This window comes from Acomys russatus, chromosome X (assembly GCF_903995435.1).
Source record: "Acomys russatus chromosome X, mAcoRus1.1, whole genome shotgun sequence".
NCBI lineage: Eukaryota > Metazoa > Chordata > Mammalia > Rodentia > Muridae > Acomys > Acomys russatus.
Window position 1 is genome coordinate 55455766 of NC_067169.1, and position 72089 is coordinate 55527854.

Here is a 72089-nt window from a genome sequence, read left to right on the forward strand (position 1 = left end):
GCTTTCTATGGCTTGCTCAGCCTGACTTCTTACACAAGACAAGATTGGCTGCCCAGGACTGAGGCTGCCCACAGTAACCTGGGTCTTCCAACAGCAATCATTTAAAAATGCCCCCATAGATGTGCCAACAGGCCAATTTGTTAGAAACATGTTCTCAGATGAGGTTCCCTCATTCCATATGACTCTAGCTTGTGTTGAGTTGACAAGAAACTGCTCTGCACTTAAGCATATATGAACTATATTTTAAAAGCCAACAGAGGAAATTTATGAAATAAGTTCAATTACTATAAAAGGGGAGCAATGAGATTTGACACAGTATAGGCGAAGCATCCCATATTAATACTCCACCCATTTCAGACTCCTGAATAAAAGTTATAGCCTTACTGGCATGGTACCAATATTCACACAGCAATACTCAAACATGCAACAATCTACATCCAGTATTTAAGGCAATGTTATCACATTATGAATATGGACACACGTTCTCTTCTCTATCCTCAAACACTTGACTCGTGTCAAATAAAATGAGCATCAAGGAAGAAGCAGTGCAAGGGTGGAAGCTAGCAGCTGTGGTGCCTTGCCATGTCTTCAGGTGGGGTGAGAGTGGAGCTCGATGCTTAGAGCACCAACACCTAAAGACGCCCTTAGAGTGATCTCTTTTTGCATACCAGCTTTTGTTCTCTAGCTATTCTGAGCCATGTGTACAAGAGACCTTGAAGAGCAGAACCAGGGCTTGGCAGATATATCAAGGAAAGTAGAAAATACTTCTGCCTCCCAGACTCTAACAAAGAGTAAGAACATTCAGTTTCTTAGAGATGGGACACTCCCACCATAACCATAAAGTCTTAGTTACTCACCCTTGTTGTGATAAAACACCCTGGCAAAAGCAACTTAAAGGGAGGGGGTTTATTTTAGCTTACAGTTCCAGAGGGATCCAGTCTATCATGGCAGGAAAGAGGTGGCAACAGGCAGGGAGGGCACAGTATCAGCAGCAAGGGGTTAGCTAGCTAGCCACATTGCATCTACATTTAGGAAAACAAAGAGCAATGGATGCTTGTGTTCACATTTGTTTCTTTTTATTCAGTATAGGACATGGAATGGCTCTGTCTACAGTGGCCAGCTCCTCTCACCTCAATTAACCTAATTAAGAAAATCCCTCATAGGTGTCCCTGAAAGGCTGATCTCCTAGCAAGATCTAGACCATGACATATTGACAGTAAATGCTAGCCATCACACACGTTGTAAAACTTCAGACCACATGCCACTGGCTATCTTTTATTCTTTATTGTTAATTTTTCCATTTAGACACAATAGTTCATCTCTAAGCTCTTTAAGTGGGATTGTATCTAACTTATGGACACATGAGCTGCACCTCAACAAGATAACCCAAAAAAAGAGTGCAGTCTAATTTTCAAAGCATCATATACAAAATCATTGAGAAATCCTGTGATCCCAATTATTAAAACTGCAACTTCATTGTCCCATGAAAACAGAACACAAGGGCTTTTCCTCGTTCTTAATTTCCTGCTGCATTCCTTAAAGCGATAATTTTTACTTTTACATCAGTACTGTACTGATTATTACATATATATTCCATAATTTTGAAAATAAAATTGCATTTTTCAATTATATGGAACTGTCCTAAATACCTTATTCAATACTTTTAATTTTCATCACATATGTCATGGAATGTGCTTAGTCAGTGGTTTTCTATGGAACCCAACTGCAGTTTTAAATGTGCTTTTAATTTCCAAGGTGTGAACATTTTCTGGACTATTATTTGGTTTTACAAGAATGCAAAATACTACCTGCATCCTTTTTTTTTTATGTTCATTTGAATCTTGGATGTTTGTAAAAACCAAGATTTCTGTTGCAGAGCAAAATGTTCAAGGAGCCAATGCCTTGAGGAACTGGCAGCAGAGGGACGGGGGCAGGAGAGAGGATGTAATTGAAAAGACCAGAGCCAGCTCACAGGCATCCAAAGCGTAATTGTAGGAGAGCAGATAAAGGTGTGCTCGCCCCCAGGGACACATTGTCTCTGTGCACGTGCAGATGCCTCTCCAACAGCAATCCTTTGGTAGCTGTGTCTGTGAACCTCACAGAACCGCTTTCCCTGGCTTTCTCCATAGTGCATCATCATTGCCCTCTGTTGCAGGATGCAGCGAGAGTTCTCCCTAACAAACAGATCCTGGCTTTCTACAGAGGCAGGCCTGGGTCAGGAGCCCTACTCCCACACTCAGCCTCTCGGTAATGATGTGCTCGCAGGCCCTGTCACCCCCACAGCAGATGCTGCTTTCAACTGCAATTTCCTGGGAGATGTGCAGATCGCAAATGGAAGTGCAGTTCCTCTAGGTGACAGAGGAGGGGCTTGTGCTCTTTCACCAGGCTCTCCCCTAGTCTGGGGGTGATCCTCTGGACTCTCTGCAGAGCACAGGCTATCCACTGGCCACCTCATTCTTGCAGCTGATGGAGCACACGCCTGTGGATCTGTGGGAAAGGTTCCCCCAGGACTTCTTAGGGGCCAGTCAGGTGACAAAAGGAAAACCTGTGCTAGGGACTGTCCTTTATAGGAAAATACACTGCACAAGATTACAAGGAGGGAAGGGAGGGAAGGGGACGGGAAGACACAAGTGAGAGGATAACAATTGAGATGTAATCTGAATAAATTACTTAAATAAAAAAGAAAAAGTGTTACACTGAGGGATCTAGGAGGGAGGCAGTGCTCCCAAGGCCCGTATGGTGGACAGCCGAAGGCTCTCTGGAAAGAGGCAGGCTGCCACAGACACCGTGCTGGGACAGGGACCTGCCTGAGTCTTTTCACTTTGGATTTTAAAGGACCAGGGGCCCATCCTTCACACGCCCACCTGAAAATATATGTGGTGATAGTCCAGTGTGGCATTGACCCTGTCGATGTCTTCCCTGGGTGAATTAGGGAGAAGAGGATGTCCTGTCACTGGTCGTGGAAGTTCCTCCCATATGACAGGATGCAACTGTGTGATTCTTTGAGGTAGTGAAGGTCAAGGCTATTCAGCTGTGCTCAAGGGGGCCAGGGGAGGGCATCTCTAGCCAGTGGCCTAAGCAACTGGCAAACAGGGCCACAGCTGGGGCATCATCCTCCTCTCTCAGCAGGTACCTTTGTTATTCACCCAAGAGCAACTCTGGGTGGACACCAGTGACCAAATGGATAACACTGTACAAACACTGGGTATAGACAGTACTGTAGGTTCCCCACCACCACCACCAGCGGCACACTTCTCTTCTTCTTTGTGGGCCTGTGTCATTCCTGTGTGAGTGCTCTGGTCTCTTCCCCAGTCACCCTACAGTTATTGTTTGACAGCAGGTCTCTCACTGAACTTGGACCTTTCCAGTTCTGTGACACAGCTGCCTAGTGAGCCCCAGAGGTCCCTCTGAGCCTGCTTCTGCCAGGGGAGGGGTCAGAGGTGCATTCACCAAGTCCAGCCTTTATTTGGGTGCTGGAGGCTGAGTTCGGCTCCTCAGTCCCACAGAGGAAGCACTGTACAAAAGGAGCGATGTCTCAACCTTGTCTGGCATCTCTTAAACCCACATGGAAGGACTGACTGACTCCTCTCAACACTCTCAACTGCTTCTCCATCATTTACTCCTTCTCATTGTCTGTCCAACCCTCTCCCTCTTCCCCTCCATGCTCTCTTCCTTTACGTGCATTTCCCTGTTCGCTGTTCGCTGTATCACTAGCCTCAAACAGACTCCAGGCATCCACTTGGGCTTCTGCTCTGCCATCTCCCACTTGGCCTGCTATGCTGGAGATACTCTGCCATTTCCCACATGGGCTGCCAAGTTGGACATACTCTGCCATCTCAAACTTGGGCTGCCATGGTGGAGATGCTCTACCATCTCCCACATGGGCTGCTGGGATGGACATGCTCTGCCATCTCCCACATGGGCTGCCATGGTGGAGATACTCTCCCATTTCCCACATGGGATGCGAAGTTGGACATGCTCTGCCATCTCAAACTTGGGCTGCCATGGTGGACATGCTCTGCCATCTCAAACTTGGGCTGCCTTGGTGGAGATGCTCTGTCATCTCCCTCTTGGGCTGCCGTGGTGGAGATGCTCTGCCACTTCCCACTGGAGCTGTCCTAGTGGAGATGCTCTGCCATCTCTTACGTGGGCTGCCATGGTGGAGATGCTCTGCTATCTCTAACTTGGACGGCCGTGGTGGACATGCTCTGCCATCTCCCACTGGGGCTCCCGTGGTCGACATGCTCTTCCATCCCACATGAGCGCTCCTTGGTGGACATGATCTGCCATCTCCCACTTGGGCTGCCATGGTGGACATGCTCTGCCATCTCCCACTTGGGCTGCCGTGATCGACATCCTCTGCCATCTTCCAATTGGGCTGCGTTGGTGGAGATGCTCTGCCATCTCCCTCTTGGGCTGCCATGGTGGAGATGCTCTGCCATCTCCCATTTGGGCTGCCGTGGTGAACATGCTCTGCTATCTCCTACTTGGGTTCCCGTCGTGGACATGCTCTGCTATCTCCTACTTGGGCTGCCGAGGTGGAGATGCTCAGCCATTTCCCAAATGGGCTGCAGTGGTGGATGTGCTCTGGCATCTCTCACTTGGGCTTCCATCGTGGAGATGCTCTGCCATCTCCCACGTGGGCTGCCATGGTGGAGATGTTCTGCAATCTCCCTCTTTGGCTGCCCTGGTGGCAATGCTCAGCCATCTCCCACGTGAGCTGCCGTGATCGACATGCTCTGCCATCTCCTACTTGGGCTGCCTTGGTGGAGATGCTCTGTCATCTCCCTCTTGGGCTGCCGTGGTGGAGATGCTCTACCATTTCCCACTGGGGCTGCCCTAGTGGAGATGCTCTGCCATCTCCCACATGGCGTGCGGTGATGAAGATGCTCTGCCATCTCCTACTTGGGCTGCCGAGGTGGAAATACTCAGCCATTTCCCAATTGGGCTGAAGTGGTGGATGTGCTCTGCAATCTCACACTTGGGCTACCGTGGTGGACATGCTCTGCCATCTCCTACGTGGGCTGCCGAGGTGGAGATGCTCAGCCATTCCCCAATTGGGCTGCAGTGGTGGATGTGCTCTGCTATCTCCCACTTGGGCTGCTGTCATGGAGATGCTCTGCCATCTCCCACTTGGTCTGTGGTTGTGGAGATGCTCTGCCATCTCCCACTTGGTCTGCGGTTGTGGAGATGTTCTGCTATCTCCCACTGGGACTGTCGTGGTGGAGATACTCTGTCATCTTCCACGTCGGCTGCCAAGGTGGACATGCTCTGCCATCTCACACTTGGGCTGCCGTGGTGGACATACTCTGCCATTTCCTACTTGGGCTGCCATGTTGGAACTGCTCTGCCGTCTCACTCTTGGGCTGTTGCGTTGGACATGCTCTGACATCTCACACATGGCCTGCCATGATGGAGATACTCTGCCATCTTCTACTGGGGCTGCCGAGGTGGAGATGCTCAGCCATCTCCCATGTGAGCTGCCGTGATCGACATGCTCTGCCGTCTCCCACTTGGGCTGCCATCGTGGAGATGCTCTGGCATCTCTCACTAGGGCTGCTGTAGTGGAGATGCTCTGCCATCTCCCACGTGGGCTGCCATGGTGGAGATTTTCTGCAATCTCTCTCTTTGGCTGCTGTGGTGGCGATGCTCTGCCATCTCCCACGTGGGCTGCCATGGTGGAGATGTTCTGCAATCTCTCTCTTTGGCTGCTCTGGTGGCGATGTTCAGCCATCTCCCACGTGAGCTGCCGTGATCGACATGCTCTGCCATCTCCCACTTGGGCTGCCTTGGTGGAGATGCTCTGTCATCTCCCTCTTGGGCTGCCGTGGTGGAGATGCTCTACCATTTCCCACTGGGGCTGCCCTAGTGGAGATGCTCTGCCATCTCCCACATGGCGTGCCGTGATGGAGATGCTTTGCCATCTCCTACTTGGGCTGCCGAGGTGAAAATACTCAGCCATTTCCCAATTGGACTGAAGTGGTGGACGTGCTCTGCAGTCTCCCACTTGGGCTGCTGTCATGGAGATGCTCTGCCATCTTCCATTTGGGCTGCCATCGTGGAGATGCTCTGCCATCTCTCACGTGGGCTGCAGTGGTGGAGATGCTCCGCTATCGACCACAGGGGCTGCCGTGATGGACATGCTCAGCCATCTCCCTCTTGGGCTGCCGAGATGGACATGCTCTGCCATCTCCTTCTTGGACTGCCATGCCGGAGATGCTCTGCCATCTCCCACGTGGGCTGCTGTGGTGGACATGCTCTACCATCTTCCACTTGGGCTGCTGTTTTAGATATTCTCTGCCATGCTCTGCCATCTTCCACATGTGCTGCCAAGTTCGACATGCTCTGCCATCTCACACTTGGGCTGCCATAGTAGACATGCTCAGGTGTTACACACTTGGGCTGCTGAGGTAGAGGTACTCTGCCATCTCCTACTTGGGTTGCTGTGGTGGAATTGCTCTGCCATCTCACACTTTGGCTGCCATGTGGGACATGCTCTGACATCTCCCTCGTGGCTGCCATGATGGAGATGCTCTGCTATCTCTTACTTGCGCTGCTGAGGTAGAGATGCTCAGCCATTTCCCTATTGGACTGCCATGGTGAACGTGCTCTGCCGTTTCCTACTTAGGCTGCCATGGTGGAAATGCTCTGCCAGCTCCCACTTATACTGCCGTGGTGGAGATGCTGTGCTATCTCCCACTTGGGCTGCTGTGTTGGATGCTTCCTGAGTCATGCCTCTTCTTCCCTACAACATTCCCCTGGGCCACTCAGAAAGGCTCCTCAGAACCACCTCTTAAGAGTCCAGAAACTCCAAAATTCACAGGTCAGTGTTGAAGCCATCCTGTAACCGTCCCTCTCTCCACAGTAGCCTGTGTGTTACGCTATTTCTCCTCACTGCTGGTTTAACGCATTCTGTGCTGCTTTGGAACACAGCCACCCTTCTCTCCTGGTATTCTTTCAGAGCCTTTGGGATCAGGGTGTGGGGCTCATACCTGTAATCCCAGAACATGGGAAGTGGACGCAGGAGGATCAGGACTTGACAGCCATCATTGGCTATACAAGGAATTCAGGGCCAGCTTGGACTAGGTGAGTCCCTGTCTCAACATTAAAATGAAAATAGACTTTGATGGAGAGGTGGGGAGGACAGTTTAACATGAGATGTTAAAGTGAAATGCAGGAATATTGGGGACAAAGGGGCCCCAGCTGGGGAAATGAGTCATGGATGTTCCTGTCCTCACTGTACAAGTCCAGGGGAGAGTCAAACAAAGCAAAGCATGTATGAACATGCTAGAAGGAAACCTGTGCTTCTAAAGCCGATTAAACAGAATACACACACAAAGAAAAGCATTCTGGTTTAGAGTCATGCAGCTTTCATCCGTGGTCAGGGGCAGGGAGCCTGGTCCCTGGGAGAATGCGCAGTGTGCCTTGCTCCCAGCCTGTCCCCTGACACCTAGGCAGGAGCATGCTCCCCAGAGAAGTTTGCTTGAGAAGGGTGGGCAGGTGGGGAGTGCTTTAACTGCCACTGTGCACCCTATGGATACACACAGCCCAGATGACCTCATCGTGAGACCCTGGGCCCACTCCCAGCCTTGCCGGGAGCCGGAAGTCCAGTGTTGGAGATGTGGTTCCCTCACTGGGACATCTCCTTTTGCCCTGCAGCACACTGCCAAGAAGCTATGAGAATCCTGCAAATGAGCACCATGTGTCTCCAGGCAAGGCGTCCCAGGGAACTCTCTGAAAATCATTTCCAGACACTACTCAGGAAGGAGCTAGTTCACAAGGAACTCCCAGGAGTAAGCAGGAAGGAGGCTCTTCCTCCCTTCTTTTGGCTTTGTCACCTCCCTTGGAATGCCCATTATCTCCTTCTAGAACACAAAGTCCCTGGGAAACCTCTCATCCTGCCTGTCAAGTCATGCAGACTGTCTATAAAATCCAGGGATCCTTCCGTGCTCACATAGCGCCATGTGCCAAGGCCTGGGTCTACAGTGAGAGCAAGGAAAGCTGTGTTGGCCAGGCCTCTTCTTCTCTCTGGGCTTCGGGACTACGTGAAATGAGGGACAAGGCCATGGTGGTCTCATTTGGAGGCTTGATAGGAGCCAGAGTTGGGAACCCAGAAGTCCATGGGCTTTTCCTTCTTTCCCAACATGTATTTAATTCCAGTCTCCTCTCTCCTGAGCCTCAGTTTCCTAGTATGACTGATAACTGAGGAGTCGTAGAGTCCTCAGGTAAGGTTTTTGATTCGCCCCCCCCCCAACCCCCATGCCCTTGTCTTCCTAAAACTCATGCCAGAGATCCCGGGCAGCTACAGAGAGCCTCTGTCATCCTCTGGCCTTCCTCTTGGAAGTGCCTTATGGATCCTTTCCCTTGTGTTGGACGCTTTTGTGCCCAGGTAAGACTCCAGGCTCCTGGGCCTGACCCTGTGGCCTGTGCTTATGGGCTTCTCATCACCAAAGGTTGTCAATTAGTGTAATCAACACGTCCTCATCTTCAGTCTTGGCCTGTTTCATTTTCTGTCTCCCTCCCACCTCGGTTCTCTCCTGTTTTAACTTAGTGAGCAGAGCTCCTGGCTGCATCACCATAGCAACCAGAGATGAGGGCTAATTAAGCCATGACTGAGCCATTAGACACCTAAGCTGATTATAGAGTCCAAAATATTGGCTGAAAGCACACAAACATGGCAGATGTGCAAGGGGCATAACTGGTGAATGCTGAAAACCTCTTCTAACCTGGGCTCCAAGCAGCTGGGCTGTGGGCCTGTGTGTCAGGTCCATGGCCTGTGTCCTAGGCTTCCAGGTCAGGAAAGTTCTGTTCTGTTCTGAGGGCTCCCATTCTGAATGCCTCCCTCTCAACAGGCCCCAAGGAGCCAGTGGAGTCCCCAGTGTTAAGGGACATTCAGCAAGACAGAGAGAGGCAGTCACCCCGTTCGGCCCCAGTCCTAATTTCTTGGCATGTCCCTTACCTTCTGCATTACTGCGTGGTGTTTTCTCCAAAGAAATGGGCCTTTTCCAAACTGCTGGTCCCAAACATGCCCCCCCCCATTGCTCTGGTCTGTGTTTGTGCCTCTTAAATCACATGTGTATCAATTAGTGCAATTAAGACATTCAAATTATAATGGACCCCCTTTCCCATGCGCCTAAGCACCCCAAGTTTCCTGCTGCCTTTCATTTCATTTGTTGAATAAAGCTCTTGCAGAATTGCCATAGCAACAGGCCACTGGGCAGATTAAGCCATTATGGGTCTGGACACTCACACTCACAACTGATTATGGGTCTGCAAACTTGGATGGCTGAGCAAGAATCCTGGATTTTGGACACGCAGGCTCCTAGCTGGAGAGAGGGGACAGCTGAACAGCGCAGGACCTGACCCCTGACTTCATCTTGTCCTCTGTGTGCTTTGCCAGGGGTGAAGAATGAGACAGCTGGAGTTACAGGTGGCGTTTGCTGCTGTTAAGTCTGAGTGCCTGAGTTTGGACGATGTATCTGGACTCCTTGATAGGAACCAACATCACACCTCTGAGCGTGACCTCTCCTTGTATAGACCTGCTTCTCATGCAGAAGAAGGAGGGCACAGGAACTGTGTGTGTGTGTGTGTGTGTGTGTGTGTGTGTGTGTGTGTGTGTGTGTATAAGTGTGCGCGTGTACGTGTGTGAGTGTGTGTGTGTTTGGGGGGGGCAAACTGTTACGGATCTATGTCTGAGTTTGCCCACATTCCCAGTGTTCCTGAACCTGCTGTGCCCATGAGGCATCCCAAGTTCCTAATAAGGTTCCTGGCCCTTGTGCTTACTAGACAGCTGGGCAGGGAAGATTCTGTTCTGCTCTTTTAGAGGACTCGGATGTGGTTCACAGAACCCACACCCAGCAGCTCACATCTGCCTGTAACTTTAGTGCCAGGGCATCCACTCATACACACACACACACACACACATACACACACTTGCCTGGCATGTGTGAGGCCTTGAGGTCAGTCCCCAGTACGACAAAAAAAATCATTTGTAGGAGAAGTCAGGTATTTCATGTGTGGGACAGCAAATATTAACTTTAAACAAGATTAATAATGGAAACCTGTTTTATTCCAGAGGGGTGCTTAGACTTGACCTCTAAATATCTTTTATTAAGAGCAGAAACGTTTTGTTTACAGTTCTTTTTAAAATGTTTTAATATTTTATTTGTTTTAATTAAACAAAATTTAATCTGTTTACATTTAATTGTTTTATTTTTAATTTCTTAGTTTTAATTTAATTTCACTATAAATCCTGTTTTAGCCCCATCCCTCATCTTCTCCCATTCCTATCCTCCTTCCCATCTCGCCTAGTCCTCAGAAAGGGGAGCCCTCCTCCCCAGTCATCTGACAATAGAGTTGATAGGCAGCACAGTCTCCTTCTGGGTCCCATAATATAGGGGAGTAGGGGCTGCTTCTGACATGGACTCTAATGCCCTCTCGTTCATCACTTCCCCCTGGCAGGGCAGCCTTGACAGGCCACAGAGGAAGAGGATGCAGGCAGTCCAGATGAGACGGTGACTGTTTAGGTGACACAGTAAGGCAGAGTCATTTCTCAAATTGTAGCTTGGATATGTTTGGTGATAAGACTCAGTGTTGTATGCCCTTCCTAAATTATGAGATAGCATCTATTGCTGTGTTTCTCTGAAGTTTATATTAACTCATGCAATTTTAGCTTCCAGGTAAAGAGGTTGACTAATGCCAAGCCAGGAGAAAGGGGAAACTGAAAATGCTGGTTTGTAGAGCTGCAATCAAAAAGTGGAGGAAAGCAGAACTGAGAGCTAATGAGAAGTGCTAGAGTTTTCTAATGAGACATAAAATTTTCACTACAATTACTCTGCTCTCTTAATCAAAGATGACCAAAGCATTAAACAAGAAATAAATGTAAACAGAAAGTAAATGTGATCATAACAGATTTGATCTAAATAAGTATATATATGCAGAAAGAATGGCAATTGGCCCCAGAGGCCTTTTCCATTTGCTTTCCTGGAACGTTTTATAAGTAATATCAGACTAGACTTTTAAAAGCCTCTCAAGGTTAGAGCTCCAAGCCAAGCATTCGCTAATGGACTTCATTAGCAAAAGCTTTGGTTTGAGTCTCTCTCTCTCTCTCTCTCTCTCTCTCTCTCTCTCTCTCTCTCTCTCTCTCTCTCTCTCTCTCTAAGGTTTCTATGATGTATATTTTTTGGTTCTGCCAGTTAATTTTATCTTCTTTACTTTTCTGTACAACTGCGCTCCCTGCAAACCAGGGCTATTTTCCTAAGTGGGGTTGGTAAGCATTGAGTCCATAAAGTCATTTTTAATTCTTTAAATCTGACATTCTAATAAAAATACTGGGTGTATAGCATTTTTAATTATATCATGTTATAAGAAGCATAGAGTCTTATTGAACTTTCCCAAATAATTATATTGCAATGCAAATAAGAATATTCAGTATGAGTTTCTAAAATTTGGAAGGGCCAGGTGCAGAGAAAAGATAAATATTTCATTGATATTTACAAAAGTATAAGCTACTAAGCTGGTATAAGTATAGATACTTAAGAGAAAATGAAAAGGCTTCCTTATACCCAGAAAAGAAGACATTAAAAAGTCCACAAATTTTCAAAGCTGTAAGAATCATTCATCAATTCAGTCAGTCCTATGTAATTAATTCTTTTGTTTGCTTGATCATGAACTTGTCTATTTACCCATCAGAGTTCTAAAACTTTTCTCGGTCCACTGGTATAATCTTATAGGCTTGCAAGCAATGTAGTCATGAAACAATCTGGCTGATAATTGACTACAAATATTTTTAGATAAAACCTGGGGTGAAATAGAAGTTGTTTGTAGATAACGAAACACTTAAAAACCATGTGTTGTGACATATACCTGTCATCCCAGTTCTTTGACGTCAGAATCAGAAGGATCACTGCAAATCCAAGGCCAGTATGGAATATATAGTGAGTTCCAGCCCAGCTTACTGGTTACATAGCAGGACCCTATCTAAAAAATAAAAAGCCTAAACATAAAAGTGATAGGTATGATGAAAGCGCTCGTAGAGGTACATGCCTGCCATCTTAGCACTAGGCAGAAGCAGGGGTACTGAATGTTCCAGACCAGACTGGACTACATGTCACACATCTAGAGCCTGCTTTGAAGAAAGAAAAATATTTGATGAGTTAATTTTACAATGAAATGTTATTTTTCTTTCTGGGCAATATATAACGCTTAAAGCAGTAGTTGAGATTACAATTGATTATACTAGATGCATTATACACAGAGTATTGACAAATGTCTATGAACATTTTATTATACAAATATGAAGTATCTCTTTTTAACTTTTCAGATTCTTGGGAAACTGTTCTCTTGTAATTAACTACTTTACTGTTTCTAAGAAGTTATTCTCCAAAGCTGGACGAAGTTGAGTCTTCTTAGATGAGCATGTGGACAAATGGAGAGGGTAAACACAAAAAAAAATTTTTTTTAAAGACGAGGTTTGATAAGGGAGCAGCCAGATAAGAAAATTAAAAAGGAACACTAATTTAAAGTTTATTCTAACTATAACGAGGTTATTCTGATTTTAAGTGTTTACCACTCTGGAGGTAGGATGGAGCTAGTAAATGAGATGGACTAAAGTCTCATGCAATAGCCGCCAACTTTATAAGAGCATCAGACAATTCATACTGTGAGGGTAGAGAAGAGTCACCTGAGTCAGGTGTTCAATCCCAAGGACAATCCACATGTATCAAAAAAAAAAAATCCCAAAATATGTTTTTCCATAGAGGTATATGAATAACAACACCTGAAGTAACTCACTCCTATTCACTACACCTGGGAGGGGCATGAACACGTAATTAAAGAAAAATTCTATGTTTTTGAAAAAACTGAGGTCAAAAATCTTATTTTCCTTTTTTGAGTTTTCACACAAGCACTCAGAAATCTCACATGATTCCCTTTTCCAACATTGAAGTCGCATGAGAAAGCATGCATCTGATTCCATTCCTGAAGTATTCTGTTGTCTATAATTCTGTCTGGTTTATGTCTCTGCAAAACCTCTGGCATGAAGGAAATCATCTGGGTTTGCATTACATAGCATTGGACAAAGAGAGAAAACAGCTTTTAGTTTTGAGTGTCAAGGAATTATTATCTTGTCTCACACCAGCTCTGCCAGACACAGGCACCTTCTACTAAAATTAGGAGGCTGGACCTGAAGGGTGGGGAGCAGAGGCATGCCTTAGACTAGAGGGCCAAGGAGGATAGACTAGGTTTTCTTTTTTTTCAAATTGGGACTGCTTTTGATGCATATATTTGTCTTTTTCACAAGGTGAAAGAATCAATCTGAGATCTTTGGGAGCAGCCTCAAAATCTCAGGGTCACTTTCAGATCACAAAGACTCATGTAAGGTTTGATTTTTGGAAAGCAAAAATGCCAAATGAAAATAAAACAAGACTTAAAATTTCTCATCTTGTTTAAAAATAAGAAATATAGGTTCCTATTATTTTGATAAAGCACAGAAGTTTACTTTCCTAGGCAGGTGGTTTTTTTTGTTTGTTTGTTTTTTTTGTTTTGTTTTTTGTTTGTTTGTTTGTTTGTTTAATACATGGAAAGGTTTTATTTGCAGAGGAGCAAGAATTTAATCAAACAAGCCAAATCCCATGTCATCATCTGACTCTTCGAACTCCTCCTTCTTCTCATCTTTCCTGTCCCCTGCAGTAGGGGCAGAACGGGCAGCAGGAGCTGCTGAGCCAGGCACAGCAGAAACAGCTATAGCCCCACCAGCAGGCACACTGGCGAGCTTGCCGACACCCTGAGCAATGACATCCTCAATGGTTTTTCCATTCAGCTCACTGATAACCTTGTTGAGCTGGTCATCATTCGCCTCAATGCCCACACTGTCTAGAGTCTTCTTGATGTCTTTGGTGCTAGGAGGGGAGTTGCCCCCGAGGGCGGCCAGCATTGGGCAGCGAAAGGAGCTAGGCAAGTTTTTTTTTTAAAGAAAAACCTTTCACAATTACTTTAACGAGCAGACAAGTAATTCAAGAAAACCAAATTAAAGTCTGCTTTACACCAGTGCATTATCGGATTCATACCACATGAAATTCTCCTTCTGTAAACCTTTTATAACTTTCTATATCTACTTAGTTTCACCTAATTTTTTCATTTCTGGTTTTTTTTTTTTTTTTTTTTTTGGTTAGATCTTAATTAAAAATTATACCTTTTCTTTAAGAAAAACATTTTCATTTCTTGTCTATATTTCCTTACCAGCATACAATCTTATTTTCTTTATAATAATTGTATATAGAGGTTTTGTTCCTTTACCTTTATTATTCCTAGTAGTTAATTTTTACATACTGGTTAGAATTTTTAGCTCTTAGTGATTTTAATTTCTAGGAAAAATGAGAATGTGAGCAATTGTGAGGTGTCATTTGTCAGCATTCTATAAGATATTGGTTTGCGAAAACACCATTTCACAATTCCTAGAGATATATTTTTCTTTATGTTAAGATTGTTAGTGTGGAAAATAACATTTTAGTACCATGCACAGATATATTTAGCTTCTCTGTATTATATATACAATAAAGTATCTAAACATAAATTTATACTTAGTAATAAGTGCCTTAATACATTGAAACTATAAATATTATTATCTAATATAACTCCAGGATTATAAATTAACAATAAAGACTTTTAAAAATGAAATAGAGACTATACATACAATAGATCAATAAAACAAAGTATTTATGTAAAAAGATGAAATTGATAAACTTTTAGTCTAAGAAAAATTGGGTTCAATATAAATAAAAGTAATTAAAAAAAATTTACACAGAAATCCAAAAGATCAGTACTTATTATTATGACTATATTCCAAAAATTTACAAAACTTAGATAAAGTTCAGGACACAGATCACCTACTGACACTAAACCATGAAGTCATAGACTCTAAACAAACCAATAAGAAGTGTGGTGCTGATGAATCAGAAACAGACTTCTCAACTTAAAAAAAGGGCCAGTCTGTAGGCTGTCGCTTTGTTCTCTTGACCATGTCTCCTGCCTTACAGAAGCTTCTCAGCCTCATGAGGTCCCATTTATTAATGGTTGACATTAAGGCCTGGGCCGTTGGTGTTCTGTTCAGGAAGTTGTCTCCTGTGCCAATATGTTCCAGGCTCTTCCCCACTTTTTCCTCTAAGTGACTTAGTGTCTCTGGTTTTATGTTGAGGTCTTTAATCCACTTGGATTTGAGTTTTGTGCAGACCTGGTGGCACTCAGAGGAAGGACAGCAGGTTGCCAAGAAGAGACTTGATACCCTATGAAAATATACAGGGGGAGGTAATCCCCCTCAGGAACAGTCATAGGGGAGGGGAATAATGGGAAAATGGGGGGGGGGGGATGGGAGGATACAAGGGATGGGATAATCATTGAGATGTAACAAGAATAAATTAATAAAAAAGAAAAAAGAAAAAAAGGGCCAGATTGTGTAAATTCTATGTTGAGTTGGATCAAAAATGTAAGGCATGGGACAGTGCTATAATGGGGGAGAGTGGGCAAGGAATGTCGAACCAGGAAGGGGGAGGGAAATAACTACAAAAAGGACAAGAGAGGTGGTAAAATAACAGTAAGAATGTCTTGAAAAATCAAAAGGAATTATACCATTAACTATCTACTCAAAACATTATAATACATACATTTTCTGTAAAAATAAATATACATATGTAGCTTAAGTGAAAATCCTCCATGTATGATGACAATATTCCCTCTAAGAGCTGAAGAGCATCTGACAAAACCCCCGACACCACACACAAGAAACCCTTGTTTGAATCGTTGGCCAACATTGTCCAAGAGACTCCCCAAACATCACAGACTATTGCTATTGCCCCTTGGCTGCCTGCCAGATGTGGAAGATAAACCTATCTCTGTAGATACCATGCACTTCAGATTCAGGGCCTAGAGACCACTGAGCAAGAACTGACATGAAAGCCTCCTCCCTAAGGAATAATTTCATGATATCCGAAGGCATCACGCAAGCTTCCAAAGGAAGGAAACAACCAGCAGTCCTACCCAGATATGATGCCTATGAAACACAACGATGACTAGCATAGCATCATAGCCCTAATAGTGTAGTAGTAGCATGGATATCTTTAGTGGTAACCAACAGTTCTCTAATTTTCTTAAGACCTGCTCAACAAGAAATTATGGCTTGATACTAGAAATATAGCCAACTACCCAGGGCTAGTAAAGTCACAGATCTTGGAGGAGAACCTACAACCACCACTATACTAAATAGTATAATCCTTACCTACAGTCTCAATATTTGTATTTACACCCACAGATAAGTGTAGTCCCACCCTTCATCTTTTCAACAGACAGAGACCATTAAAGAAAATCACAACCAATCAAAATGCAAAGTTGTGAACCCAGTTCCAATGGATTCATCTAGAATACAACTCCTGCACCTAAGGGTCAGGAAACATTGCAGAAGAGGTAGCAGACTGTGCCTACTAGGAATATCAGAAGCTGCACCCATAGAGTCTCACCAACTTTACTGCCTAACGTGAGCTTGACAAAGGTAACAACAATAGATATACTAAAGTGGATGGGGAAAATCCCCAAATCCTTCAGCCCTACCCAAAAATTACAGGAAACTAGTGAATGCTGAGAGTGGGAGAAATAGTCTTCTCCAGAAAAAAGCCCACCAATTAGTTATCCAGTACCAAATGGTCAGCTCCAAAATCATATGTGTAACTAACAGACTGAAAAGATTGTATTTATGTATTTAGAAATATATATATGTATATGTGTGTGATAACGATTAAAGAAAAAAGAGATTCTGAATTTGAAAAAGGATTATATGGGAAAGTTTGAATGAAGGAAAGGGAGGTGATATTGTAATCTCAAAAATGAAAGAAATAATTAAAAATTTAAGGAATAATATTAATTCTCAAATTATAGCGAAAATTGAAAGAGGGACTTCTTCAAAGCTGAATCTATGAGGCCAGAATTATCTTGATAGTGAAACCAGAAAATTACACAGGAAAGAAATAAAATTATAGGCAATTTATATACTAAAAATCCCTATAAAATACTAGCAGATTGAACCAAGTAGCATATTAAAAAATCATTCATCATGAATAAGTGGGATTTATTAGAGCTGTAAGTATAAGTAAATAAAAATGTAATGTATCACATTAACAACACAAAGGACAAAAGTCAAATGATAAGTTTTATAAATGCAGAAAAACATTCAATAAAATTCAGCATTCTTTTGTGAAGAACTCTGAACAAATTATGTATAGAAGGAACATAATGAAGGCTTTATAAATAAATTCTCAGCCAACAGCATATTGAATGATCATGAACAATAGAGGACATCCACTTTCATACCTCTCATTTAACATGAATCTGAAAGTCTTAGCCAGAGGAATTAGACAAAAGAAAGAAAGAAAGGACATGTGAGTAGGAAGTGAGTATGTCAAATTATCCTTGTTTGTAGATGACAAGAGTCTACATGTAAAAAAAACCCAAAGTCTCTGCTAAAAGACTATTAAAATAGATAAATGAATCTAGTAAAGTTTAAGCATACAAAATCAAGAAGCACAATTTGGTAGCATTTCACTCCGAGTGATGAGACTGATGAGAAGGTAACATGAAAGAACTACTATTCAGAATAATTACAAAAATACATAGGTATAATTGAACTAAAGCAATAAGAGAGTTCTACAGTGAATATCACAAAATTCTAATGCAAGAAATTGAAGAGTGCCTGAGAGAATGGAAAGACTACTCATGTTCATGGGTTAAGAAAACTAATATTGCTAAAGTCAGAGAGAATACATTTATCACTTCTTTTTATAGGTCCTCGAGAGCATATCTGTCACCCTTTAAAGCTCATTTCTATATTCATAGACTCACCACTTATTTACATAAGAAGAGAGGAGATCTTGGACTCATGCCATAGAAACCAGAAACCAGTCAGAATAGGAAATTGCTTCAGTCACTGGCACCAAGGCTTACTGAACTATATGTTGCAGAACTATTAGCTTTAGAGAGGGACATGTTCTTAGATGAAGGCAGGTGGTTCACTAGGGCCTCCATGATAGTTGATATTGTTTATCACCTTACCAGGATCTAGAATAACTTAGGAAGCAAGCCCCTTGAACTGACTGAGGGTTCAGAAAGCTTTATCGGAGGAGGGAAGACTCGTTTTGATTAGGTGGCTGTATTTCTTGGTCTATGGGCCTAAACTGAAAGCACGCAGCGAAACGGTTACTCTGCATTCTCATGGTGGGACCAGCCACTTCCTGCTCTGCTACAATGGCCAGTGGCTTCCTTGCCAAGACAGACTCTTTTCCATTGAAATGTAAGCCAAAATAACACCTCTCTCCCTTTAGTATTTGATCACATCAATGAGAGAAGTAACTAATGCAACCCTTCAGTTCTCAATATGTACCCTATCTCATCCTACATCACATGCCTCAAGGTGAGAAAAGCAGTGAGGGCACATTTTCTTTCCTGTAGAGCCAATATCTAGGTTTCCAACAGAATATGATTCTTTTCCTTGCAGTTGGACAGGGACAACAGGCACCAGTTATTTCTCCATTCCATCCTGCGACTACACATATACACAAACGCACATGGACTCCACCAATGTTATTTCCATAGCTGCATCTCCTTAACCTAGAATTGTCAGAAATAGGATATCTGTCTTCAGCTACAACACAGTGCACTTCCCCAGTTCCACTCCTTCATGTCCATCACAGTTTACTTCTAGCCCTGTCTCCACACAACTGCACCTCCTACTGGAATAGCAAAAATATTAGTTGATGATACCTAGAATGTGGAAGTAAGGAAACTTTACAAAATGTTTAAAAATCTTCACACTGGCCTCTATGTGTGAGCACATACACCATCTGACTTCTTGTCACTGTATATGAACTGTTTATATTGCTGTTAAAACGAGGTCCTGTGCTTTGATATACCTGGGACCTTTTCCTTTATCATGTTTTACCTTTATCTGTTAGATTCTTAATAATCCAAAACAGCCTGCAAACTGGCTCAAAAAAAAAAAAAAAGGAGGAGAGAGGGAGGAGGAGGCCTGGAGAGATGGATTAACAGTTAACAGCACTTGCTGCTCTTGCAGAAGGCCCTCAACCTCCCAAGGAGTAGGATTATAGGCACGCACCACTGCTCCCAACCACATGCTCGCTTTTCCACACTTTGAATATATCATTTCACTCTCGTCTTGCTTTCAAAATTCTCTCCTTGCTATCTGTAACTCTCAGCAAGTAATAGAGTGCTCCTGTGCAGACTTCAAATTCAGTTACTTTGGAACTCTTTAGGGTTCATGATGACAGGTGTTAGCTTCTTGCCTCAGTTTTAGGAGGCTTACAGATAGTATTTCCTTAAATAGTCTGCTTTAGCTATTTTTATATTGTTGTGATAAGAAACCATGATCAAGGAGACTTATACAGAAAACACTCATTTGATGTTTACTGTTTCAGAGGGTGAGAGTCCTTGGCCCCCATGGCAGGGATCATGGCAGCAGGCAAGAAGGCAAGCATGGCGGCAGATGTCTTATATCTTGACCCACAGGCATGAGGCAGACAGAGCTAGTTGGGCATGGAGTGGGCTTTTGAAGCAGCAAAGTCCACCTTCTATGACTCACCTCCTCCAACAAGGCCACATCTCTTAATTCTTTCCAAAGAGTTTCACTAACTATACACCATACTCAAACATATGAGCTTGTGGGAGCCATTTTTATCCATAACACCACATTGTACTCTGTGGTCCCTATAGCTTTATGGCCTATGCAAACACACTTAGTCTAAATTCAAAAGTTCCTGTAGTCTTTCAGTCTCAGAATCATTTAAAAGTCCAAAGTCCAAGGTCTCTTCTGAGACTCAAGGCAATCTCTTAATTTTTTTAAATATATTTTATTAATTTATTCATATTATATCTCAATGGTTATCCCATCCCTTGTATCCTCCCATTCCTCCCTCCCTCCCATTTTCCCCTTACTCCCCTCCCCTATGACTGTAACTGAGGGGGACCTCCTCCCCCTGTATATGCTCATAGGGTATCAAGTCTCTTCTTGGTAGCCTGCTATCCTTCCTCTGAGTGCCACCAGGTCTCCCCCTCCAGGGGACATGGTCAAATATGAGGCACCAGAGTTCGTGTGAAAGTCATACCCCACTCTCCACTCAACTGTGGAGAATGTCCTGTCCATTGGCTAGATCTGTGTAGGGGTTTAAAGTTTACTGCATGTATTGTCCTTGGCTGGTGCCTTAGTTTGAGCAGGACCCCAGGGCCCAGATCTGCCTATCATAATGTTCTTCTTGTAGGTTTCTAGGACCCTCTGGATCCTTTTATTTCCCCATTCTCCCATGCTTCTCTCACCTAGAGTCCCCAATCTCTAAATTATAACTTCCTGTAAAATCAAAACACAAATTATATATTTCCAACCTCCAAAGGCACAGAACTTACATTACCATTCCAAAAGGGAGGAACTGTGGCACAGGAGGAAATACTGGACCAAAACAAAACCAAAACTCAGCAGGGTAACTGTAAATCCTGTAGCTCCATGTCTGGTAATCAAAAGGCTTAAGACAGCTTTGCCCTTCCAACTTTGCTGGCTGTAACATACTTTTCTCTCTTGGGCTGGTTCTATTCCCTTCATGCAGCTCTCCCTGACAGATATCCCATGGTTCTGGCATGTCCAACATTCTGGATCTCCAATGTAATACAGGCTTCATTTTCACAGCTTCATGCAATGGCATCTATCTTAGAGCTTCTATGCAGGGATTCACTTCTCTTTCACATGCCAGACCTCAGCAGCTCGCCTTAACTGTGAAAAAAAGATTCCACAGCCCCCTTCTCTCATGTATCCTTTATGACTCTTAAGCCAGAATCACATGGCCAATGCTGCCAAGTTTCTTTGCATACTTGGGATCAGGCCTGGCCCCCTGCTTGAATTACATTTGCATGAACTTTGGTTTGTTGCTTCATTTTAGCAGAAAAGTTCTCAGGCCTTTTCCTTCTAGAAGTTGAAGAGTGGGGTCTAGCCTTGAAGTTACCATTCCCTTTATTCCATTTTGCATCTGGCCTCTCCCATCTTTTTCAACTCAAGCCTTAGATCCAGCATTAACTTTCCTGGTGCTCTTCTTCTCAAACTATACATTTTGTGGTTCTCTTTGTTCTGTTTTTGCTTTTTTGTTGTAGACTTGCATAATAGGAATGTTTACTAACCATGCACCAGAGTCAATATTAGGCTGTCTTGAAATCTCCTGAGTGAAAGAAAGTAATCCATTATTTTTCAATTTTGCCTCAGGCAAAACTTTAGGACGAGGGCAGGAAGTAGCCATATTCTTTGCGAAAATATCACAATAATTGCTCTAGCATAATTGCTGATATTGTTTACCTCTAAAACCTCTTGAGCTGCACCTTCATAGTCCACATTTCTCTCAACACTACTGTCCTCCATGCTCCTACTTGGGTGGCTTGTTAAGACCTGCTTACCTTGATCAAGTGCTTTTCTAGTCCAGTGTCCCCTACAGCATAGTCAGGTCTATCACAGCAATACCCCATTCCTGGTACCGATTTCTGTCTTAGTTGTTTCTCTATTGCTATGGTAACGCACCATTACCCAGGCAACTAATAAAAGAAAACACTTTATTGGGGGCTTGTTTAGTTTACAATTTCATCATGGCATAGTCAGGCAAGCAGACATGGAACTAGAACAGATCTGGAGAACTTATATCTGACCCACAAGCAGGAGGCATGGAGAGAGAAAAAAAGACAGCTAATTAGGAATGGTATGGACTTTTGAAACCTCAAAGCCCACTCTCAATGACACACCTCCTAACCCATCTTAAACAGTTTTTACCAACCAGGGCACCAAGTATTCAAACATATGGGCCTATGGAGGATATTTTCATTCAAACAACTACATAGGCTTTCTGTCCCTCACTATCTCTTATCTCCTTAATATTCACTACCACAATGCATAATATGGTTGGCTGATAAATTTTCAGTTAAAGTCCCTCAGATATACCCCACTACAATTCATCTTATTTTCTTTTTGATCTTTTGACTTGATATTTTCAGCTGAATTGACCGAGTTTCTTGATTGTTTATTCTTCAATATCAAGTCTATTATAGCACCTGTGTAGTGGAGTTTTCATTTTAGTTGTATGTTTTAACTTCACAATTTTTCTTTTTTATCACTTCTATGTATTGATATTCATATTTTGTTCATATCATTTTAATGCTTTCCTTTGATGCACTCACTACCTGTTCTCTTAGCTCATTGAGCTTTAAGAAAATTATTTTAAATTAGTTCTCAGACAATTAGTAGATTTATATTTTTTGACCTTTGCTTGCCTCAAGTTTTAGTGATTCTCACATTTCTTGTAGATTGAACCCTGCGTATTTGCAGAAACAGCCCATTCTCTCAATCTTTATGAACTGGTTTTGTTTTGACTGGGAAAGTAATATGTTGATCATACCCAGTAGATATTTTGGATCACTTTTCTTTTTTTAATTAATTAATTAATTTTATTTTTGTGTATGTGTGGTTTTTTCAATTTTATTAATTTATTCAAATTACAACTCAATTGCCATCCCATCACTTGTATCCTCCCGCTCCTCCTTCCCTCCCGCTTTCACCCTATTCCCCTCCCCTAGGTCTGTGACCGAGGGGGACCTCCTCCCCCACTATATAGTCATAGGCTACCAAGTCTCATCTTGGCAGCCTGCTTATTCTTTTTTGAGTGCCACCAGGCCTCCCCACCAAGGGGAGGTGGTCAAATATGGAGCACCAGAGTTCATGTCAAAGTCAGTCCCCACTCTCCACATAACTGTGGAGAATGTCCTGTCCATTGGGTAGATCAGAGTAGGGGTTCGATGTTTACTACTGGAATTGTCCTTGGTTAGTGCAATAGTTTGAGCAGACCACCCCCCCGGGCCCTGATCCACCCATCATGATGGTCTTTTTGTAGGTTTCTAGGACCTTCTTAGCTGCCCCAAACATATACTCTCTTTACTCATAGGATCACGAAATCTTTTGTACCCATTTATGTCATTTCCTTTAATTTTGTTTGAGGTAAAATGGCATCTGGGCCCTGTGAAATGCAGTGAATGTTTCTGTAGTTGAGGGCACTGTTCCTCCCTTCTGAGGACAAGCCTTAGTTTGGTACAGTTTACCAGTCTTGCAGCACTGTGATGGTTACAATTAGCTAACCTCCCTTTCATGTTCATATCTGCCCACACATCTAGTTTGTTCTATCACTGATTATTGTGAGATAAAGAAACAAAGTCTCTGGGAAATGTATTAGACAGATTATTCACATGCCTTCAAAATGCCATTTGTCTGCTAAAGGTCTTCCATGATGAGACAATTTGTGCACATCCTCATCCACAGCATAAGAAGTTATCTCTCAACCTAACCCATGTCAGAATATGGTCCTCAAATGGAGTTGTATGAGGAGAATTCTGAGAGCTTATGAGAACACTCAAAGAAAATAAGACAAGAAAGAACCTTGTGACCTGTTTCTCCAAATCATAGAACTGTTCTTGGAATGTGTTTTTTTGTGTCCCTTCCAGGTGTAGTGGATAGGAGTGAGTTTACTTCAGATTACTCATTATTGCTTGCTGCAGTTAGTCAATTAAACTATCCTTTATATGCTTCTGTGGAAAAATGTGTTTTTTTTTCCATGTGTGGCTTGCCCTTGTGATTGTATACAGCTTGAACTCATGAGAACTTTACTCATGTTGGCTATTGCGGGAGACTTTAGACTGCCTCATTTACCAGCTCCGTTCTCCCAGGATCCACTCACTACCTCGAGAGTGGTAGTAACTCCACACTTAGAACGTTAAATTCTTTCTTCACTCCTGAAAAGAAATGGTATCATCACAGTACGTCCTTGTTTATTTCTTCACTAGAATGACTGTTATTTCACTGTGAAGAATTAAGGAAGTACAAATGGAAATATAAAATCAAAAAAAGAGAAGATTATAATGTGGCTTTATATATTTTTGTGTATTAACACCCGTTAATGTTTCACCTTTTTTCCAGAAAATTTGTAACAAAAATACATTGGAAATTGAGTTACAGTACATTGTGTGATTTCAGAATCACAATGAAGTACATTCCCTCTCATGCAAGCAAAACATTGCATTCCACTAAGAGAATCTCAACATGATTAGGCAGTTGCCCTACACTAACTGTTGTTTTAATCTCAGATAATGGCAGACTTGGGATTAAAAGAAACTGAACACAATGGGCTCTCATCTCCCCTGTCCTTTTACCTCTTCCCATGGTTTCTCGTAAGTGAAACCCTGTCTCAAAAAACAAAACAAAATAATGGAAGACTTCAACACCCTTCTCTCACCACTGGACAGGCCATCCAGACAGAAATAAACAGAGAAATAATGAAATAACTAAGAGACATGATAAATCAAATGAACCAAACAGATACGTACAGAACATTTCACCCAAACACAAAAGAATAGACCTTCTTCTCAGTACCTCAGAGAACCTTCTCCAAAATTGACCATATACTTGAATACAAAGCAAATTTCAACAGATACAAGAAAATTGAAATAACTCCCTGTATTCTATCAGACCACCATGGACTAAAGTTGGACCTCATCAACAATAGAAACAACAGAAAGCCTACCAACTCACGGAAACTGAACAAGTCTCTACTCAGTGGCCACTGGCTCACTGCTGCTTGGTTTGCCAGGAGGATAAGGCAGGCTGAGAATTGTGGGGAGAGGGTTCTCATTTGGTGGTCCCTGATGGCACAGGTCTCTGGGAATGCAGGTAGGGCTGTAGTCTGAGTGATGGAGCGCACAGAGGACATGGCATATATCACTACTGCTGGGCTTGCCTAGAGGGATCCAGCAGGCAGGGGTTGAGGTGTGTAGGTCTCACTTGTCTGTCCCAGGTGGCAGTAGGCCTCAGGGCAGGAAGTGATTTTAATGGAGAACTAAGCTCAACCCTAGAGACGTGAAACTATGCATCTAGAAGCCATATTAGAGTTTGGGTATGTCTCTTAGTACACAAGTTTCGGTGGATTTGTTATGTGCCAGGAACTCTACATTTTTAGCTGTTGGAAGCTATGGCCATATTTATGAGAGAGGGTGTTACATAATGGTTAATGACTATGTCAAATCTCCCTTTCCTTAATCTCTCCTCCTTAGTGTTGCACTCCCTACCCAAATCCAGAGTATGATGCCAGAGTGTTCCTATAGCTGTGTCTCAACATACATAGAATAGTCATTTTTGTGTTGCAAAACAAAAGAACAATGTAGGTCGCATCTCCTTAGATTACCATGCTGTCTGTAGTCCACACATACTAGGAAAGTTCTCTGAGCTGTGGTCAAAACTGGTTGTAACTTCAGAGCATAGGGCAGCTTCCAAAGCAATGGTCATTTTGTGTCCTTTATTTACATCCTCCATCTTTTCAGTGAAGTGGGCACTGAGAGGACAGAAGCTCTATTCTGATCAGTCCATGCCAAACTGAGCATTCTCAAGAGAGTCATTGGAGTCAAACATCACAAACATTAACTGCCATCAATCTCATGTCACTTCTTAACTATATGTACCCTTAGAAGGGCAGTCACCATGATAGAAATGCAAAGTATTTCTTTGACAATTGATGTTCTCTTTAAAGAAGCTACCCATGAACCCCTAGAAAAAATATCTCCTGATTTAATTTCTGCAAGGAAAATATTATTTATATAGCTAACTCCATAATTCATAACCACTAGAATTGTAAGTGCCTAATGTATTCATTAAAGAAAGGAAAGACCAGAATCCATTTCTGATTTGAAATCAGCTACCAAAGAGTTGACAAACAGCAATCCTATTTTTCTTTTTCTTTCTTTCGTCCTTATTTTTTTTTTTTTTGTTTGTTTGTTTTTTTTGTACTGGGAATGGAATTCTGAAACTCTTGCATGTTAGTCTCTATACTAGAGACTAGTAACAATTGTAAAAGCCATGGCTAGTGTTGAAATATCACTAGACTCTATAGACTTTGATACAATATAGCTTTGATACCATCAAATAGTATAAATGAAACTGGGCTTTTCTATTATTCTCTTTCTTCCTTCCTTCCTTCCTTCCTTCCTTCCTTCCTTCCTTCCTTCCTTCACTTCTTCCTGGCTTGCCTGAAACTCTCAGAGGTATGTTCTTTGCTAACCAAGTGTTAGATTTAAAGGTATACACAACTATGCCCAGTCTCTATTGGTTTTTTGAAAATAGATTCAAATAGTCGAGAATGAGACATTCTACATCTTACCCAAGGACATATGGCTACTATATGACAGTCAGCTTTGTATACATCCAGACTTTGTAAGTGTCCCAATTCATTTATCCTTTGGAATCACATGCTTGATTCATTGCTATATAATCTAGAATGAAAGTGGTGGTTTTCTCTTTATTTTTCAATGTCCCTCATAACTAGCCTCTAGCTCTGCCTGCAGAAGAGTCCCTAAGACATCACTGATTATTCAATGAACAGGAAAAGAAACTCTGTTCAGCAAGAAATTTCACTGTCTAGAGATTGCCTGTAAAAAGACAGAAGTCAAGCCAGGTGGCGGTGGCCTACATGTTTAATCCCAGCACTCATGAGACAGAAGCAGGTAAATCTCTGTGAGTTCGAGGACAGCCTGGTTTACAAAGTGAGTCTAGGACAGCCAGGGCTACACAGAGAAACCCTGTCTCAACAAACAAACAAACAAAAAACAAAACAAACAAAACAAACAAACAAAAAACAGAAGTTGGTACTGGAGACTGAGGTATTGCTGTGATAGTCCTGGCCATGCTTTTCTTTGGAGGAATGTGGACCTTGAGCATTTGAATTAGGAAAGCAGTTGAATGCTTTAAGTGTGGGATTAATGAGCCATAATAACAGGAGCACGGAAGAGTCATGAATTAACAGCTTTGACAGAGATTTCTAGACAGCCTCGTACTGGTTGTGTTGAATGGTTATTAGTGGCCATTCTTATGCAGATCTATAAAGAAAAGGATCAAGCCGAGCAAGGAAAAATACAAAATGTACAAATTGAGAAGAAAAGGGGTACCAGAAAGTGTAATGCACCTAAGGATTGTGTTCAAGTAGATAAACAGATTAAAAAAAAACCTAATGCTAAATCGAATAAAGGGAGTGGTGACCTCAGGGCCAGACCACCACCCAGATAAGCTTCCAACTTGAGGAAAGGGACTAAAGAAAAGCTTAGAGTTGGCCATGGTGGCACACACCTTTAATTCCAGCACTGGAGGCGGCAGCAGCTGGCAGATTTCAGAGTACAAAGTCTACAGAGAGAGTTCCACAAAGTTTAGGCGGCGAAGAAACCCATCAAAAAACAGAAAGCTGGTGAAAACGTGTTTGAATGAGAGGCCATGTTCCAGCCCCCAGCAAGGAGCAGAACTTGACGGCTCTGGGCATATGGTTCTTTCTGGTTTTAGAGTCAAGGAAACAAGAAATGGGTTATGGAATCTCCCTTCAAGAGGAAAGCCCCTGAAGCCAGGCATACGTCAGTGCTGTCCCTACATGGAGGCCTAGACAGGACATCATGTGAAGCTTGGAAAGTGAAGCCAGGATTGCCTTGGAGACCCCAAGATGTTGGAGATGCCAGGGTTGGGGGATACGTGCTGAGGAAAGCTGCTAACAGGGAGTCATACCAGCCCAAGAGAAAGAAGTATGTTACAGTCAACAAAGATGGAAGGAGTTGGAGAACTGAAGAGTGCTTTGACATCAGACATGGAGATACAGAGTTTGGAGTTTGCCCAGCTGGTTTTCAGTCTTGTTTTGGTCTGTCATTTTCTCACTATGCTCACTTTCTTCCTCTTTCAAATGGTAATGTATATCCTGTGCCACTAAATGTTGAAGTACGTGATCTGTTTTTTGATTTTGAATTTCCAGTGGGGATTACTGTTAAGAGATGGCCCTGAGTCTCAGAAGAGCCTTTGAACTTTGGACTTTTAAACAGAGTTGAGATTGCAATTGATAGACTGTGGAAGGGGACTTCTGGACTTAGACTGAAGGCAGTTTTACATTCTGATGTAGCTACAAGCCTATGGGGGCCAGGTAGTAGAATGTGGTGAATTGAATAAAAATGACCCTCATAGGCTCATAGAGAGTGGCACTATTAGAAAGTGTGGCCTTGTTGGAGTAGACCTGGCCTTGTTGGAGGAAGTGTGTCACTAGGGGTGAGCTTTGAGGTTTCAAATGCTCAAGCCAGGCCCAGTGTCTCTCTCTTTCTGCTGCCTGACAATCTGCATGTAGAACTCATGGCTCCTTCTCCAGCACTACGTCTACCTGATTGCACCATGCTTCCTACCATGACGGCTGTCAGTCAGATGTATTTTGATGTTAATTAATAAAAGGCCATCACACCTGGGCGGGGCAAATAAGATAGGCATGGCTAAGGTTCCCAGATGCGGGAAGACAGAGGGAATCTTTGGAAGAAGAAAGACTGGAGGAGAAGAGGAGAAGAAGGTTGCGCCATAATGAGTTAGGTGGAGGAGAAGCACAAGGTCAGCATGGATGGAGACTTGGCCCAGATGAAGAACATTAGCAAATATTTGTGATTATGGATGGGAGGTAGGTTGATAGAAGTTATTAGAAGCAGATGCCATGGGATTGGGGCAGGGATCCCATACCTGCCTCACTATGGGAAGTAGTTTAGGGGATTGATATCTGCCCTGTCCCAGGTTAAATAAGGCCAATTTAACATATAACAGGCATTTGTGTCTTGATTGATTGCTATTGCCATAATAATAATAAGTATAGGCCTGATAATAAACATTATTAGGCCATACTGGTAAATTAACATCGACAGATGACAATGGACCAAACCTCTGAAACTGTAAGCCAGCTCCAATTAAATACTTTTCTTTATAATAGTTGCCATGGTCATGGTTTTCTTCACATCAATGGAAACACTGACTAAGACAACAGACTAGGATGTCCTTGCCTGAATCTGAAAGGTATTTATGGGCCATTCCATACCCCAGATTCTTAAACTGTAAGATGGGACCCTATAATTGAATGTGTGGGTTTCTAAAAGGTTGGCAACAGTAAATGGTTTCTGAATGTATAACAACACAAATTAATTCAAAATTAAACACACAGGACTGCAGATGTAGCTAAGTTGGCAGCGTGCTTGCTTAGCATGCATGCAGCTCTGGGTTGGCTCTCCAGCACAACATAAATTAGGCATGGTGTAACACATAGGTAATCCCAGCACACCAGAGGTGGAGGCAGGAAAATCAGAAGTCTAGGTTTGCTCTCAGCTACATAGCAAATTTGAGGCCTGTCTGGGTGACTAGAATTGAAAACCAGAATGAATTTGAAGTGTTTCTGTTGTTCACATTTCACCACATGATGTCAGATTTGGTTCTGAACACACAACATGTGGACTCTGCACTGTGCATGCTGTTACAACATGCAATAATCAGGAATGCATCCTGACTGAAACACTTCAACTAAGATTTGAGTTAATTAATTCATACCGTGTGAATTAATAGCAGTTTTCTGCTCTTATAGAAACATAGTCATTCTATTACAGTAAACAAAGACTTTTAATATTGACATTTCTCTGCTGTTATTCCTCAGTGTGTACATATCAAACCAATGCATCTTCAGATTATATTATATAATGTTAGAATGTTTTATTTTCTAAAATATTTAAATTTTATTTTTAAAATTGTGTGTGCACATGCGCGTGTGTGCGCGTGAGTGCGTGCATGCGTGTGCATGTGCTTGCGTGCGTGTACGTGTGTGTGTGTGTGTGTGTGTGTGTGTGTGTGTGCAGGTGAGTACAGGTACCCACAGAAGCAAGAGACATTGGATTCCCTGGAGCTGGAGTTACCCCACCTGAATCCTGGGAACTAAGCTCCCGTCCTCTGCAAGACCAACGCATACTCTTAATCACTCACTGAGCCATCTCTCCAGCCAAAAAATATCACTAAGTTGAATTTTATAAAAATGAAACCCTTAAATGAAATTTGGCTTGGTATTAAGATAGAATTCCAAACTGTTTGGGAAATGGCCCTAGACACATTTCTTGTGTGTATATATACATGGCTGTAGTATGCATGTATGTGTGTTTTTCTCTAGGGCTTTCCACTGTGCCATTATTCTTTCTGAGACAGAATCTCTCACTGATGCTGAAGTTTATTAAGTTGGCTGACCTGCCTGGCTAGCAAGCCCCAGGTTCTTCCTGCCTCAACCTGTCCAGAGCTGGGATTTCAGGTGCATGCTGTTGTACCTGGCTTTTTGATGTGGGTGCTGAGTTTCTGAACTCAGGTCCTCATGCTGGCATGACAAGGACTTTCGCGACTGAGCCACCTGCCTAGCCCTGTTCAAACATACTTCTGCTACTTTGTACGTTGTGTGAAGTGGTATTCTGACAAGTAATGACTAGCTGCTAAGTCAAAATATTGATCGGCTCTGGAAAATGTGGAAGATGCTCTGTGCCCTATAGTATTAAATACTTGGCCAAGATTTTTACTTTTGAGACAGAATCTCATGTAGCCCAGGCTGGCCTTGAATTCCTTACTTGAACTTCTGATCTTCCTGTCTCTACCTCCAAAGTGCTAGAACTACAGGCACACACCACCATAGCCTGCTTTCTATGGTGCCACAGACAGAACCCAAAGCTCCATGACTGTTAGGTAGGCACCCTATTAACTGATGTACATCTCCAGCTCTCAACCAGGATTTCTTTATGTAAAAATAGACAAACATATCTATCTTAGTACTATACAAACTTACTTTTGCCTTTAGTGGTAAAATTATATGTATATCAAAGACTTTATTTTAAAAGAAATTTGTATGATTTATTATCAATAAGGGTTTGATTTGTGTATACCTTTCCGTACATGCTTATATAAGTGGGGTCATATAAAAACTTTCTTGGCCCATAAACAGTCATGAGTGGAAAGAGTTTGAGAAGCACTGCTCAGGCCTCTGGCAGATCACAGAGACTGAAGAGGTAATCAGGGAGCCTGCACAGTTCTGTACTAGGCCCTCAACAAATGTGTTATGGTTGTTAGCTTGGTGTTTTTGTAGGGGTGCTGCTGACTCTTTTGCCTACCCTTGTGACCCTTTCCCTCCTACTGAGTTGCTTTGTCCAGCTCTGATATGAGGGTTTGTGCCTAGTCTTTTTGTGACTTTTTATGCTGTGTTTGGTTGATATCCCTGAGAAGTCTGCGCTTTCCTGAAGGGAAATGAGGACCTAGGGGAGAGAGGAGGTGGAAGGTGGGAACGTGGAGGAATGCAGGGAGAGGAAACTGCAGTGGAGGGGTATTATATGAGAGATTTTTTTCAAGGCCAGGCAGTAGTGGTGCATGCCTTTAACCCCAGAGCTTGGGAGGTAGAGGCAGGCAGATCTCTGAGGCCAGTCTGGTCTACAGAGTGAGTTCCAGGACAGCCAGCACTACTCAGAGAAACCTGTCTTGAAAACAAAACAATACAAACAACCTCTCCCCAAATCCTTCTGTAGATATCACAATCAGCAGTGGGCTTAGGAGCAGCAGTTCAGAGACCTAAATTAATTGTCTTGAAATTCACATATGCCAGTCCAGCTCAGGTTTTCCTTTAATTGTATGCTTATTCTGTAGTTATATGCAGAAGCTGGTGGATAATTTGAAATGTCAGAAATGGCTTCTTTAATCTAAAAAAAAAAGAGAGAAAAGTATACTCTTGGACCTCAAATACTGAAAATGAATATTTTCACAAAGTTATGTCCCTTGGAAAGATCCTAGTTGTAGGTCAAAGGGGACTCGGGGTGGCAAGTGCATATAAGATGCTGATCTAAGCAGCACCCGTTCAGCAAGTCATAACTTGGCAAAAACATCAGTAGTAGGTGGGTGTTGATGGCATTCATTTACAAGATTTTCCATTTCTGTGCATGAGTGACCATGTGTGTGTGGTGCATGTGATTGTATGTGTTTGGCTGCACATGAGCACATGCTTGTGGAAGGCAGAGGGCAGGCAACCTTCAGTGTCATCCTCAGAAACACTGTTCACCTCCTCTGAGACAGGGTCTCTCCTTAGCCTAGAGCTCACCAATTAGGCTAGGCTGGCTGGCCAGTTAGTGTCAGGGATCCTCCTGTTTCCTCCTCCCCACTAGTGAGATTACCAGCATGGCTTTTCATGTGGGTGCTGGGGGATCTAACTTGGGCCCTCATACTGCCAAACAAGCACTTTACCAATTTAGGTTCCACCCCACCAGGCACAATTTTTTCAAATTAATTAACATGGCCAACAAGGACACTTGAGTTGGCGTTTTGAGGCCTGATGGCTGATGTCTGTTGGGGTAATTCTTGGAGTGCCTTCTATAACTCTTTACCACTTATCCCTTTGCACAGCTAAATGTTTCTCCTACTGGTATCAATTCTAACTTGGTGCCTGAAAGAGGGAAAAATCCCTGGTTATCCCTTGGCTTGCAAAGGAAGAGCTGTGAGCACAGAGATGACTACCTCTTTTCCTTCACCATAGACACTTGCCCTGCAAATGTCACATTTGCCATTTCTGGAAAGTTGCACATGGCATCCGTGACATGGGACAATTTTCCACTTCTATTCTTGTATTTTTGAACAAGCTGGGAAAAGTTGGAAGTTCTGTTAAGTTATTGTTCCTTCAGAGTTGAAAAAAATCACTAAATACTTCTGACGGTCCAGACATGATAATTCTTGGCTCTTCTGGGTAAAAAGCAGCAGAGAAGGCTAGGGTTTACAGAGAGCAGACTGAGCAAGGACAACAGGACAGAATAGAAAGAGTATACAGAAATTGTGTGTTCTATTTCCCCGACAGCTCAGTGGAGCCCTAGTGTAATAGTACAAGAATGAGTCTGGAGAAATTCCAGCCTCACTTGTTAATCCCCTCGCCCCCTCCCCTGCCCCTGCCTCCTTTGGAAAACATTATCTTGCCTCTACACCCTGGCCCTGCTAACTTTTCTTGGATCTTGAGAGTCTGCACATTTGAGTGACAAAATAGCACAGTTGATGGAGAGAGCTCCTTGGACAGGAAGCCCAGGTCTCCCTGTGGCTGTGTGACCTTGGGAATATTAATTGCCCCGAGAATCTTAGTTAAACCTCAGTCTACCTAAATGTCAAATGGAGATATTAACGTGCTCTTGAAGAATGGAGGGAAAGATCCTAGAGTTAAGGACAGGAAAAGTCCAGTAGTTTCTGGCACACATTTCAGTATTAAAACAAATGAGCTTTATACTAATGATTATTGCTCTGTCCAGATGTCACAACTTTCTCTTGGCAGGTTTCTATCCTGAAGATCTCCGAAAAACTGATGTGTCTGAAGAGCCTGCAGCAATCCAAAAAGTCACAAGAAACACTTGGCACCTTGGTTGACTTGCCTTCTTTCCCTCTCACACTCTGCAAGCCTAAACCTATTTAGAGTCTAAGAAAGCTGAAGAGACTTTTGCCGTTTATTGTGTGGGTAGGATCACGGTCCCAAATTCTCTGAGTCGGATACTCTCTCTCTCTCTTTCCCCCACTGCCCCCAGTCCACCTCACCCCATTTCCCCGAATTCCATCAGCCCAGGCTTTCCAGGTATTAATTTTCTCATCACCAGAAATCTCCCCCCGCACCCCAACCTCCCCCCACCCCACCCCGCCACTCACTTAGCCTTTAGTTCCTGGAATGCTACTACAGCTAAGCTTAGTGAGACCCAGCAGGGGTTATATCGCCCTGGCAACCGCAGAGTACGCCTGCGCAGACTTTTTCTCGGCCAGACTGTTCTTAATTGGGTTCCTGCATCGCCAGAGGTCAGACTTAGGGGCCAAAAGGGTGAATCTCTCATCACGTTGTCCAGTTCCTGAGTTAGAAATTGTACTTTTTATCTCTCCAGAGCTAAGAAAAATATGAGGAACAGTCTGCTAGGAGGTGGCACTTTGGGGAAACCTCTGATAATTAAAAGGACGCAAAGGGGAGAAAGCTCTAGGATGCCCCGAGATGAGGCAACATACAGCATGCAATACTAGAAGGCATCGCTGTCTTTCTTCAGTGAGAGGAGACTTTCAGCATGGTAGCCACTCCCATTCCAGGGATGCCTCTCACAAACCCTTACCCGCAGGCTTTCTAGGGAAGACTTGTAAGCCAGGTTAGAGGAATCAGAATGAAGAGACCTAAAATGCTAACATTTACCGGAACAGCTTGAGAGTTGAGATGAACAGTGCTAGCGAGGAGTGTGGGGTGGGGATTAAATCTGACTGAAGATCCCGGACCAACTGCATTTGAGAAGGCTATTTAATTACTATTTCCTAAGAGCCACCCTCAAGAGATAGGGCCTTTGTTAGCCTCTACCACAAATTTCTCTCTCCCATTCCCCTTGTGAACTCAACATTGTCTTTCTGGGTGCCTTTCAAATGCCCTGTGGGCATTTTACCCACAGCCTATATCTTCACCAGTTTCTCCTTTTGTCCTTCCCTCAGTCTCAGGTATCACTCCTGAGATACCACTAGAGCATCCCGTGTCCCCGGCCTTTCATTCCACCTTGTCCTTCCCACCATCCCCCTTGCTATACCCTCAGTCATCTCCTGCTTCATACTCCTGACCCTTTCCCAGCCCTCTCTACTGCCATCCCTCCCACCATGTAGTCAGGAATCATACTTTTGGACTCCCATAGTACACCCCCACCCACTCCATTTTCTTAAAGCACTTGCCACAGCACAACGTGGTCACTGTTCACTTCCATGACTTTCCTCCTCCTTTAGGGGGAACTTCTGAGGCCCAGATGGGTCTTCTTTACCCTTATGTCCCTATCACGTACCCTTGTTCTCAGCACAGAGGTGCCTGATAAATGTTCATGGGATAAATGAGCACATAAGCATGACATCTCATTCATTACACTTTTATTTATTTTTATTACACTCTGCAACAGCAAATTACATACAGGTAAGTGGCAATCTTTTGGTTTTGGTTAGTTTGTTAACACAATAATAGACTCAAAGGGAGGGCAACCACAAATAAGTGGCTTTGTATTTGGGGTGTGTTTATGTACGTGTGTGCATGTGTATTGTTACTGTTATTTAGCTTATTTTACTGGTTATTTCAAATATGTAAATATTACCAACACATTTTTACACAGTTATCTGAACATTTATACTGAAACAGGACAGGAAAAGAAAATGAGCAATTTCATTTATAAACACTGATCATGAAGACAATTAAAGAGTATATTAGAAGGAAAGAAATACTATTAGGATTGGAACACAATAAGCACAAGGTGTACTCTTTACCCCAACCCTCCCAACTTCTGATGTAGGACACTAGTGCCCCTTTCCCAAAGGCCATTTTAACTGATGCCACTCAACTAAAGTGAAACACCAGACTTCACATGGACCCAAAAAAGAACATGGCAGTGGCCTCAGATCTGGCCCTGGCCTCCTCGTCTTCCACAGCCTCCCTGTATTGCTCTGGCCAGTCCTGTGGCCGCTTTCTGTAGAGCCTAGCCATGTACTCCAACGCTTTCATTTTGGTGATTTCCAGGTGAGCCCGAGGACCCCAAAGCAGCTCATATTCAACTGGATTAGAGTAGGAGAGTGGCCTGCATTCCAGGTAGCGTTGTCTCATAAGCTTACAGGTGATGGCATGCTTCCTCCCGACATCCACACTAAATCTCCGGAGTAAGTTCCAGATGCTGGCCTCTTTGGCACGGTTGCCCATCAGGAAGATCAGACCCAGGATCGGCATCACATATTCTTGGGTGGGTCTGCCTAGGCTCTCTAGCATTACTTGCTCTTCTTCCGATTCTGGTTGCTGGACAAGGAGGTAGATGTGCTCACTGGTATCAACCTCAATCAGAGAGAAGCCATAAAACAGATCAAGGATCAGAGTGGCTCTGCTGAGGATATTTGGGAACACATCCTCGAACTCTTTGCCAGTGTGAGCCAATAGCTCATCCTGATGTATGGGCAGCAACTCCTCAGTGACATTAATGGCCAACTGGACCAAATCATTTGCTTTATCATTCATAGTGTCCTCTGACCAGAACTCTAAGCCAGCAGCCTGGCTTCTCTCTTTGGCTTTGTCAGCTTCTAGAGCCTTGTTATATTCTTCCGGCCAGCTCCAGGGTTCTTCATCATGGGCCTCTGCTACAAACTTGAGAGCTTCCATCTTTGTGATTTCTCTGTGGGCTCTAGAGCCCCACAGGAACTCAAACTCGAGGGGATTGGTGCCATATACTGGCCAGTACTCCAAAAATCGCATTCGAACAAAGTCAGTAGTGAGGAGGTTTCTTGTGTTCCCAAAGAGATTGTTGATCCTCTGAGGCTCATCCATCACATCTACCTTTAACAGCAAGTCCCAAATGGAGGCCTCTCTCGCTCTGTTGCCATTCAAGAGGATGTGGCCTAAGACCAAGGCCAAGAGACCTGCTTTTGGTATGTCCAGGGTCTCTGCTAGCCGTTCAGTGGTCTGGGGACCCGGTTTGCTAATTAGGGTGTAAGTGTCAGTCTGAGGATCAAGAACTCTGAGATTCAACCCAAAGACCCTATCCAGGTGAGCCGAGGCGCGTCTGAGTATCTCAGGGAACTGATCTGAGTATTCTTTGAGAAACTCCAGCATGTCGGACTGCTGGATAGACCCCTCGCTTTGACTTTTCATGCGCATGAAATTCACCAAAGCCACCGACCTGTCTTCTAGAGGGTCGTGGACCCTGAGCGCCCCCAAACGTCGGGACTGCTCGTCGATGAGACCCTCGATGTCATTCGGGTCCTGCGCAGCCTGGGGAGCGCTGGCACCCTGTGGGTCGTTTGGAATCTCAAGGCCCTGAGGAGCCTCGGGGACTAGCATGGAGGTGGGGGCCCCAGAGGCATTAGTAGCCTGCATTTCACCCCGGCCATCGCTGTAGTCTGCAGTGGTCTCTGCGCTGCCGTGGAGCGCATTCTGGCTTACCAGAGACATGGTTCCAGCAGACAGGAACGCGAACTCGGAGGTCAGCGATCCGTCGGAGAGGATCTGAGGTGTGTTGATGCCTCGGCACAGAGCCGAAGCCTGTGCTCCGATACCCGGGAGCTGTGAGGATCGAAAGTGAGAGCTGGTAAGAAAGGTGATCTTTTTACACAAGCTATAGCCAGCAATGAGCAAAAGCCTAAGAGCAGTTTGCTTTGCCGCAGCCTACGCAGGCGCACTCAAGCTCTGCGACGTAGTGACCACGCCCCTCTCAGGCTTCCACTCCTGCCCCTCCCACCTCTGACTGGCAGGCAATGTATGCTGTGGGGTTCGAACTTCTTAGGGAAGAGAATTCACAAAAAGAAACAACGGAGATGAAGCGGAAGAAGTAAGGGATGGGGGTGTTCAGTGATGCTTCATTTGAAGTTTTTCTAGTTTTTCTGTGAGGTATTAAGAACCTTGGTAAGGCTTAATAGAGGATTAGGGTGAGGGGCGGTATTTATAATTGTAGGGGCATTAAGGTCTCCACCAACTCAACAGATTATTTCTTGAGCATATGCCATTCCAGGCACAGTGCTAGGTATTTGTGAGGTGCATCAGTGACTGCTGTGAGGACAAATCGATTATTCCCTTCCATATGGAGTTTGCAGTACGTTCTAGGGTTGCTTCAATCAGTGGTAGTGAGGGCCAACGCTTCATCGAGCACTTCCTAGGAGACAAGATTGTTTGTGGTGTTTTACTTTTCTCATATTAAAACCACTTAATTTTAGCTAGTCCGAATAGTATTCATCTTAAAGGTGGGAAAACTGACTCGGGGAGGTGAGATTGCCTGTGCAAACTCAGGCAGCTACAAGTGAGAGATCGGGCTTTGGATCCTTTGATCAGAACCCAGGCATAAGCACGTTCTCACGCCATTGGACCTTCAAGGAGTTCTTAGCTCTATTCCACAAAATTGGCTCAGATAAAATGGATGGCAAGCCACATGAGTCAATTTACATAGAGTACAAACACAGACATAGAGAACGACAGCTTTGTCCGAAGTATCATAGGTTGGAGGTAGTTGCTAAAAACGAGTCAGAGGAGCTGAGTTCTAAGTGATCAAAGGGATGGGAAGGGTTCATTGTTTACAAGGGCATTGGGCCTTTAGGGAACATCAACAGGAAAGGTCCAGAAATATGACAGTAGAAGATAAGTAAGTGTTCATAACTGACAGTTATCCAGGTTTGCTGGAGCTAGAGTATGAGTGGGCGACAAGGACAGAGTTGGCTAAACAGGAAGGACCGAATTTCCTCCCGCATGTCAAAACTGTTTAGGGGCTGCACAGCAGAGTAGGTTTGTACATGTGTATTTGAGGATGTGTGTATAGTTGAAACACCCTGGCCAGGAAGAAGGGCCAGTTGCTCTATTTTCTGGGAGTGCTGCCACAGTAGTTGGGCTCAACCTTAGCTGTAATCCAGGAATGCAATGGAGCATTATAAAGGAAGAAAAATATGTCAGGTTGCCATCTGCAGCCACCATTGAAATTCTTCCAAGTTCTTGATGGTAATGAATACTGTTCTACATTCAGTGACCCAGGGCCCTGAAGTTGTTCCTTCAGAGGCCACTCTCTCTGACGTGCATCCACGGCATTTCACACAACTTTGTTTTCAAAATGTGTGTGCGATTACAATAGAAAAGGAGGAGGTTTAGGAGCAAGTATTTGGCCAAACCAAGCAAAAGAGACCTCTGTTTACTACAGAGATGGATGTGCAGGCTCTAGCAGACCGAATGTGTGCTTTCTGTTGATCCGTTCATAACGCGAGAGTCTTGTGAAGGTAAAAGCCCTCTTCTCAGCTGCTGTGACAGTATCACATTGGAGGAGGGCTTTTACTCCCGTCTCTCCCATTCTCCAGAAGGGCAACATGCTCTTTGTCTTAGATTGGTGTTCCTGGATGTAAAACTAAGTTTAGATTTTTTTTTTAAACCCTCTTTATTTACTAGAAAGAGAACCTGCCCACGGTTTGTGTTGGACTTATTACTCCCATCTAGTAAAATAAGCAATATCAAATGGAAAAACAACACCTTAACTCTGAAATGACATCACAGTCTCATTCCATGCTATTCAATTCCTTAAGAGGTTCACCCCTACCTGGTTCTCTATTCCTCATTATTCATAGCGTATTCTTCCATGATGTCATCTCCTGGACACACTGAGCTGCATTTTCTATCCATTCAGCTATTTTTGTACTCTACAAGCCAATGAAGATTTCTAGTTATTGTTAAATGGACAACAAAGGAACTATGTCTATGATTTACACAGGCCAATGTAAATACAAAAAGATGGGCTCACAGTCGTTATCTCAAACTTCTGTTGAGACTTTCTGTTAACTTTTCTTCTACACATTTTAAAAGGATGAATATCTTCCATACTGTTTTATCTTTGATATAATTTTAGTAAATGATTTCACTAGTATAGGCACATAATAAAGTCCATAAATCACAAATGTAGCTCTTGATAAGTCATGACACATGTGGTCAGGATGCAGTTAAGATAATTTCTCATTACACTTCATCCCAATCCTTTCCTTCTCAATTGTCCTTAGAAAAAAACTCGCGTACTGACTTCTGGCACCTTAAATTAGTCTCTATATATTATATATACTTTTGTTTTATAATTATTTATATATAATTTGAAGGAGAGATAAACATGTTTTTTGTTTCGATCCCAAGTGTGGGATGAGGAACAGACTTGTGAGAGAGCAGGTGATATTAATCCCCTTAGAAGTGGAACTACCTTGTAGGGGAGCTTGATTGTTACCAGCTGAAAAACATTCTTGAACAGATTCTGAGACGACATATAAATGTGAGGCAAAAACAAAAGGCGGGGAGTCTTTAGATACTTGGGATAGTTTTGGTTGTTCATCACTCCATTTAGAGACGCTCCTAGAGAAAACTGCCGGAGGGAAGGCTTCAGGGCTCCGAGCTCAGGCTGAGGCTCTGGGTTCTGGTTGCTCCAGGTTCCAGCAGAAGAAATCCTGCTGATTATGCCAGGAGAATTGTTCCTTGGAACCGATACCTAGAATGTTTCATTCTTGTGTTCTTTAATCGCCTTTTCCTCTTGTTTAGGTTAGTCAGGTTATAAGTGAGGTACACTCAGTTAATAGTTTATAATAAAATATAATTGTTAATAAAATTGAGCCTACATAATTTATATTACAAAATACTATATATTTTATAGTAATTATACATGTACTTTAAATAATAATAATAGAATTATACAGAATGTATTTTTATCTCTTCCCAAGAGCCACCCCCACTCTATTGCAGTTTTATATGTGTTTTTATAACAGTGGTCTGTTCATTTTCATTACTATAGAGTTTATAATTGTGTGAATATAAACTTCTATTTAAGAAAGCAAATAAATATCTATTATATGATTGTGAATATAGAACATACATAGCACTTTCTACAAAGGACTGTTAGTCAAAGGAATAATATGATTATGTAAAAAATTTATTTTGGCCCAGGCAGCTGGTCAACATAATATTTGCTTATATTTTTGTTTGTTGGAATGTTCAGATGGGGGCAATTAATGTAGCCTTATAAACAATTTAATTTCCTATGAAAGCTATTTTATTTTAATTATTGAATAATATTAATTGTACAAATTAATTCCTTTCACTGTGTATTTCCTTCCATGTGTGCTTATATTGTGCTTTGCACTTATGCATTCTCCCTGTCATCATCTCTTGTCCTCCTTTCTTTTCTCCCCCAGTCACCTTCCCTAAATGTCAATCCTTTATTTTCAGGCCATCTGTTTTTTGCTTTGCGTGCTTTTATATATGAAAAAGAGACCATGATAGTTTCTGTACTGGCTGGTTTTGTGTGTCAACTTGACACAAGTTAGAGTCATCAGAGAGGAAGCAGCCTCAGTTACAAATGCCTCCAAGACATCCAGCTGTAAGGCTTTTTCTCAATTAGTGATAGATGGGGGAGGGCCCAGCCCATGGTGGGTGGTGCTATCCCTGGGCTGGTGATCCTGGGTTCAATAAGAAAACAGGCTGAACAAGCAGCACCCCTTCCATGACCGCAGCATCAGCACCTGCCTCCAGGTTCAGGCCCTGCTTGAGTTCCTTTCCTGACTTCCTCAGATGATGGATTCTGATCTGGTGAAGTGTAAGCCAAGTATACCCTTTCCTCCACAGCTTGCTTTTTGGTCATGGTGTTTCATCACAATAATAGAAAGCCTGATTAAGACACTTTCTGTGTCTAGCTAATTCTGCCTAAATTTTTGGTCTAGCCAAATTTCTTGCTTATGATATGATCTAATTCTTCTTAATGTATAAATGAAACTTTATCACACACACACACACACACACACACACACACACACACACACACATGCATGCACGCACACACAGTGCTTTTTTTTTTTTTCTCATTCATTTAGGCTGAGTATTTTGGCTATTGTGAATAGTACCATAATGAACTTCTGTATGAAAATATCTCTATTTTATGCTAAATTTATTTTCTTTAGCTATATACTATACACACAGGAGTGGCCTAGCTGGAATGAATGGTTGATCTACTGTTAGTTTTTAAAAGAAATCTCCATACTTATTTCCATAGAGGCTGGACTAACTTACATATCCACCAGTAGGGTACATACCGCACCCCCCTCCTTGCTAGCATTTAAAAGATAGAGTAACTATTCTGATTGGGATGAGATAGGATCTCAGTGAAGTTCTGATGTGCATTTCCCTGATGGCTAAGGATGATGAACACTTTTCCATATATTTATTGAAAAGTGTCTATCCAGATTATATGTCCATTTACCGAACGGACTGACCTGTTCTTTTTGTGTTTGCACTGTAGATACCATTCTTCTGTTGAATATCTAGACATCTTCACCAGGGTCACTCTTGTAGATTCCTGGAACCTTCCACTCTACTAGGTTTCTACATAGATACTCAAATGCCTCCCAATTCCACTTGTCTCTCCCAGTACTCTCTCCATCCATTCCCCTTAACCTGACCCCACCCATACCTAACCCACCTGCAAAATCTATTCCATTTTCCCTTACCAGGGAGACACATGCATCCTCCTTGAACCCTCCTTGTTACCTAACTCTATCTGGGAGACACATGCATCCTTCCTTGAGCCCTCCTTGTTACTTAGTCTATCTATTAGAACTGTGAGACTTCTAATAATCACTGCCTATACCAATATCCTGTAGTGTAATTTAAGGATTAAGCCTATGATCATAACATATATTTTATAACAATTGTTAGTTTTACATTTTATTTATAAACCACTATCAAGCAAATCAGCATTATTCAAAGGAGTCTCTAGGTCCGTGTACAGTTTGACTCACTACAGAGCAAAACAAAACAAAACAGATTTTCCATTGAAGTGTGAAGAAGAAAGCTGCAAGAGCCTAGATCCTGAAAATTGTTGAACTTATTTCTGAGATAACTTATATGGTATAAGAAACCATTGAGTTTAATAGGGACAGCATTAATTGAGGTTTTTCATATTTTTATATTATTTTATAGCTCATAATGAGATGAATATGCCCTGTCTACTGGACCTAATGAAAGCCTGAGATAAGTAATAGATCCCTAGTGATGTCTTTGCAATTGATCTTTGGTGCCTAGCCAGACTCATTATTTAAAAAGAGGGGAAAGGGTTTTTTAATATAGACACATGGTAACATTTTTGTTGTAGAAAGTTAGTTTATCAGTCTTTATGTTTAAATATGAGTATGTCTCTTCTAACTTACAATATTGAATTATCGAAAGACAATTATATTAGCAGAGTTAAATAGATCTGTTATTGCTATTATTTGTAAACAAAGGGTTTATTGGGAGAAAGAAATATACATATACTATGAACATACAGAAAGAAAAGGCTCTATCCCTGAAGGCTGGAAATTTTTAAATAAATTTACGTATTTATTTACTTTACATCCCGATCATAGTCCCCTCCCTCCTCTCCTCCCAGTTCCAACCTCCCTCCCTCTTCCCCATATCCCCCCTCCCTTACCCCTCAGAAAAGGGGAGCCCCCTACCCATCCTAGCAGGTCAAGCCACATCAGGACTGAATGCATCCTTCTACCATGGTGGTCTGGCAAGTGAGCCCCGCCAAGGGGAAGTGATCGAAAAGCATGCAAGAAAGTCCTTGTCAGAGACAGGAGGGCTGGGGACCTTTACAGCCTTTGAAGGATCTTTCTCCCCTGATTTAGGACATGTCATATTGAAGAAAGATAGGATGTCTGATTGGCCAAAAACTATTTTTGTAAATCTGGCTTGATCAGGCCTTGAATTTGTTCAGCAGGAGGAAATCTCACAAGGCCGTTGTCTTAAGCTGCCAGGCTTTTGTCTCAGGTCAGGATGGGGAAGAAGAAGGCAGCCAACTTGGAATTTTATCATCTTTATTACCTATCTGTTTGCCTATCAGGGAATCTGTTTAACTTTCAATCTTTCATTCCTCCCTCTCACAGGGATTTGGGGCACAGACGATTGTAACTGCTCTAAGATGGCAAAAAATGGTGATGTAAGCTCCTGAACCCTTAGAAAATACAAAACAACAGCATTAAAACTGGAACAAATGCAGAGACAGTCCCTACTCAAAATTGTCACCTCTGCCATTGTATCACATGACCAGGAGAGACATCCTAGCTCTCAAATTACCTGAAGGATCAAGGAAATTAAGCTGTACAGTTAACATCAAACAAGGGGGTAGTGTAGATCTCATCCATCTCAGATTGATGGCAAGACCTAATAATTAAAGTCCATTGGGGGATAACGAACAAGCAGCAGTCTGAAGTAGAATGTAGCATCTACCATAGCTCTTCCCCATGGCACAGCATAAAATAAGTGATAAAGTGCCAGCTCCCAGCTTCTCCCTAAGGAGGGAAAGACTGCTCTGTACATTCATTGTTTCAGTTTCCTCAGGTGTTAAATGACTTCTGAACTACATGTTCCAGAGTGCTGACAGCACCAGGCACACCCCAGTTACCCAAGAGCCACTAACAAACAATGTGATATGATAGACTAAAGATTTCAGAGTTCCACAGAAGTTTTGGCCTGAATGATTAATGAAAATATTCTGTTTGAGGCCAAAGTAAGAAGACAGGAAGAAGTGGCACCTTTTTTACTAAAGCATAATAAAATACCAATGCATAGACACCAAAACAAAGAGCCAAAGATAATAAAGAAAAGGGAAATGCAATCCAAAAGGAACTAGAAAAAAGTCACAAATCAACTTTAATGCAAAGGAAACTTGTAAATTATTTGATAGAATGGGTCTGAGGTCCCAAGGAAGTGACCACACAAGACAAAGAATTTTGGCAGGGCAAAATTCTGCAAGAGGGTTCATTGAGTCAAATAAAGCAGCAGACACAGCAGCAGGGGTCCTGCTGAGTTCTTCTTCCTCACACAAAGGTGAACTGTGTCTTACTCTGAGTGCTCAGAGCAAGGCCTCACATTCTTGGCAGAGAAGACAAATGCGATTTGTAGCACCTAGGGCAACCTTGAGCACATATTTTTATTTTAAGAAGTGTTGACTCTGAATGAATTTGAATTTCTGCCAAGCAGCTTCTTTACAATTTTGAATGAGTATTTTCATATTTAACCCTTTGATTGAAAAATAGTATGTTTCTTTTGCATTTCCCAAACAAAATATTCCAAAAACTCTTAATGAGCCCAAAAAGCAATGTGCAAAGAAAATAAAAAATATGAAAACAAGAATTTCAAGGAATATATAAACTTTAGGAAACAGGTAATCAGAAATCTGGGAGCTAAATATTATAGCAACTTAAAATTAAATATACAAATAGAGCATGTATCAAGAACCAACAAAAACAAAATAGGTCGTTTGAAATTATCAGTCACAAGCAAGCAAAAGAAAACAAATAAACAGGATTTATGGGACACCAGCAACTGAGTAAGTAAGCATACACACTATGAAATCTGAGAAGAAGGGACTAGAAAGAAAATTCAAAGAAATAGTTGTAGAAAATTTACCAAATCAAAGGAAACATCAAATTTTACATTATGAAACTCAAAAGACTCAGCAAGCTTTTTAAAAATATACCAAAGCATATTGTAATTAAGTTGTCAGAAATCAAAGGCAACATGATGATTTTGAAATTAATTAGAAAGAAGGGAAATCTTGGTAGCATTGCTCATATGAAGTCACAGAGTGAAGCAGCATGCACAGGGTCTGTACCAGGTTCTCTGAATATATATTATAAACTTCAGCTTAATGTTTTAAAGGGACTCCTGAGGGTGTAAATAAGTGGATTTTTGTGCCTACTCTTGGGTGATTTTCTTTCTGTTGTATTGCCTGGTCCCACCTTGATGTGACTTTTGTTTTATCATTCTATTTTATTTCATAAAAAATGTTTAATGGATGGATAGATCCTTCTATTAAGGCAGAACAAGTAAGGCAACTAAATACCTAGAAGTGAACAAAGTTATTTCTGCTCTACTTGCATGTGTGTCCTATAAAAGAAGTTCACTTGCAATTCTGCTTCCAGTGCTCTCTCATCCATAAACCATTATTTGTCCAAGTAAATCCTTTGAAATTAGAGGGGGGGGGGGAGAATATCCTACAGCCACTTTACTAGACAAGCACCATTCCTCACTACATTCTAAAGCTTATCCCTACACCCACACATAAGTGTAGCTACCACCTCTCATGAAATAATCCTCTCTTTACAGCAAATGCAGAAGATCACAGAAACCCACAGCTGGCCACAATACAGAGCTCAGGAGATTGTGGTGAGCCAAACCTCAGTGGCTACATATGCATCACAACTCCTCCATCTATCATCCAGGGAACGTTGTAAGAGGGAAGGGGGAAGAAGACTGTAAGTGCCATAATACCAGGAAGTCTACAGTTGAAGCAGCCTCTTCTGTAAATGGCTGCATAAACAAGACCAGAACAGCAGCAATATCAATAGACATGTTAACATGGAAATTAATTAAATTAAATTAAATTAATTAAATTTCTTAGGATTTCTGCCCCCCCCCCAGACAAAGACCTACAGGCAACTACTGACTGCTGGTAGAAGGAGAGTTAGTTTTCCTAGGGGTGAGGCCCCTTCAAGTGGCCAGCCTTGAAACTATATTCATACAAAAACAGATTCAGCAAATTGTATTTATATATGTTCATACATGTGCAGATATGAAAAAACACAGCAAACAAATGTCAAGAGAGTTCATCATTTCTGTACTTGCTGTAGAAGAAATACTAAAGGAAACTTTTCAATTTGAGAAAAAAGGGTGCTAAACAGCAACACAACAATATAAGATATCATAAACTTCATTGGTAAGTTAAGTATGTTGGATTACAAATAATATTCTATTACAATAAAAGTAATAAAGAAATTACTTTTAATTATACCATAAAAGTCAATACAAATCATGTAACTAAATATATAACTAAAATATATTAGATACATAACATATACATGTACTTATATAGCTTGTGACATCAATGAGAAAGTGTTGGGGAGGAAAAGGGGAGTGTAATTTTTATATGGCTCAAGGTAAAATACATTATTAGCTTAAAACAAATTATTATAAGTAACTTTATAGAAATAGACTATAACCACAAAGAAAACACTAAAAATACATTATGTAAAATGAAAAGAGAGCTGAATGTGGCATTACACATCTATAACCCCAGGACTCAGGAGGCATAAGCCAGAGGACCGTGAGTTCAAGGTGATCCTGGGATACATATTAAGACCCTTTCTCCAACAACAGTAACAACAGCATAAAGAAATAAGAAAGAAGATAGAAAATAAAGAATGAAAGCATATCAATAAAAAAGATGACAAAGAAGAGAAGAGAGCCAAAATAATGACAAATCAGGCAGAAAACAATGAAAGTGGCATTTATATATTCTTCTTTATCAATAATTACTGCAAATAGCAATGTACTATGCTCCCAGGTCCAAATACATAGAATGAGGAGCTAGGTTGTAGCTCAGTGATGCATCACTTGCCTGGTAAGGTTTGGTACAGCAGCACTGTGGGGGAAAGACACATAATTGCTAAATGGATTGTATGTATGTATGTATGTATGTATGTATGTATGTATGTATGTATTTAGGTTTTTCAAGACAGGGTTTTTCTGTGTAGCCTTTGCTGTCCTTGACTCACTTTGTAGACCAGGCTGGCCTCAAACTCACAGAGATCTGCCTGCATCACCCTCTCAGAGTGCTGGGATCACATTTGTGTACCACCACGCTTAGCTGGCTAAACGGATTTTAAAAGTCAATGTCCAACTATGTACTCTCTATAAGCTTTAAGGATAGACAAAAGCTGAAAGCACAGGATTAGAAAAAGACAGTGCATTTAACTAAAAGAGAGAAAAATACAGCATATAAAATAAATGTAACTCAAAACTTGTCACAAAGAGATGTTTTTGTATATTGCATATTATTGTATTATACAGAAATACAAGGGTTGGTCAACCAGAAAAAATGTAATGGTTATAAATGTATTTATAGATAATAAAAATCATCCTGGTGTAATATCTCATGCCTTTAATCACAGCACTCAGGAGGCAGAGGCACAGGCAGGTGGATCTCTGTGAATCTGAGGCCAGCCTGGTCTACATAGTGAGTGTCAGGCAAACCAGAGCTACATAGTGAGACCTCAACAATAAAAACTATCTCAATTTGACAAGCCAACCTAACCCCTTATGGAATTATAGTGGTGGGAATGTAAGCATACAGTGAGTGGAATGGTAGAAATACATGGATTTGTGCAGAAATGCATAAAAAGAGGTGTGTGTGTGTGTGTGTGTGTGTGTGTGTGTACACGTGTGTGTGCCACAGGTGCACACCAGATGTCTTCCTGAATTGCTCTCCTTACTTTTTGAGACAGGGTCTTTCATAGAACTTGGAGCTCACTGATTGCTAGAGACTGGCTGGCCAGTAAACCTCAAGAATTGTCTTGTCTCTGTCTCCTCAGTGCTGGGACTACAGCTGTACGCTGCAGGGCTAGGCTTTGTGTATATGTGCATGTGTACAGGGGCTAAACTTAGGCCCCCATAATTACATAGCAAGCACTTTGCTAAACCATCTTCCCCACCCCTAAATGTTGTTTTATTACTGGAGGGGGAGGGCCAAAAACAGAGAGGATAAGGAAACATGAGGGAATATGTACAATATACAATATATACTTATAAAGTCTTACAAATTGAAGACACTTGAAAAAATTGGGACAAGTAATTTTTTGAAGTTAACTTTATTTTCCTATAATACAAAGTATAATGTAAAAAATGTATGGGGGATATTGAAAAGTGGAAACAATTAATTAGTTATTCACAAAGGAAAATAAATAAATAAAATTGAGAAGAATGTATATCATGAAAAGACAATATTTGAATACATAAGTTATGACTGAAATAGGAAACATTACAACTGGTTAGAGCAGCAATGAGACACTCTATGAGAGATGCCTACTAATAACCATATGCCAGAAAACTGGATAATTTAGAAAATGAAGAAATTTAAATAAATGTACACTGTACAAAACTAAATCATGGAGACAGAAAGCCAGAACAGACCTGTAACTAGTCTGGGAATTGAATAAATTGAAGAAAAAAACGTTCAAGAAAGAAAAGCTCAAAACCAGATGGCTTCACTGGCAAATCTACTGAACACTTAAGCAAAAGAATAGGTGCCAATCACTCTCAAACTGTTTGAAAAAAAAAGAAAACTTGCAGAAAATGGAAAGGAACATTTCTAAACTCTTTCGGTGATGTTAGCATCAATTGCCTTGACAACTAAACTAGATAAAGACAACACAAGAACACTACAAGCCTCAGCCATCGTCAGAGAAGCATCCTCCTGCAGCAGATGGGAACAAATTTAGAGAGCCACGGACAGACATCATGCAAAAAATCAGAGCCCTTGGCACACTCAGCTCTAAGTAGGTTGTCTCCACAAATCCCTCCTCTCAGGGCTCAGGGAATCCTTAGAAGTGGAGGCATAAAGAGTTTAAGGGCCATATACTATATGTTAGTGAGGTTTTTGAAGACCTTATCTAACTATTTTACCTTATCTTTCTATGGAATCATATCGATCCGTTGTACCTAAGATGTATATTCTTGTGATAAAAATAGATTAATAATTGATATGACCATGATTTGCTCAACTAATAATTAACTTGTATAACTTAATTATCCTAAACAGCCTACAATAGCACTTTCAAAGTATTGAAAGTAAACCTTGTACCTTAATTGAGTTATATGGGTAAAATACCACGTATTAGAGTAGAAATATATATAATGTGTGAAGAATAATCTTAAATTTGAATTCTATACCAATGTACCTAACGTTAAACTTATTTTGCATCCACACATAAAATTCTATAACCGTGAATTAAAAATAACCTTGTGAGTAACAATTAAAGCATTAAGTTGAGGAGTAGATTCACTAATCTACTTTTTGTTCTATCTTCCCTATATATTTCTATATTACCCTCTCATGGTCTGCAAGCCACAACATCTGGTCCAGAGACCCTGGTGAAATAACCTGTATCCCTTCTTCCTGGCCCATCCCCAGTTTAAATCCCCACATCACTACTCTTTGCCACCAGGAACCTTCAGTTTCAAGAATGTACACTGATGAGTCAAGTTCATCACATGATGATTTCAAAAAATAACTTGGCATAAATTTAATGATAAAGATATAAAATGAATAAAAATAAACAAGTAAATAAATTTTAAAAATTAATGAGCAAATAAAGGGCCGCCACAATAAAAACTTCAGGGCATGAGAGAAAGAAATTGAAGACTACATTAGAAGATGGAAAGGCTTCTCATGCTCCTGTTTCAGTAGAAACAAAATGTGAAAATAGTCATCATATCAAAAGCAGTTATAAATTCAATGCAATCCCAATGAGAACCCCAGTGCATTTTTCTCATAAATAGAAAAAAAAATCTTAAAATATGGACACACAGATAGCCAAAGCAACCTGAAGTGAAGAGAAAAATGCTGACTATGTTAATATATCTGATTTCACAATATGCTAAAGAGCCTTTGTTATAAAAACAGCTGGGTACTGGTGCAAAAACAGACAAGTAGAACAATGGGATGGAATACAAACATACATACAGGAGCCATCCACAAGCCCATGTGACTTCAGTACCTGATTTTTTGACAGAAATTCCAAAAATACATATTTGGGGAAAGTTAGCATCTCTAACAAATGGTGCTGGATAAACTAGATGCCTGTGTGTAGAAGGATGAAGCTAAACGCATATCTCACTAACACAGAAATCAAGTCCAAGTGGATAAAGACCTCGATATAAAACCTGAAACTTTGCAAGTGTGGAGAATACACTACAAAATGTGGGCATAAACAAGGACTTTCAAAGCTAGACTTCTGTTGCTTAGGAAGTATGGCTAACAATTGAAAATGAAACTCTATAAGATAAAAAAAAACCCAGTATATCAAGAAAACTACAAATCATAGGAAAACTCAGCCCACATTATAGGAAAACTTGTTTGCCAGATTATTGATATCTGGATCATGAAGAATTAAATAAAAAGCTCCCAAACATCAATGAAACAACCTAAACAAAATAATGCAACTGAACACAGAATTCTCCTTTTTCTACTGACTAACATTTACATTCTGTTCTTCAAAAAAGAAAAGCTAACTAATACTTTAATAATCTTTTTTTTAGCAACCAAACATAGCAAAATAAAAATTAATAAGATAAAACAAAAACCATCACATTGAAGTTGGACAAGGCAAACCAACAGAAGGAAAAGAGATCAGAAGAAGGCACGAGAATCAAGGCACAAGTGACCCACTCATTCATACACTCAGGAGTCCCATAAAAATACTAAGGACCTAGTTCAGACCCATGCAGGCCCTGTGCTTGCTCATTCAGTCTCCGGAGTTCATATGAGCTTTGTGCAGTTGATTCAGAGGGTGTTGTTTTTTTGGTGTCCTCCATTCCTCTGGCTCTTACACTCTATCCCTCCTCTTCTGTGAGGATCCCTAAACCTTGAGGGTGAGATTTAATGTAGACACCTCATTTAGAGCTAAATATTCCAAGATATCTCTCTCTCTCTCTCTCCTCCCCCCTCCCTCCCTCCCTCTCCTCAGCTACCTGTAGGTCTCTGTATTGTCCCCATCTCCTGCAGGAGGAAACTTCTCTGATGATGGCTGAATAAGGCACTGATCTCTGAGTATAGCAGAATATTATTAGAAGTCATTTTATTGATTTTTTTTCCCACACCAGTAGTATTTGGTTTTACTCTAGGTCTCTGGATTATGTAGTCTCTGGTTCTTGGTTACACAAGCAGTGTCAGGTATAGACTCACTCTTGTGGAGTGAGTGTTAACTGACATCACATATTAGTTGGCTACTCCCACAAGTTCTGTGTCACCATTGCCCTGGCATCATATCTTGCAAATGGACAGATTGTAGGTCAGAGGTTTAGTGGCTGGGTTAGTGCTTACATTTCTCTTTTGGTAGCCTTGGAGTACCTTGCAATACAAAACATACTAGTACATAGGGATGAAGGTCTATGTAAGCACCAGTTGGACCACTTTATGTTCAATGAGTTGTGTGTTGTCTTCAGCAATGGGTCCTTGTCAGTTTGTGGAGAGGAATTAATTGTCTTGGCAACAGGTTGAGTTGTTCTGGGGTTTTCAAAGGACCACTTTGACCAATAACTCCTGGCACTAGAAATTTCATTTGGTGGCAAGAGATGGCCAGTTGGGACTCCAACTCCCCCTTATTTGGAGACTTCATTAGGATTGCCCTCATACATATTAGGTTTCCACTGTGCTATATTTCATACCACCACACAAATGACCCTCAATTCTAGCTAAATTTCCCTGTATTTTCTCCCTCAACCCCATTTCCCCTCCCCCTGTCTACCTGCTCCTCCTATTTCCACCCCCATTCCACCAGTACACCCATATAATCTATTCTAATCACCCCTACCAGGGAGATCCATGTGCCCATCCACCCCAGTCTCTATGCCTAACTTCTCTGAGTCTACAGATTGTTGACCATTAGCACTATCCATTCTTTGGTTGAGGGACATCTAGGTTCTTTCCAGTTTCTAGTTATCAAGGTAGAGCAGCAATGAACATGATTGAGAATGTTTCTCTGTGGTAGAGTAAAGTGTCTTTTGGGTATGTGCCCAAAAGTGGTATATATGGATCTGGCAAGATTTCCATCTTCCTGAGGAACCACAACACTGATTTCTAGTGGCTATACAAGTTTGCACTCCCACCAGCAATGGAGGAATGTTTCCTTTGTTCCATATCCTCACCAACATGTGCTGTCACTTGTCTTGTTGATCTTAGCTATTCTGACAGGTGTAAAACAGAATCTCAAAGTAGTTTTGATTTGCATTTCTCTGATGGCTAAGGATGCTGAACATTTCAAGTGTTTTTCAACCATTTGAGTTTCCTCTGTTGAGAATTCTGTTTAGATCTGTACCCCATTTTATATTATTTTGGTCTTTTTGAATATCTAGTTTCTTAGGTTCTTTCTATATTTTGGATATTAGCCCTCTATTAGATGTAGAGTTGGTGAACATCTTTTCCCATACTGTAGGCTGCCACTTTGTCTGAATGATGGTGTCCTTTGCCATGCAGAAGCTTTTCAGTTTCATGAGGTCCCGTTTATCTTTGTGTTTGTGTAATTGGTGTTCTGTTCAGGAAGTTGTCTCCTGTACCAATGAGTTCAAGGCTATTACCCAATTTCTCTTCTACCAGATTAAGTGTATATGGTTTTATGTTGAGATCTTTGATCCACTTGGAGTTGAGTTTTGTGCAGGTGATAAATATGAATCTACTTGCATTCTTCTACATGCATAAACTTCCAATTTAACCAGTACCCATTTTTTGAAGATGGTGTCTTTTTCTACTACCAATTTCTGGTTTCTTTATTAAAAAAAAAAAAACCAGGTGTCTATAGGTGTGTGAATTTATGTATGGGTCTTCCATTCAATTCCATTTATCAACATGTCCATTTTTGTGCAAATACCATGCTGTTTTTATTACTATAGCTCTGTAGTACAACTTGAAATTAGAGATGGTGATACCTCCAGCAGTTCTTTTATTAATCTGGGTTGTTAGCAATCCTGGGGTTTTTGTGTTTCCATATGAGGCCTAAAATTTGTCTTTATAATATCTGGGAAGTATTGTGTCAGAATTTTGATAGGGGTTGTCTTGAATCTGGTTTCTGATTATTGTGCTTTCTCATAGGCTCTTTTCCTTCTGGCTTGTTGTTTTGTTTTGTTTTGTTTTTGTTTAGTCCAATTCTTATGTTTTTTTTTTTTTTGTTTATCCTATTGTATTATTTTTATTATCCATTAGAAGTCTGTTTGGTTTCTAATGAAAGACAGAAAAGAGTATATCTGGATGGGAGGAGAGGTAGAGAGGAACTGAATGAGTAGAGGGAGGGAAAACCATATTAGGACATAGTATATGAAAAAAAATCTACTTTCGTTAAAATTTTAAAAAGAAAAAAACAACCAATACTGATGATCATCAATGCAAAAATCTTCAACAAGAGTGCATTAAATAATTATACAGAATGACCAAATGGAATATATCTCTGGAAGGTTTGATGGCTATTTTTGGTTGTCAGCATGACTACATCTGAAATAAACTACAATCCAGAAGTGCAGTGCACACCAGTGAGAGCTTTTTTTTCTTGGTTTGAAGTGTGTGAATTCACCCCTAGTCAGGACCTTTGATGTAGAAAGACACACCCCTTTCATTTGGATTTTGAGGTGGGAAGACACACTAATCTGGGCCATACCTTCTGCTGCAAGTCTGTGTAAGGACACAGAGGAAGGAATGTTTTGCTCTTTGTTTGCTCTTACCTTGCTAGCACATCTATTCCTTCACTGGCCTTAGAGCCTATTTTTTCATGATTCCAGAATATACTGAAGACCAGGTGAGACATCCAGCCTTGTGGATTGGGTAAGTAGTGGATTTTTGGACTTTCCATTTACAGCCAAGCATTGTTGGATTAGATGAACTGCCGCCTGTAAGTCATTCCAATAAAGCCCCTTTATATATACAGAACCCTGAATAATACAAAGGTAAATCTTGATTCAACACATGTAAGGGTATACGATACTTCACATTACTGATTATGGAGAAAAACATGTTACTATGTCAATAGATGCAAAGACAGCATTTGGTAAAATTCACTATTCTTTCATGATTGTAAGAAAAAAGCCAAAATGGGGCATTTAGAAAACCAAAAACAAGCAAACAAGCAAATAATGAAACTGAACCTAAAATGGTTCTGACAGGGCAAGACTGTTATAGGAAGTAAAGATTGCTAATAATGTTTATTATTAAATGCCTGTCATTATTATGGCACTTTCATTTAACCCACTATCAAATCAATAAAAGACACAGACACATGATAGATTTTTAGATAAGCCTTATTTTACCTGGGGCTGGGCAGATATTAACCCCCCTAAGCTACCTTACCTCCCAACCCCCACTCCCATGACAATTGCTCTAATCATTTCTATCTGGGCTATTTACCATCCATAATTCCATAAACTTGCTAATGATTTCTATCTGGGCTGCTTCTCTCCATGCAGATCCGCAGGGATAACACTCTGGCCACATGTTTCTTTTCCTGTCCCATGGCGACCCTGCTTCCTTCTTCTCCTCTACCTGTCTCTCCTTTCCATGATCCTTCTGTCCCCAAAGCCCGCAAACCTTAGCTCCACCTCTCACTTCTGCCCTTCCCAGGATTCAGCATTCTTTATTAACCAATTAATCTTAAATTAGGTAGAGCAAAGTTTACAGAACAAGGACAGGTGTATGTGAGAATGTGCTCATCTGGGCAGCAACCAGATCTCGGGGAGCAAAATAATTAACAATCAAATACAGAGCACCAGACCGTACTGGTACAATTACCCTTTTCTGTCTAAATAAAAAAAGTTTATCTTTAAAGCTATTTACATAAGAACAATTATGAAACAATTATAAAAACCAATAGGTAAGACTTACATACATAATGTCTATAATAAAGGTATTTGGAAACCTTGAAGAAACTATTCTCTATTCTATCTTGGTGAGTCTTAAGTTTTGTACCTAAATTATTTTCTATCATATCTTGAATCTATCAGCCTAAAAATATCTCTCTAGACCTTAAAACATCCTTTTAACTCTTAAGCAACTAAGCTTATTTACAAATCTATAATTATCTAGTCTTCAACCCCATCAGAGACTTGATAAGGAATAAAATGTATTACCTAAGTAACCAGGAAATGTAGGCTAGCAGCCTCCAAATAAATAGACAGTTCACTGCCTCGATAGCTACCCAAAATCTTGTTGGAGCATCATCTTCAGCCTTATGACCCAGTATATCTGACAGATGTATTTGTGAAGCAGAAAATATTAAGAACTTGCTTACCCTGTCTTGAGTAAGCTCAGCAGTTGACTTAGCCTGTATCCAAGCTTGCCAATTTTAGACAGAATTCTGTCTGTGGTAGAAATGAGGACACTTTCTTTGCCCTATGGCCTTACTGTATTTGAAGCCATTTACTTATGGATGTTTTCTGATGCTCATATCTTCTTTGAGACAGGCTGGGTACTACCAGCAGTTGACCTGTCTTGTTGTCAATGAATCCTTAAAATAATAAAAAATATTTAAATATCATACTCTGTAGTCATCTGAGGTTGTTGAAGACAGGTGTATTTATTTTTATCTATCTATCTATCTATAGAATCATATCTATCTATGTTAAACCTAGGATATATATTTTGTAATGAACTAGACTAGTACTTGATATGACCATGAATCTGATTGATTAATAATTAATTTGCATTACTTATTATCCTAAATATTTTGTAATAGCAGCTTCAAAAGTACTAGAAGTAAACCTTGTATTTATAAATGAGTTGTATGAATACAATGCCTCATACCAGTTAAAATATATGTGTGTTTGTGTTTATCAAAATACGTATTTATACCAATGTACTAAAATAGCCTTATTTAAATATAATAATATTTCTAAGTTGAAGAGTAGATTCAATAATCTACCCTTTGTCTTATTGTTCATATACATTTTCTATATTCCCCCTTCTTTCCTTTCAACCCCTTTTTTACCTAGGAAAGAGAGAAAAGGAAAGGAAAAGATAAATCCCTGAGTATAAGTTTTTATACCTTGTTTTTTCTCTGAAATAAGATCATTAATAACTTATATCCAACTCTTTCATAACAACAACCATCCATTACCCAAGAAAACAACCAAAAATCTGGCCAGCCCACCTTAAGGGAAATGGGATGTTGTTCTTCTCAATGTTGCTTCTTGCTGACTTTGGGACACAGGATACTTATATAACTTCAAACTGCAGAACAAGCAGGTAACTTATATTGCTGATTATAGTACATGCGAAGAGGCCAAATAAAATTGGGAAAAAATAGTTAAATCAGCTAGCAATAATATTTGTGGTCCGGTCTCTAAATGTTGAGAAATTTTAAGCTTAATAGAAATACTGTTTGGAATAGTCTGAGCTGCTGGACTAATTAAGATCAGCAGCTTTCTTTGAAGCTGTTCTTGGAACAGGCTTTGAAGGGACAGCAGCTGAAGCAGCTGAGGCTGGAACATGCAGGATACAGGAATATCTTGTGTCAGAGTCTGGTCCAGGGTCATCTGTGTCTGGTTCTTTTGGTCTGAAAATACATAATTTCTCACAAGTTTTATACAATCCTAAAATTATAAGTGTATGAGATGTGCATGATGCACAGATCAATTAAGGATGTTTGTTTTAATTTTTGTATGAGCAGAAGAAAGACATCTGTAAATGTCTATTCATGTCATATGAAAGGATTGCATGTAATAATAAGTCACAAGGATTCTGTAGCCAACAAGATTTATTGGCTATGTATAGAAATTCATGTCTCAACTAGTCTCAGAGCTATTACCATGTAGTGGGATCAGCAGTATAAGTTACCTGCTTGTTCTGTAGTTTGAAGTTATGTAAGTATAGACTGATTTAATTTAGCATTCTCTCTTTTACCTTGGTCTATTTTGGCCTCTCTCAAAGAGGATGTATAATATTGCCATTACCACTGAATATATAATCATTTTCATGTTGAAATAAAAATAAGACTGTACAGTGTCCAAATATCCTCCTCTGGGGCCCTGGGCCCTGTTTCACCAGGCTGAGCTGTGACAATAGCTTTTTAAAGATAATAGCTTTTATCTATGGGAGGCATGCAGTTTGCATGTTTGTCTCCGAACTAACTTTGATTCCTTTCCTTGATTAGTAGAACATCCCTTTTAAGTAAAAATGCCTTTTGGCACCAGTTCTTCTGTGGGAGCCCCACTTTCTAAGAAGAGTGGCTGGCTTTTCAGGGCAGCATAATATCATCCTCTCCTTACATAAACCTAATATTGATGTGTATCTGTCCTCTAAGTCAGTAGTGACATTATTATCCATCATTAAGAAAAAAACGTACAGGCAGGAGGTGGTGGTGCACACTTTTGATCCCAGCACACAGGGAGGTGGAGGCAGGCAGATCTCTGTGAATTTGAAGCCAGCCTGGTCTTCAAGGCAAGTCCAGGGCAGCCAAGGCTATAGAGAGAACACCTGTCTTGAAAAACCAAAACCAAAACCAACACCTTACATAGTAACTTTAAGGAAAATGTGTCATTTTGAATCCTAGGCTGTCTTTTGAAAGTGGCTTTATCTTATCAGCAGGAGCTCCTACCCTGACTTCATTCTGTGGTGGTCTAGAATTTACAGAGATATGCCTGTCTCTGTGCCAACACCGCCCTGCTCAAATATTTCATCTCAATACCATATCATTGTAACTCTTGGTTTTAGAAAACAACACATTTAAACTATAGTAACATTTTGAATTTAGTTCAAATCTTTTTTTTTAATCTCTTATATTTTAGTAGTCAAGCAATAAAAACATCCTTTCTATGTCCACCGCTTTAGGGAGAAACAAAAACATTCAAGCAAAAATCAAGCAAAGAAACAAGAAAATTCTAAGTTTGGAGCCAGTTGTGCCAACTCAGGCTGCAACAGCAAAGTCCTGCCCATCATTCCATGGAATTCAGTTGTTGCTGTATTGTGTCGGTAGGCCTTTACCAGAGGATACTTGATAAACATCTTGTTGCTAGAGAGCTCTGAGTTCCAGCAAATATCGATCTCTTATTTTCCATAAGGAAGAGCCCCCTTTCTTCTTCAATTTTCATTGCTTGTAATTTAGCATTTCATCTCTAGGTTTTCTCCCTACCTAAGTCTATTCTATTTTGAACTTCCCTAGAGAGGGCATAGAAAACCGTGATTACCATTGAATACACTGCAACCAGCTCCATGACAAGACCACCACCAAACAAAGCCACAAAAGATCCAAGTGCCCTCTGCCATAGCGATTTCCAAACAGTCACAGCTCTAGGCCTAGCTCTCTTTAGCATGCTTTAAACCCTGTTGATGTACCTTCAAGCTCTGGTCCAAGAGACAACCTCAATTTTCTAATGTAGGCAGTTAACTCCATTCCCTAGGCCAGTCTAGTAGGCTGCTGGCCTTCCAGTTTCTCCTCTCCCACCTGCCGTTCCTTCGCAGCTGCCGCTGCTCTATGAGAGCTGAGCCAGGAGCAGCAGCTGGGAGCAGCACTTATGAAATGCCCTGGCCTGTGGAACATTTCATGATATCCTCTTGATTATGAAATCAAACAAGGCAACCAAAGAAAAAACAGATGGGTGGAACTACACCAAGATATAAAATTTCAGTAGAGGAAATAATAGACTGGAAAGACAACTATTCTATTGTGACAGGGCAAGACAACAAAGAGGTTCCTCCATCTGGTATTCATGCTAAGGCCATTTCAAGAATAATTGGAATTTGATCTCCTAAATGGAGAGAGAATTCCATGTAAGATTACTCAACTTGAATCTAGGATGCAATGGTCAGGGTGTCCTAGCTAACTTTGCTTCTGTTAAGCTGCCTGTTTTTATGGAACCCCTTTGAGCTAACTGCTTATCTTAGCTTCTGTTAAACTACTCACTTCTGCAAAGCCCCCTGCAGCTGCTCAGCGAGATACTAGGTGCTGATTTCTGTACTTCTGAACACTCAGGGCCACATCTAAGTCCCTGAATACTTGGGTGTGGTCCCCGCCAGCTGGAATAAAGACTTGTAATTTGCTATAAACTGTGTCTGAATGGTCATCTTTAGTGGGCTATCCATAACACTACCTTTAGTCTGTGGCTATAATAAAATACTCTGGTGAAAGAAACTTTAACTAGAAAGGAAGACAAAAGGTTTATGTGCCTTACACTTCCTGTCATAGTCTATCATTGAGAGAAGTAAGGGCAGGAGCTTAAGCAGAAAGTTTGAAGCAAAATCCATGGAGGAACACTGCTTAGTAGCTTGCTCATTCTCCGGCTCATGCTTATCTAGCCTTCTAATATAACCCAGGACCATTGAATGGTGATGCTCATAGTGAGCTTGGCTCTACCTCATCAATTAATAATCAAGAAAATATACCCATAGGCTAATCTTATTTAGGCAGTTTCTCAGTTGAGAAGCTTTCCTCTCGATGATTCTAGGTTGTGTCAAGTTAATAAAGCAAACTAAGACAACAACCTAAAAGATAGGTAAAAATATTCCCATGGGCAAATAATTACCAAGTCATATTCCTAGTAAGAGTTAATATCAACAACAAGAAAATAGGCTAAGGACTTGAATCACCAACTTTAGTAAATCAACCAGTGTCGAATCAAAATATCAGTGGTTTATCACCTTACACCTGTTGAGTTGACTATAATAGAAGAAAAATCAACAGTAAAATGCATATGTTGTGCAGTTGTAAAGGAATTGGAACCTTTGATAAGAATTCAAACAGCCACATAGCTGGCAGCCGTCTCTGTTGTGGGTTAGAAAAAAAAGATATGGCTTCACCACCATCTTAACTAAGGTCTACCAGTATGCCAATATATATTAAGCCATAGAGTTTCTAAATATAATATTTATCTAATTTCTCTGTCTTTTAAGCTTTAGCTGTTTGGATAAACTAAGCCATACAGAAAGCTGCAATGGCCTATAATAGTAGAGTCAGCAATACATATATATATTAGGGTCTCTCTATGAATCGTGTCTATAATTAAAAGTTTTCTTTTGATACTTGAAGAGCTTCAACTCAAAATCATGATTTTTAAGGTTCAAACTTAACAGGGACGGAACTTAAAGTCTTACAAAAGCTACTAAATTATTGCAAACTCTTAAAGATACTTAAGAAATGCAAGCTGGTAGTCAGCCAACTTATAAATCATCATATCCTTTAATGTGTACAGAACTGTATTTGTAGTCATGCTAAGAACTGATACAAGTAATTACAGGAATAAGCCTTATTTAGCCTCCTATTTTATGTTTGCAAGGGATAGTTTAAAACAAATGACTAAAAACAAAGATCGTTTGTCTTAGATATGCTTTGTAGGTACTAGCCCTCAGGCCTGTCAGAAACCTGCTGAATATGGCATTTAAGGTGGTTAAACTTACCATGACAGAGACTCCCAAATGCTAGCAGTTACACATCCTGCCCCCCACCCTGGCCAAGAAGATATGGGCACAATGACAAAGGATTCCATCTGGATCGTGGCACTGGTCAAGACTGCCCCAATGCCTCATCAAAGCCTGGCCTGAACTAGAACACCTGTAGAGTTCATTGTCCCACATTGCTTAAGACAAGGTGAGTCTCTCCTATGTTCCTCCTCCACAGAAAAAGCCTCTCATCTTTTGGGCTCCATGACCAAAGACTACTTCTGCCTATGGTGCCATGGATACCACAGGAGCCTGGGAAAACTGTCTAGGTAGTAGACTATGAACTAGTCTCTGTCATTTTAATTGATACATAGGCCATTTAGATTACAATTTATCCTTTTCAGCCTTCTGATGGCTTTGAGGACTAGAATAGTGAAAGAAGTAACTTTTTACTCTTCCTTTATCTTAAGGAACTCAGTTTACAGTGACTGCTCCCAGTAATCAACCACCTGTGTCTCACAGTGAATAATTGGATAGGAAAAGGTGTAAAGTTTATGTAAGGTCTGAGGATAAGAAAGCTTAAGTTATGAGGATCTAAGAAAGTATTTGAGAGTTTAAGAAGGCATTCTAAATGTTGATAAGTGCAAGTTCTGAAGGTTGGAGGATGTAAAAACTTAAATGGTAATAAGAAAGTGATTTAGGGTACCATATTTTTTGGACCATAAGATACACTTCCTCCCCAAAAAGTGGGGGGAAATTAGGGTGCTCCTTATAGTCCAAGCTGAATGCTGATCTTAGCCTGCTGGGTAAGCAGGTACATGTCAGCTTGTTGCAGAGAGTGGGGCAAGGAGAGTGCAGTAAAATGTCTTGAAATAAGGAAGCTCTAGCTACCATTTGTCTCTCCTTGCCTCCAGTGGGTCCACATTTTGGGGTTTCCAGAAAACTAGAAAAGTGCTTGAGTCTGTTAAGTCTTTCCTCCTGTTGAGTTAACATGGTTTAATATTACCATATTTTGTTATATTTTAATAAATATTATATTATACTAGTACTAATTTATCTCAGAATAATTTTTCTTGTTTTAATGCTCTAAAAACTGGGTGCATCTTATGGTTATCTGCGTCTTATGTTTATCTGCATCTTATGGTCTGAAAAATACAGTATATAAAAGGAATGAAAATTTTCTTCACATTTCTTCCTTTCACTGTGCTACTGTTGTATTAAGACTGTTCAGAGCTATGACATTAATCAATAGAGTTCTGAAAACTTATTAATGTAACTCTGGTACAACATTCCACTTCGTAGTCACAAGCTCAAGATTTTAAATTTCATTTAGTTTTATAGACTTAAAGGTGCTTCTCATTGTGCTAGGAAAAACCCTATCTAGATACACCTAGTCTTCTGGATAGGGGAAAGAGTGTTAATGCTTTTAACCAAAATCATTTTACTGTATCTTTTTACTATGAATCAAAGGTGTGAGTCTATTGCTTTCTCTACAATGTGGATTTCAGTACAGATTACAAACTATTAATGCTAACATATCTAAAATTTATCTTTGTGTAAACTTAAAAATTCATTTACGTTTCAGGGAAGCCATTTGAAGCCACCTCTCACAGGTCAAATGGACTCTAGATAAGTATTGTTAAGCAACAGCCTGTTTCCATCCCCACCTGCCTATTCCTGAGGGTGGTATCTATTCCCCTTTCTTGGTCCTGGGACTCCTCCAACTACCAAGACTGTGGGCATAAATATTTCAAATGTATACCCAAGACTAATTTCTCCCTAAACTTCTTAATTTTATTTTCTACCCTTAACATATGTCTGTTCCAGTACCCTGAAAGGTCCAGGTGTTTCTTCAATATCTGCATCCAGGACAGCTCCAAAAGTGGCTAGCCCCCTTAGTCCCACAGCCTGGACAGCAAGTGAAACATCCTGCTCTTCCTAGACTTGGCCAACATTCCAACTTTTTGGATCCCCCCAATAATGACACCCCAATGTCAGCAGGAAGTAGTCATAGTTGATTATTTTACCCCTTAATCATTTATTATCAACAAAAGGCTGGGAAGTCAGAATTCAGGCCTGGGACAATTGGCTGAGGTGCCTATTTAACATACCAAATAGGATCTGGTCTCCAGGTTCCTGCAGCATCCAACAGTCCCTACTTGAACATTCCAGCCCAGGGGCAGGGCTTCCTGCAACCCCCAGAGGCTCTTTACTATATAATCCAGACATTTTGGTTCTCTCCTTTCCTCTCATTTTGTGTGTGTGATTTTTCTCTCTGCCCCCTGCTTTACTGTCTCCCTCTGTATGATGACTTCCCTGGCTCCATTCCTTTGGGACCCGTGAACCCTCCCAAGAGCTGCTCCCAAGAAACCTACCTTTATATATTTTAATTTGCCTAGAATTTGCTTATTTCATCAGTGGAAAATACCTATCATCAATTGGGTTATTTTGTTGGCAGAGAATACCTATAAGTTCTATGAAAAGCAGTGAGGGTGATCCATCAATAATGAATCTCAATTCTGAGGATTACATAAAAAATGAAAAAATCTTCAAGACATATCTATACTCTCGGGATCATCATATTGTTTTATTATAATACTCAAGAACTGTAAGCAACCTAAATGTCCACTGATAGATGATTTACATTAGTGTTGAATCAAGAAACATAAATAATATTATTCTGCCTTAAATAAAAGAAGGAAATCTTACTCTACAGGACAGTATGGATGGTGAACCAGAAGGACATTATACCAAGTGAAATAAGCCGCTGAAAGGGAGTAAATAGTGTGTGCATCCACTTAGACAAGTCATTGGAAGTAATTTATGACCATAAATACAATGGTCAATCCACAGACCCCAAAAAACTAAGTAACAAGAAGGGCACAGGGGGGATTTGAATCTCACTGAGAAAGGGAAAAAATAAACATGAAGGTGAATGGATGGAGGGAGAGATAACTGGAATGGAATCTTCAGGATAGGTAAAAAACTAGGATAATGGAAACTCCCAGATATCTATAAGAGTGACCATAGATAAGACTCCTAACAATGGAAGATATGGAACCTAAAACAGCCATCTCCTGTAACCAAAAAAGTTCCTTCCAATGGAGGGACAGGGACACCAACCCAACTACACAACCTTAGACCCACCATTTCTCCTGCCAACAAGATATGCAGGGGTAAAGATAGAGCAGAAATTGAGATAACGGCCAACCAGTGACTGGTCCATCTTGAGACCCATGCCCTGAGAGGGAGCACACCCCTGACACTATTAATGAAACTCTGCTATGTATGCAGACAGGCACGTAGCATAACTGTCATATGAGATGCTATACCCAGCAGCTGATGGAAACAGATGCATAAACCCACAGCCAAACATTAGGCTGAGCAAGGGAATTCCATGGAAGAGGGGAGCCAGAGAGGTCAAGGACACCACAAGAAAACATACAGAACCAACTAGCCTGGGCCCATAGGGGCCCACAGAGACTGAACCTTCAAAGAGAGAAGATACTTGGGACTAACTTAGGCCCTCAGCAAATATGTAACAGTTGTGCAGCTCGGTCTTCATGTGGGACCCCTAACATCAGGAACGGTACCTGACTCTGTTGCTTCTCTTGGGATCCCTTTCCCCTAACTGGGCTGCCTTGTCTAGCCTCAGTAGAAGATGTGCCTAGTCCTACTACAACTTTGATATATCAAGGTGGGTTGATATCCATGGGAGGTCTCACTTTTTCTGATGGAGGACTGGAGGATGGTGGGGTGGGGAGGTGGGAGGGAGGGTCTGGGAGGAGAATCTGCAATCAGGATGTAAAATAAAAGATATACAATGGTATTTTTGTGACCTGGGGGAGAGAAAAAGTTGCTAATAAATGAGCATAAAATTTCAATTATACTAGATTAGTTAATTCTAAAAATCAGCTGAAAACCACTATAAATAACGCTAGCATGCTGTATCTTTAAAATGTATTAAGAAGGTATATATCATCTTGACTATTCATTAACAGTAAAATTTAAAATGATACCCAGCCGTTAAAAAGTAAAATCCACAATATTGTTAATCCAATTAAAACTTACTAGGTATATAATTAAGGTGGAAAGTGTGAAAGTAATAAAGGAGAAAAAAAAGCTGTCGACAGAACCTGATCAGAATTGACAGAGTTAAGAACTGGTATGGGGCAGGGGATATATCACAGTGATAGAGTACTTGCCAAGTATGTGTGAGGCCCAGTGTGGCACCTCCAGCAATGCAAAAGAGAAAAACAAAAACAGCCCCTCCAAGCAAAGAAAAACAAGAATTAGCATAAAAGTTGAAGCAAATTATGCTAATCTTGTGCTAAAAAAGTAAAGCTAAAGAAAAATCATAAAAACAAACTCAATTTGAACTTTTAGCAATGAAAACTACAAGATAAAACATATGTTGATTTCAACTGGTCAAAGTAAAAAGAACAACTGACCTTGGGTGCCTGGCCCCAATACAGCTATACACAATTCCCAACTCACGCAACATCGAGGAAGAGGGGATAGAATCTTAGAATCAGAAAAAGAATGTGTCTTCTAGATTTGACAGTAATGCTATAGCTATGAAATCTATGTAGCTGCTTAAACAGAACCTGAACCATAACAGCAGCACTAATTGACATGCCAAAGTGAATAGGGAAAATCTCACAGTGCCCTACCCCTAGATGAAGAATTACAGGTAGTTAAAGACTGCTGAGAGAGAGAGAGAGAGAGAGAGAGAGAGAGAGAGAGAGAGAGAGAGAGAGAGAGAGAGAGAGAGAGAGAATTCTTTTCTGGGATGAGCCTTATCAAATACCAAGTGCTCAACCTGAGAAAAAAATATATGTATATACACATCTCTCTCTCTCTCTCTCTCTCTCTCTCTCTCTCTCTCTCTCTCTCTCTCTCTCTCTGTGTGTGTGTGTGTGTGTGTGTGTGTGTGTGTGTGTAATAACCAAAGTAAAAGATGCTATGAATTTGAGAGGGAGGATGGATATTGCAACTCTATCTTTAATTAAAGATAAAATTTTAAAATAAAGTATTATTAACGGAAAAAATATAAAAATACTATGTGAGTTTAACAGCAGAATAGACAACTCAGAAGACAAGAGAAGTGAAATTTTTGAGACACCTAAGGAAAAACTGGAAAAATATTGTCTTAAAATTAAAGCATTAAAAAAGTTGATGAAACATCCACAGGCCAAATCTGCATGTATCTGGAGTTCAAGAGGGAATAAAGAGAACAGAAGAAAAATATTTCAGGAACAATGCCCAAATTTCTAAAAGAACCGTGAAGCTAAGAATGCTTTAGAATAAAGAAAACATGAAAAGTAAAGTAAGGAACATAACCATATTGTTCAGGTGCAAAGAAAATATTAAAAATGCCCAAAGGGGGAAAAGCCAGGTTACATTTTGAGAAAGAAATGAAAAGGTAACAGTAAGTTCTCATTGGAAAGAATGCAGGAATGAAGCCTGCACAGCTCTAACTTCAGCGTGATGGTCAATTTTCTGTGTGACCTGCTGGGGTCTTGATACCCAGATATTTGCACACACATTCGTATTGCTGCTTCTGTGAAGATGTGTTTTAGATGAGACCAGATTACACATGCTCCTGAAGAATGGAAACATTAAAAGGATTAAACTAGAAACATTGGGTCTGGGAATGTAGCGCAGTATTTTCCTAGCATGTACAAAATCTAAGTTTGATCCCCAACGCTGTAAAAGAGATAGAAAAAGAATCCAAAAGAAAAAATATTTATTTACTCGGCTGCAAGAAGCAAGTATGAGTGCATAATGCCAAATCTCAGGCATGAACAGTTTACCCCATCTCTGTGGGGGTTTCCTTAGAATATATCAAGAAGACTGAAGATCCCTAAGAAAGGTCCTTCCTGCATGGAAGAAAAGAACAACAGCCACTGCCCAAATCCACCTACTCTGATATGCATACTACATCTGCCCTGTAGTATGAGACATCTGTAAGAACTATCTGGTGGAATCTCATTATAGTTAGGTGAGAGACAATTATGAAAACTGCATCCATGATCTTCCTATATGCGTCTTCAGCAATTTTGTGAATAAAAAAACTCCACAACCCGAGTTCAAAATATTTGTCCAAGATTGAGGCTTAAAAAGAACATCGGAGAATGCCCAATTTGTCCCCCTACCCCTGCCAACCAGGCTAACAAACCTTGAACAAATATAATGCAGTACAGCTGGAAGAATGGCAAGAGAGTGACTCTGTGGGGAAGAAAACAGAAGAAAGATCCAGAGCCAAGTGGAGAAACAAAAACAAGGTATCACTAGAGGATTTTGAAATCTCTGGTGCCCATGGCAACAACAAATTCTAACTCTGATAACCATAGCAACAAATTCTAACTCTGGTAACCATAGCAACTATAGCAACTAAGCAAATTTCAAACCTAGTCCAATTCCTGACTAGATCAACACAAACCCCCACAGTAAAGGCCTAGTAGAAGGAAAATAATGCTAACACCTAAGTATAAAAATTGATCTCCATATATATAACCCTATGCACGGTCATCTTTCAACCAAAAATAATAAAGCACGCAAAGAGCATAAAAATACACAGTAGAAAGAGACAAAGAAATTATATAAAATAAACTTAAATATCATATAGCTGTTGGAACTATCATAAAGAGAATTTAAAACAACTGTGATTAGCATATTTAAGTACTGGTTCTCAGAAGCAGATAATTTTTTTCCCACAGGGAACAATTGGCAACATCTGGAGGCATTTATCTGTATCTTAAAAGAAAAGGCACTACAGGCATCTAGTGGGTAGAGGCCAGAGACAGTGTGCTAAATATCGCACATTGCATAGGGATACCACTTTCCAATATAAATCTCTACCTGAAAATGCCAATCATTCCAAGGCTGAGTCCCTGTATTAAAAGTTCTGATTTAAAAAAACATTCTGATGGACAAAGTCAGAGACACACAAAGTTCTATTAGCACTTTGGCAGAAAATTCAGACTGTAAGAACACAGAGACATTTGAACATGATTGTAGCAGTCACCTCATGATTATGTTTATCCAGATGACATTGCACACCTTACACATACAATAAAGAAAAGAGATGGAATTATCTAAATAAAAATCACAGAAATGATCGTGGATCACGTGGATCATGGATCAGTAGACTCCCAGCAACTTAGCGAAGAATCATCAACCTTCAAATTGGAGTCAATAAAAATCGCCTGAACTGGACTACTAAGAGAAAAAGGGACTGTGTACAGAATTTGCAAGTGATGTAAGATAATAGCAACTGGTCTAATACACATGTCACCAAAATGCTAGAAAAGAACAGAAAGGGAACTATCTGAAGAAATAATGCCTGAGAACTCTCCAATATGACCAGCAAACTTGGCAGACTCAAGGATTACAGAAAACATCAAACAGGGTAAATTCACTAAAGTCAAAACAATAAAATGTCTTCTTGATATGTGATGATGAAACTTATGACTTTTGTAGTTTACAATAGTGTACCCATACAATGATTATGTGTCTTAATTTTAGTATAGCTTCTAATCAATTACATGAGGTATTCAACACTTTATTACGAAATAGAGTATGAGTTAGATGGTGGTTCCCATTTGTAGACTGGGTACACAATTAGGGAACACTCTTAGTGTTCTGAGCATGTTTAAGATAGTCTAGGCTAAACTGTGATGTTTTGTAGCTTATTCATATTATTCAATGCATCTGCAATTCATGACACTTTCAACTTACAATGAATGATAGGCTGCATTCCTCATTACTGTGCCCATTATACCTGATGGGAGTAACTTACAGGGGAATATTGGCTCATGGTAAGGGGCTATACTCCATTATGACAAGAATAGCATGACACCTGGAGATCTGTCTATTGCAGTAACATTTGCTGGCATGGCTTGTTATGTGGCAATGACCAGAAGTAGAGAATTCAAGCTAGACATAGTGGTAACCTAAAACCCTTAAGCTGTATCTTATGGCCCTATGACTGCTAGTGAGGCTCCATGTTCAAAAGGGTCCCACAACCACCCAAAATAGTTCTACCAACTGGAGACCAAGTGTTCAAATAAACAAGCACATAGGGAACATTTGACATACAAACCATAAGACCTTACCATACCTTAAGGAGTAACTATATATACACCTAGGCATATCATGTTGATACTCCTAAAATAATAATGGCAAAAGGAGATTCTTGCAATTGATCTGGGTTGTGAGAACATTGCCTAGAGAGAAAGAAGGATAAAAAGTATAGGAGACTTCACTTTAGAAATCTTAAAAATAAGACTGCATGTTTCAAGAATTAAACAAAACCTTATCAACCTAGGCACAGTGGTGTACACCTGTAATCCCAGCACTCTGGGAGGCAGAGGCAGGCAGATCTCTGTGAGTTCGAGGCCAGCCTGGTCTACAAAGTGAGTCTAGGATAGCCAGGGCTACACAGAGAAACCCTGTCATGAAAAACCAAAACCAAAATAAAACAACAACAACAACAACAACAAAAAAAAATCCTTATCAACTTCCTATATCCTATTAACCAATAAAGCTACCTTTCAAAAGTAAAATCAGTAAGACAGAACTGGCCTTTATAGAATACCCTCCCAACAATAGAAAATATACATGCTTCTCAATTGTATGTAAAATATTTGCAAAATTGGCCATATAGTGGATCAAAAGGGCAATCTTAACAAATTAAAAAGAATAGAGATCATCTGAAGTAAATTCTCATGCAAGCACCATCAAACCAGAGTCAACAGCACTGACAGCTGGAAATCCAGCATATATTTGGAAGTTAAACAAAACACATGTGTGAAAGAAGTCTCCAGGGAAAGCAGAGAACATTTTCAACTAAATTAAAAGTAAAATGCAATATATCAAATTTTGTGATTTACAGCTAATGAAGTGGTTAGAAAAATATCCAGCATTAAGTGCAATATATTAGAAGAGATCTAAAAACCAGTAACTAGGCATTTGCCTTAGAAAATTAAGAAGAGCAAGTCAAACACAAAGCAGAAGAAAGGAAAATAAAAACATTCAACAGAAATCAGTAAAGTTTAAATAAAACAATAGAGTAAACTAAAAAAACAAAAGATAGTTCATTCAATAGATCAATAACGTTGATAGGACAGTGGTTCTAAACTTTCCTAATTCTGTGACCCTTCAATACGTTTTGTAGTAACCCCCAACAGTAAAATTATTTTGTTGCTACTTCATAACTGTAATTTTGCTACTATTATGAATTGTAATGTGAATATTTGATATGCAAGATATCTGATAGTGTGACCCACAGGTTGAGAACCATTGCTCTAGGGTAGGTGGTGGGGAAAGAGGGAGAGAGAAAGTGAGAAAGGATGAATGTGCAAATCAGTAATGAAACAGGAAACATCACTACATATCCCAAGGGAGTAATGAGGGACAAGTATGGAGAATCTATGTCTATAAATTATATTACCTATATCATGTGTTAGGTGGTTTACCAATGCTAAAACAAAATCCCATAAACCAGATTATTCAATGTAGTAGTTTGAAAAGGAGTGGTCCCCATAGACTCATGTGTTTGAATGCTTGGTCCATAAGGAGTGGCACGATTAGGAGGTGTGGCCTTGTTGAAGTGGGTGAGGCCTTGTTGGAGGAAGCATGTCACTGTGGGGGTGGGCTTTGAGGTCTCCTGTGCTCATACTAGGCCTAGTGTGACAGTTCTCTTCTGTTGCCTGGGGATCAAGATGTAGAACTCTCCTTCTCCAGCACCATGTCTGCCTGCATGCCATCAGGCTTCCTGCCATGATATTAATGGACTAAACCTCTGAAACCATAAGCCAGCCCCAACTAAATGCTTTCCTTTTTAAGAGTTGGCATGGTCATGGTGTCTTTCCACAGCAATAGAAGAGTGACTAAGACATTCACAAAACTAAATTCAGGTTTTTCACAATTCTGAAAGCTGAGAAGGCCAAGGCCAAGGTGCCTCCAGGCCTCCAGGGTTATTATCTGGTGAGGGTTTGATCTCTGCTTCCAGAATCATACCTTGAGTCTGAGTCTTATAGAATGGAAGAATGTTGTAGTCTTCCATGGTGGAAAGCACCAAGAACTAGCTTGATCAAGATGTTTTATGGTTAAGTTATTCCACTCATAAATATATTAATTTCTTCTTGTTGTGACAAAATGCTCTGACAAAGGCAACATACGGAAGAAATAATTTATTTTGACTCACAGTTTGAGGGTCTACTCCAATATGTTGGTGATGACAGGATCTTGTGGGAGCTGGTCACACTGTACCCCTAATTAGAAAACAGAATAATGAATGCTAGTGTTCAGCTCATTTCCTCATTTTTGTTCAGTCTAAGAATAAAATGGTGCCAGCCACAGTGGGCAAATATTCTCACCTTAATTAACCGTGTGTGTGTGTGTGTGTGTGTGTGTGCGCGCGCGCGCGTGCGCGCACGCGCACCCGCGCTCATGCATGCAATCTTTCATAGGCATGCTCAGAGGCTAATAATATCTAGATAATAACTCACAAGTATATACAGGAACTATGCTAACCTGGAAAGTTTTCCATAGACATTCATAGAAGCTTGTCTCTCAGATGATTCTAGATTTTGCTAAGTTGACAATATTGGCCATCACAATGAGGAAGGAGCCTTTGTAGATATATTGTCTTTGAAGGTGCAGTCTCTACATAATAATAATTTGATGCCTCACCTGAAGGCCACCCAAAAAGTAAGCAAGAAGATATAATAAAAATCAGGGCTCACATTAGAAAAGTAGAGATGAAAAAAAATACAAAATAATCAATGGAACCAGAAACTTGTTTGTCAAAAAGATTAACAAACCTAATGTGTGTATATGTACGTGTGTGTATGTATGTATATATATGTGTGTGTGTGTGTGTGTGTATGTATGTATATATGTGTGTGTGTGTACTATATTATATACTTTGAAGGTGATCTAAATGAAATTGCCAAATAATAGGGGAGACTGAATCCCAACTGAAGACCATTTGTCACCAAACAAAGCTTCCAGTATCTGAATTGGGTCACATCTAATTGAGCTACCCAAATTCCACGGGAATCCACAAACAACCCAGGCACTGTTGCCAAGACTATAGACCACTCTCCACAAGTGACAGCAAGGCTCCATTGTGGAAGAGAACATATACACAACTCATAGAAGATGAAGAGATCAAGCCAGTGCCTACATAGAGCCTTCACCTTAGCTTCCAGCATCTTTGGTACAGGAATGTTCCACAAATAGAAACATAATATTCTCCATGTTCTCCAAAGAGAAACATAAGCACCAATCCAGCCACAAATTCTTTATCTACAATGGTGTCCTGCCTACAAGATATGCTTGGGCAATGGTGGCACAAAGATTGTGGGAATAAACAACCAATAACCAACAACCGACCTCAATTTCCTTTCTCTCCTCTCCTCTCAGTCCCCACCAACACCTTCCCTTTCCCCACAATCCACTTCTCCTCCATGTTCCTTCAGAAAAGAGAAGGTCTCCCAGAGATATGAACCAAACATGGCATATCAGGTTACAACAGGGCTAGGCACCTCCCCTCATGTTAAGGCTGGACTAAGCAACCTAGTAGGAGAATAGGGGTCTTAAAGGCAGGCAAAAGAGTCAAAGACAGCCCCTGTTCACAGTGTTAGGAGCCCCATAACAACACTAGGCTACACAAA

General features: G+C 40.8%; 2 protein-coding genes across 2 annotated transcripts; both read right to left on the reverse strand.

The window, feature by feature from the left end:
• Positions 1 to 13609: 13609 nt before the first annotated feature.
• Positions 13610 to 13933, reverse strand: LOC127185873 (60S acidic ribosomal protein P2-like). Its single transcript, XM_051142464.1, has one exon. The coding sequence runs from the start codon at positions 13931 to 13933 to the stop codon at positions 13610 to 13612; it is 324 nt and encodes a 107-aa protein (XP_050998421.1).
• A 20903-nt stretch (positions 13934 to 34836) lies between these two features.
• Magee2 (MAGE family member E2) lies at positions 34837 to 37129 on the reverse strand. Its single transcript, XM_051142042.1, has one exon. It carries the CDS (start codon positions 36906 to 36908, stop codon positions 35337 to 35339), a length of 1572 nt encoding a protein of 523 aa, XP_050997999.1. The 5' UTR covers positions 36909 to 37129; the 3' UTR covers positions 34837 to 35336.
• Positions 37130 to 72089: the final 34960 nt, after the last annotated feature.

Excerpts from the sequence above, each read along its gene's own strand:
- LOC127185873 (XM_051142464.1), bottom strand. The coding sequence starts at position 13,933 with ATGCTGGCCGCCCTCGGGGGCAACTCCCCTCCTAGCACCAAAGACATC.
- Magee2 (XM_051142042.1), bottom strand. The coding sequence starts at position 36,908 with ATGTCTCTGGTAAGCCAGAATGCGCTCCACGGCAGCGCAGAGACCACT.